The 71,662-nt window shown below is 43.4% G+C and overlaps 4 protein-coding genes and 1 long non-coding RNA gene across 9 annotated transcripts in view; all 5 read right to left on the bottom strand.

The window, feature by feature from the left end:
- The window catches only part of LOC112255002 (casein kinase II subunit alpha), a 12,961-nt gene extending 1,528 nt beyond the window's left edge, over positions 1-11,433 (bottom strand). The window contains exons 1-12 of one of the 4 annotated variants that reach the window (XM_042324790.1): positions 11,277-11,433; positions 8,769-9,037; positions 8,473-8,584; positions 8,233-8,334; positions 8,087-8,137; positions 6,129-6,188; positions 5,736-5,819; positions 5,304-5,414; positions 4,891-4,992; positions 3,529-3,629; positions 3,260-3,408; positions 1,752-1,841 (exon numbers count right to left, since the gene is read on the bottom strand). In XM_042324790.1, the coding sequence (XP_042180724.1) occupies positions 1,752-1,841; positions 3,260-3,408; positions 3,529-3,629; positions 4,891-4,992; positions 5,304-5,414; positions 5,736-5,819; positions 6,129-6,188; positions 8,087-8,137; positions 8,233-8,334; positions 8,473-8,584; positions 8,769-8,869 (1,063 nt within the window). In that variant the 5' untranslated portion in view covers positions 8,870-9,037; positions 11,277-11,433. The remainder of the gene's footprint in view (positions 1-1,751; positions 1,842-3,259; positions 3,409-3,528; positions 3,630-4,890; positions 4,993-5,303; positions 5,415-5,735; positions 5,820-6,128; positions 6,189-8,086; positions 8,138-8,232; positions 8,335-8,472; positions 8,585-8,768; positions 9,038-11,276) is intronic. The other 3 variants (XM_042324792.1, XM_042324791.1, XM_042324793.1) reach the window with 3 other exon arrangements.
- A 19,181-nt stretch (positions 11,434-30,614) lies between these two features.
- Positions 30,615-32,261, bottom strand: LOC112255527 (transcription factor 15). Its single transcript, XM_024428511.2, has 2 exons — positions 31,599-32,261; positions 30,615-30,957 (listed from the first exon to the last, which is right to left on the bottom strand). Exons 1-2 carry the CDS (start codon positions 32,094-32,096, stop codon positions 30,892-30,894), a joined length of 564 nt encoding a protein of 187 aa, XP_024284279.1. The 5' UTR covers positions 32,097-32,261; the 3' UTR covers positions 30,615-30,891.
- Positions 32,262-32,698: 437 nt separating this feature from the next.
- LOC121846853 lies at positions 32,699-35,373 on the bottom strand. The gene is made up of 2 exons (XR_006083841.1): positions 35,281-35,373; positions 32,699-34,719 (listed from the first exon to the last, which is right to left on the bottom strand). It is a non-coding gene; the product is annotated as an uncharacterized LOC121846853 (long non-coding RNA).
- A 2,949-nt stretch (positions 35,374-38,322) lies between these two features.
- On the bottom strand, positions 38,323-42,620 carry LOC112255526 (transcriptional repressor scratch 1-like). Its single transcript, XM_024428510.1, has 2 exons — positions 42,241-42,620; positions 38,323-40,070 (listed from the first exon to the last, which is right to left on the bottom strand). The coding sequence occupies exons 1-2, from the start codon at positions 42,389-42,391 to the stop codon at positions 39,235-39,237; spliced, it is 987 nt and encodes a 328-aa protein (XP_024284278.1). The 5' UTR covers positions 42,392-42,620; the 3' UTR covers positions 38,323-39,234.
- An 18,806-nt stretch (positions 42,621-61,426) lies between these two features.
- On the bottom strand, positions 61,427-69,010 carry LOC112255001 (ubiquitin-conjugating enzyme E2 variant 1). 2 transcript variants are annotated; one of them, XM_024428021.2, is made up of 4 exons: positions 68,913-69,010; positions 67,178-67,326; positions 64,518-64,643; positions 61,427-62,887 (listed from the first exon to the last, which is right to left on the bottom strand). In XM_024428021.2, the coding sequence occupies exons 1-4, from the start codon at positions 68,932-68,934 to the stop codon at positions 62,741-62,743; spliced, it is 444 nt and encodes a 147-aa protein (XP_024283789.1). In that variant the 5' UTR covers positions 68,935-69,010; the 3' UTR covers positions 61,427-62,740. The 2 variants fall into 2 exon arrangements, with proteins under 2 accessions (XP_024283789.1, XP_024283790.1); XM_024428022.2 differs by lacking the exon at positions 68,913-69,010 and adding an exon at positions 68,761-68,890.
- Between the last annotated feature and the right edge of the window lie 2,652 nt (positions 69,011-71,662).

Genomic DNA, 71,662 nt, shown 5'->3' with positions numbered 1-71,662 from the left:
ACTAAGCATGCGGGTTACTTAGAAAACACTCCAAGGGAGTTCTGATGATGCAGTGACTACATTAACCAATGGGTTACATAGGAAAGATAACAATGGATGCACTCAAATATGGTGAGAGTTGAGCTCTTCTGAAATGTATTGCATTAAATTACAGTATGTCAATGTGATAGTCATTATTTTACTACCCATCTTTAAAGGCCTTTGCTGAAAATACGATTTTAGCCATCTTATGCCACCCCGGAAAAAATGTGCACGCCGCGGGCAAATTCTTAGGCCATAAACAGTCGGTGTCTTGGCTTGATCAGTGTGACAGGGTCCATGTCTGCCGATCGTGCATACATTTATTTTGTCCCCCCACACCAAACGCGATCACGACACGCAGGTTAAAATATCAAAACAAATTCTGAACCAATTACATTCATTTGGGGACAGGTCAAAAAGCATTAAACCTTTATGGCAATTTAGCTAGTTAGCTGTTGCTGGCTAATTTGTCCTATTTTGCTAGCTTGCTGTTGCTAGCTAATTTCTCCTGGGATATAAACATTGAGTTGTTATTTTACCTGAAATGCACAAGGTCCTCTACGCCGACAATTAATCCACGCATAAAACGGTCAACCGCATAATTTCTAATCATTTCTCCTCCTAGGCTCTTGACTTTATATTGCGATTGGCAACTTTCATAAATTAGGTGCATTACCGCCACTGACCTCGTTCGTCTTTCGGTCACCCACGTGGGTATAACCAAATGAGATGGCACGTGGTTCTATAAACCAGTGAGGAGATGGGAGAGGCAGGACTTGCAGCGCGATCTGCGTCGGAAATGGAACTGACTATTTTAGCCCTTGGCAACAAGACGCTAATTGGCACACGCGAGCAGAGTGGGTGCAATAATTGAATAATATAGATATCTAAATTTATTTTGCAGCGCACACCACAGGAGCAGTGTAGTCAGCCTGTAAGTAACACCACGTGCAGTCGTAGTCATGTGTGGCCGGTGTTGAGCCGATCCCAGTAACTGACCAATAGGAACACACCCGGCACACAATAATTGTGAATAGTCCGATTAATTGAAACGTTTCCATGCTGTGCAAGAAAAACGATTTCCCTAATAATCTTGCTTGCATAACATCTGAAATCAGGGTACCTGATTGGATTTTGAAAAACTCACCAATCAAAATAAACATTCTACCACAGCGACCATGTTATTTTGGGGCAGCTGCTTCTGAACTTGGACATATGAAGTTTGTATATGAAAACTATTTCTATGATGCATACTTCAGTTTTTCCCAAACTCACTTGACTCGTGCATAAGCAAAGAGAGGCTTGCTCTACTGGCAGATGCACAGATCAAACACACAGCAGCAGTTGACCTAGCCTCTCAAGCCAATTGCATAATGTGACAACAGAACTAGATCAAATCGTACAATCTGGCCAGGTTGATAAAGATATTAATTTGGTAACGTTGCACAGTGTGACGTTATAATCGTAAAAAATAGAATCTGACGTACAGTCTACAAAGGCCTTTAGAGGAATGACAGCATACTGAGGACATTTGCCTGGGAAAATATAGCAGGTGACCAAGCTTCATCGAATCTTTACACAGACCAAGTTCACTTCTTGAATCCATTAAATTTCCGAGCTCGGCCTCCCACTGACAAAACATCCTCCTCAACACTGAGTAATGGGAGATCAGACGAGAAGCCGGGAGGGCATTCAGGCTGATTGGTGTGTGTGTGTGTGTGTGCGCTCACCAGTGATCATGTTGGCTGTGCTCACGGCTGTATTTCCACAGGGTAGGTTAGCCGACCCTGGCATGCGACCCTGCTCTTTCACAATGGGATCTGTGTGGACAAGAAAACACATATTGAACAAACCTCCAGTGTCATGACTGTCCTGTGAGGATCCAAATAGGTCAGATCAGGTTTGCAATGAATGACTTCAACCAGATCCTCCCCCCCCCCGCTACACTGCTCCTGTGGCGTGCGCTGCAAAATAAATTACGCTACTCTCAACCCCCCCACTGGGAACCATCGACCCGGCTGGCTAGCCCATCTTCTACGTATCATCTTCAGGAGCAAATGGAAGGAAAATAAAGTGTAGTTCTGTTCAGTACTACACGACAAGTCACCAGATACCGGACAACTACAGAGAAGAACAGTAGAAGACTTGTTGGAACCATTTTTGGACAATCAGTGCCTTACAAGCGTGCCCTGAATAGGCCCAACCCCCTTTCCAAGGCGGCCCGGTTCCGAGAGAGATACTCGACGAACCAAGGCATTTCACGTAAACACATTCATGACTTCTTACTCAGAGGGAGGCAATTGTGTGCAAAGTATATAATTACTGTAATTAAAAAATAAAAAAAACTTTAGTTAACTAGACAAGTCAGTTATTTTACAATGACGGCCTACCCCGGCCAAACCCTTCCCTAACCGGATGACGCTGGGGCAATTGTGTGCTGCCCTATGGGACTCCCGATCACAGCCGGTTGTGATACAGCCTATATGTACCAAAGTTAAGTGTGTCTGTCCCGCTCTGCCACTACAAAACGTTTTGCTAATGTGCCCTAATGAACACGACCCTGATTAGCACAAACAAACGATATCAAAGCCAACTAAATGTGAAGAGACCAGAACATCCGTCTCCCTTAAAAAAAAAAACTGTTTAAGCTGTGAGTTGCTTTTAAAGAGAAACCTTGTTGCAATGCGAAGTAACCCCAGTTATAACAAGCCTTTTATTTGCTGTTGTAACTACAGCTTGGCCTATAGAGCCATAGAGAGGACCACAGGTTCAAAGACATAATAAAAACACCACAGAACAAAGCACACAGGGTTACAGTTGGGACCATCTTTCCTGTCAGCAGCAGCCACAACTAAATCATTTTCTCATCTAATCAACAAACCCACAGCAGTTCCGTTCCAATCATTATTATGTGGGCAACTTTCAGAGAATATTCTAAGATCCTCACCAACCTAGAAATTTGTCTCAGACTGTGAAAATTTATTTTTTAAAATAATGTTAAAGTTTCTCAACTTTCCGAGACTCAGCGTTATGACATTGTCATGAACAGCACCGCAGACATTCAAATGAGCGTGATGCGAAACTGTGATCTCATACAGCCAGACATATTATCTGGCCATGTACGCTTCACGTCCTTGCACTTCAACACTCTTAGTTGTTGCGGAAATCAACCCAATATTGCTGTTTACTTCATGCATCGCTGAGTCTACCTTTAAAAACCTTCAACATCCACACTCACAGAAGTAGGGGTGATCCATGGCCTCGCGGGCAGTCAACCGGGCCTGATGGTCATAGCGCAGAAGCTTGTCCAGAAAGTCCAGACCCTCAGGACTGATCAGTTGCTGGTTCTCACTGTGGACGAAGCGCTCCCACCGCTTACGAGAGTGTCTGGAAGGGGAGAGCTGGTTAAGAGCAGCTGTGTGTGTTCAGATTCAGGAGTTGGTTTTACTAAGTGCCCAAAACAAGTGCAGAAAACCACACATTAGTAAAAGACAGACAACCACCTACCTTCCCAGAATGTCATTGAACCGAGGCTCCAACTCTATGTTGTACTTGTCAATGTAGTCGTACAGGTCTTCCGTTCCCAAAACCTTGGCTATTCTCACCAACTGACAAAGGGGGGGGAAATGGGAAAATACCATTCATGAATAGAACTGACAGGATTCCCTATAGTACCTGACATAATGAAATCTCTTGTATACAATCCATTTCCATCGGAATGTTCTGGAACCTTTCAGCCTCCTGAACAGGCACAAGGTTATTCTCGTCACTTGTAATGAATGGGGCCCTTGCGACATGGCGGACAACGTTTTGGAGTGTTTACCTGGTCGTAGTAGACCATTGAAACATTTTTTTATTTTTTTACCTTTATTTAACCAGGTAGGCTAGTTGAGAACAAGTTCTCATTTGCAACTGCAACCTGGCCAAGATAAAGCATAGCAGTGTGAACAGACAACACAGAGTTACACATGGAGTAAACAATTAACAAGTCAATAACACAGTAGGAAAAAAAGAGAGTCTATATACATTGTGTGCAAAAGGCATGAGGAGGTAGGCGGATAATTACAATTTTGCATATTAACACTGGAGTGATAAATGATCAGATGGTCATGTACAGGTAGAGATATTGGTGTGCAAAAGAGCTGAAAAGTAAATAAATAAAAACAGTATGGGGATGAGGTAGGTAAAATTGGGTGGGCTATTTACCGATAGACTATGTACAGCTGCAGCGATCGGTTAGCTGCTCAGATAGCTGATGTTTGAAGTTGGTGAGGGAGATAAGTCTCCAACTTCAGCGATTTTTGCAATTCGTTCCAGTCACAGGCAGCAGAGAACTGGAACGAAAGGCGGCCATGAGGTGTTGGCTTTAGGGATGATCAGTGAGATACACCTGCTGGAGCGCGTGCTACGGGTGGGTGTTGCCATCGTGACCAGTGAACTGAGATAAGGCGGAGCTTTACCTAGCATGGACTTGTAGACGACCTGGAGCCAGTGGGTCTGGCGACGAATATGTAGCGAGGGCCAGCCGACTAGAGCATACAGGTCGCAGTGGTGGGTGGTATAAGGTGCTTTAGTAACAAAACGGATGGCACTGTGATAAACTGCAACCAGTTTGCTGAGTAGAGTGTTGGAAGCTATTTTGTAGATGACATCGCCGATGTCGAGGATCGGTAGGATAGTCAGTTTTACTAGGGTAAGTTTGGCGGCATGAGTGATGGAGGCTTTGTTGCGGAATAGAAAGCAGACTCTAGATTTGATTTTAGATTGGAGATGTTTGATATGAGTCTGGTGTACAACGTATTGGATAGTGTTTCCCTGGTCGTTGTAGACCATTGAAACATGGTGTACAACGTATTGGATAGTGTTTACCTGGTCGTAGTTGTCGTGGCCGTGGAAGAAAGGCTCCTTCCTGAAGACCATGCTGGCCAACATGCAGCCCAAGCTCCACATGTCCAGACTGTAGTCATACATCTGGAAGAAGAAGACAGTCAAATCAGTGAGTTAGAGAAAAGCCAAGATGTCAGAATTTAAGAGGTGCTTGCAACAGCCCCTTAGGGAAATATTGGGACCATCTAATGAAATGGATTAGAATGACCAATGGGAGATTTGCCTGTTTAGTTTTCACATTGCCGCATGGTTCCAGTAACTACGGTGGATGCTTAACCAGCTCAGCAGTTTGGTTCAATGGTGTGAAAAGGGTGTGTGCATGTAGCTGTGATCTACACAACAGAAAATAATATAGACTGAGCTTGACAATTAAGAACAGTAGCTGGACAACATACCTGATAATCGACCAGAAGCTCAGGTCCTTTGAAGTAGCGAGAAGCCACTCGGACATTATACTCCTGTCCCGGGTGATAGAACTCAGCCAGACCCCAGTCAATAAGGCGCAGCTGGAAGAACACAAACACAGACAGTCGATACTGAGAGGAGCAGAACAGGGTTGTGTTCATTACGACAACAAACAGAAATAAAGAGACAAACGGGGAGGGACTACTTGGGCACTGTAATGTTGTTGTGCAATATCTGCTTGTATTACAGCTCCAATAATACATCATAACATGATTCATCAAGAGTTAAAATATTTCCATTTAAACTAGCGTATTTTTTTTGTGGTCACATTAAAATGTTAAAATGACAAAGGTCTTGTCTACGGGCAAATCGGATGGAGGGAAAATAACCATGCCTCTGCCGCATTGGTCATAAACACTCACCTTGCGGTGTTCGTGATCAATCATCACGTTGTGGGGTTTCACGTCCCTGTGCATGATTCCCATGCTGTGGGAGTAGTCTAGGGCCTGCGGACAGAGCCAAAATGGCTGCATGTTAACAACAAGGAGGCTGGGGATTTAATCAACAAAGAAATGCAGATGACAAAACAGACATTTTCTTCCTGTGTGGGCGCACAAACATGTTGAAGGGCAAATAGACGGTTAATATGTAACCACCAGACAAACAAGGGGCTTATACTCTAAGCACCCGAATGGTCTTGTTTTGGGAGAGGAAAATGCTGACTCATGTCTAGCAGTCTTTGGGCCTTCCAATACATTTTGAGAGCACAAATGAAATGGGGTAGTACACCCAAATTACAACATTACGAGACCCACCTTGAGGATCTCGAACATGTAGAACCGGATGTCATAGTCCGTTAGGGTCTGGTACAATTGCTGCAAGTAAAAACGGATGAATCAATACCGTGATTTAACCAAACCCTGAAGAGTCCATGCAAACATCTGTCTAACCAACCTGAACCCATCATCTAATACAAAGAGTTCACATATTATTCAAATCACAAGCTATCAACTTGGGCATCTGACTGGTAACACTTAGGCCTATTACGGAACACCAAACTTGACGCAACCATTCCAATGGATCATCGCGTATCAGTGATTGAGGATAGAACCACAAGACATGAAACATCCTGGCCCCCGAAGACAGCACTGAACCTGTTCACATACACTGATGTTGGAGTCATTAAAACTTGTTTTTCAACCACTCCACAAATGCCTTGTTAACAAACTATAGTTTTGGCAAGTAGGTTAGGACATCTACTTTGTGCATAACAAGTAATTTTTCAAATTTCAAATTATTTTTTTTTTGTTTACAGACAGATTATTTCACTGTATCATAATTCCAGTGGGTCAGAAGTTTACATACACTAAGTTGACTGTGCCTTTAAACAGCTAAAAAAAATTTTGTAGACCTCCACAAGTCTGCTCCCAAGGATGAACCAATTTCCTAACGCCTGAAGGTACCACGTTCATCTGAACAAACAATAGTACGCAAGTATAAACACCATGGGACTACGCAGCCATCATACCGCTCAGGAAGGAGATGCATTCTGTCTCTTAGAGATGAACATACTTCGGTGCAAAAAGTGCAAATCAATCCCACAACAGCTGCAAAGGACCTTGTGAAGGTGCTGGAGGAAACCGGTACAAAAGTATCTATATCTACAGTAAAACGAGTCCTATATCGACATAACCTGAAAGGCCGCTCAGCAAGGAAGAAGCCACTGCTCCAAAATCGCCATAAAAAGCCAGACTACGGTTGCAACTGCACATGGGGACAAAGATCGTACTTTTTGGAGAAATGTCCTCTGGTTTGATGAAGCAAAAAAAGAACTGTTTGGCCATAATGACCACCGTTATGTTTGGAGGAAAAAGGAGGATGCTTGCAAGCCAAAGAACACCATCCCAACCGTGTAGAACAGGGGTGGCATCATCATGTTGTGGGGGTGCTTTCCTGCAGGAGGGACTGGTGCACTTCACAAAATAGATAGCATCAAAAGGCTGCTAAATATGTGGATATATTGAAGCAACATCAGTCAGGTCTTCCAAATGGACAATGACCCCAAGCATACTTCCAAAGTTGTGGCAAAATGGCTTAAGGACAACAAAGTCAAGGTATTGGAGTGGCCATCACAAAGCCCTGACCTCAATCCTATAGAAAATTTGAACTGAAAAAGCGTGTTCGAGCAAGGAGGCCTACAAACCTGACTCAGTTACACCAGCTCTGTCCGGAGGAATGGGCCAAAATTCACCCAACTTATTGTGGGAAGCTTGTGGAAGGCTACCCGAAACGTTTGACCATAGTTAAAACTATTTAAAGGCAATGATACCAAATATGAATTGAGTGTATGTAAACTTCTGACCCACTGGGAATGTGATGAAAGAAATAAAAGCTGAAATAAATCATTCTCAACTATTATTATGACATTTCACATTCTTAAAATGAAGTGGTGATCCTAACTAACCTAAGACAGGGCATTTTTACTAGGATTAAATGTAAGGAATAGTGAAAAACTGAGTTTAAATGTATTTGGCTAAGGTGTATGTAAACCTCTGACTTCAAATGTACACACTGGAGTACGGGGAAACAACATGCATGCCAAAAAAGGTTTCATAGGGCTTTGTTTCTGAATGGAGATGACACTGTCAAGAAACAGAAGAAAACAGACTGCAACGAGGACGGACTACCTGAACTTGTAAGAAACGCGAAACGTTTTAATGCGGTGTGGTCTAATGAATACGACCCCGGGGTTAAAACAGATGCTCCATCTTACCTTGAAGTCTGTGTTGTTGACATGTTCAAAGACCAAGGCCGGAGTCCGAGACTGAAAGAAAAGAAGGGGTTGTTGCATTGAAGTCATGGGAGCCCCTCTAAAAGCGTAATACAGTTCACACCTCTTTCCCCACCATTCCTACTCACCACTGGGTCTTTGACGATGTCTACAAGGGAGATGACGTTGGGGCCTCCGCGGAGGTTCTCCAGGATCTTAATTTCACGCTTGATTTTCTTCTTCTTGACAGGCTATGGACACAATTAAAAACCAATTGTATTGATTGTCGGGTGGTTTTACTTCAATATGATTCCAACAAGCCCATGTGAGACCCTATCAAATGGCAAATCTATGATCTGAATGATATTGATTTCTCATCGTGGCCTTACCTTGAGTATTTTCACCACAACCTTCTCATTGTTGGTGATGTTGATTGCTTCAAACACTTCACTGTACTTTCCACGTCCCAGCTTCCGCACCAACTGGAAGTCATCTTGATTTCTGAGGTCAGAATTGTTTTTGTCAATTACACAATTCAAGGAAATTGGAATTAAACCGCAGAGTTTCAATGTGCAAAGAAGAGAAAGTCATCCATTTGTTTAGCAAGCACCAACCAACATTTTCGGACTTAGTTTAGAGACTGGGAGTTTGTGTGTGTGTGTGTGTGTGTGTGGTCGCTGCATACCCCCATTCCACCACATGGGACTCATAGTCCCAGTACTCCCTGGGCCGTTGTGTGTTGACATCGGTGTACACGCGGGCCCGACTCGGCACGGGTCCTGACATGTCCGACAGCTTGGCAGAGGAGAGGGGGTGCACTTACTGCAGAGAAGGATGAGGAGGGAAGAGAGTAGGCGGGAGAAGAGGGAAGGTGGGGTAACAGGTCAGGGGCCTCTTCCTGGCAGGGGGTTAGGGGGCTTTGGCTGTAGGGTGGGGGGCACCAGGGGAGGACAGCTGAGACAACAGGGGGATAGGGAGGGGGGGACACAATGTCAGTTATATTTGAGACCATCACCTAGGCCAGATCAAATATGTATCATTGACATGGGTGTAAAAACTCCCTGCAGAACTGATGACCAGTGCAGACAATCAAAGTATCTACAGGTGTGTGTGTGTGTGTAATGCAATGCAATGAAATTTGATGCACTGTTACAACACTGCATTTGTTGTTGCAAACTAAATTAAAGGCCTGATTACCAGCAGGCTGTTTTAAAATGTGTCACTGCATCGCCCATAAAGTATTGACAATGTTTAATTACTAAAGCTGGTGGGGATAAGCTATGCAACTATTGATTTAGTTTAAAATACAAAATCCATTCTCTTTACTGCACTGATCATCAAAGTTTGATGGAATTCATCATTACCACCACACACAAAAAAAGGGGTGAAAATACTATCACATTTGACTTTTTATACTCTAACAGAAGGTCCCATTTGTTCAGAAAAATGTTCATACATACTCATATATAGGCTTCTATTGATAAATGATGAGATCTATCCATATGTCATGCCAATAGACCATTTCCCCTGCAATAGTCAAGCCTTCGCTTATCTTTGCCAACAACAAACGGTCATAACTCTGGTGCCTGTCAAATATATCCTCTAGCTCTGTATGGAGGTTGGCATAGGTATGCGTTTTCATTTATTTAAACCTTTATTTAACTAGGCAAGTCAGTTACGAACAAATTCTTATTTACAAGGATGGCCTACCCAGGATGACGCTGGGCAAATTGTGTACCGCCCTATGGGAATCCCAAATGCGGCGGGATGTAATATAGTATGTAGCTGACCTAGGCTTAAAGTAAGTGCTTTTTAGCAACTATCCATGGGAAGCCAGAAGTCATATACACTTCCATTTCAACTTATTGTGCTGGTGGGCAGGATGGTTGGTCATTATGAAGTGACACGAGGTATGCAGAGGCAGTGTGTCTACAACAGACCCACATTTGGAAAGTATGTTTAATAATATGATTCTTTAGATATTTTGTCTCAAACTCCCACCCATCATAAAGACCAACCTCCTACTCCTTGAAGTTACCTCAGCAGCCGGGCAGAGCCCAACTGTGGTTCCGGGTCACGACACCATTGTAACAGAGTGCATTTGTTCTGCTTCGAGCAACTAGCAACCACTGAGTGACAGTTGCCTTTAGATTTCAATTTAATATTAACCTCAACCAACATGCTACGGGCGAGTTCCACATCATTCTAAAGTTAGCATACTTTAATTTGAAAAAGATGTAGCAATAAATAATCTTCTCTGCAATGGATGCAAGACACCTTTGGGGAAATGTGGTGTTGCTGCCCTCTGGCTAAGATATAGCTAACTAACGGTAGGTAACAGTAGCTAATGCCATGTTTGACAACAAACGTGTATCTAGCTTTTGAGGAATAAGAAATGTTTGTTTGCTCAGTACCTCATGAGTAGTTACGATAGTTAGCTAGACTAACGTCTCCCGAGTGGCGGTCTAAGGCACTGCTAGAGGCGTCACTACAGACCCGGGTTCCATCCCGGGCCGTATCACTAACCGGCCGTGATCGGGAGTCCCATAGGGCGGTGCACAATTGACCCAGCGTCGTACGGGTTAGGGGAGGGTTTGGCCGGAGGGGCTTTACAAGTAGGCTTTCATTGTAAATAATAATTTGTTCTTAACTGACTTGCCTAGTTAAATAAAAACATAAAAACGTTAACGAAATCAATGTAACAACTGTAGGTTGCAGCGTATCCCCAAACTCGTTCCTGGCGATCCTAAGGGATGCACGTTTTGATTTGATTGAACACTACACAGCAGATTCAAATGATCAACGCTCAACGATCAGTTTATTATTTGGATCAGCTGTGTGGTGCACCTAGGGCAAAAACCAATAGGTGCACCCCTTGGGGTCCCCAAGACCAAGATTAGGAAACGCTGAGGGGGTTGCTTCAAAGATTAGCTATACTAGCTAACGTTAGCACTTTCACATATCTAGCTAGCTAACGCATGGCTGGTTTGCGCAGTTTGGCAGCAATAACTACATTGGACAGTTGTGTTATCCAATTACAGTAGCTAGCTACCGGTAGTCTCATCTAGCCCAGCGAGCTAACGCGTTAGTCACCAGTCCCAATGGCAAGCTTGAAAACTAGCTAGTTAGCTAACTGCTTGTTTCATAAAATAATTTGAACCAGAGTCCAAACTTCCATTGTATAGTTAGTTACCTCTTTGATAAAATCTGTGACCCACCTCCTCTTTTAGGAGCGGAATGAAGGCAGGATCCCTTCCTTTCCTCTCGCCGGTGTACTTGCGTATGATTTTTGCTGTCTCAGGGACAATATGGCCGACTACCGCCACTCACGGCTGTTCTTCTTCTTTTGGCGGATCGCAACCAACTTAAAGGTGCATATGCCGCCATCTACTGTACTGGAGTGTGATGCTGGTCTCCTCCTTATTCTGTGGATTTTATATGGCAGTTGGCAACCAACTTTAAGGTGCATAACCGCCACCAACTGGACTGGAATGTGGACCAGAGACAGCGATGGTCTAAATCCAACCCAATAATCTAATTTACATAAATACAAAATACATAATTAAATACTACATCCCCTGAAGATTTCCCCAGCAGTTCACTTAATCCTGGCTCTTCAACCACATTACTCCTCACATCAAATAATAATCGCTCCCTTTCTCTTACATATTTCTGGCACGGAAATAGAACATATTCCACTGTCTCCATCTCCTCTTGACAATGATCACACCTCCCAATTGGATGTTTCCCCAGCCATTTCAATGTACTTGTGTGTCCCAGTCTCAGCCTTGTGACTACACTTTCCTCCCTTCTCTCTCGGCCTGAGGACCTCCCTGCCCCCACCTTTTCCTGGATCTTATATAGGTGTCTTCCCTCTCTCTCCCTGTTCCACAACTCTTGCCAATTATTTTGAACCACTGTTCTTATTAAAGCTTGAAGCCCCACCTGAGGGACCACTGCTCTACTTCACTAATCGATTGAACTCTTCTGGCTGTATGGGTAATATTTCTACCTCTCTTCCACATCGCTCCATCATCCGCAAACAATGACCTCACAATATCAGGTCTCGCCTAAGAACACATCATCAATCATAATAGAGAACAAAAAAGGACTAATGAGACTTCTCTGGGGGGTACCTCATAGCTTTCTGACATAGAGCTCTCTACCCTCACTTGTATTGATTGCACCCAAAAAGGAATCATTTATCTAGTTAAAAACCCTTCCTCCTACCCCCATGTTATCCAGCTTGATAAATAGGCCTTCCTTCCACATCATATCATAAGCCTTATCTACATCAAAGAAAACGGCTACCACCACCTCCTTATTTGCCTGTGCCTTCCGTATGACTGACTCAAGACACAGTACAGGATTCATTGTTCCCCTGCCTTTCCTGAACCCACTTTGATCAGGTGACATTAGTCCTCTACTCTCCAGAAAGTATGTCAGTCTTTCCGTTATCATCTTTTTCATAGTTTACATACGTGAGAGGTCAACGCTATCGGCCTATAGCTTAAAGGACTGGTAGGGTCTTTCCCAGGTTTCCGTATTGGCACCACTACCGCCTGCTTCCAACTTCCAGGCAGTTTCACTTCCTGCCACACCTTATTGTAAAGGCCCAATATTTTCCCCATTGCAGTGTCAATGAGATGGTTAGAGACCTAACCAATCAAATTACCCTTGACAATAGCGACATAGGAGTCACTTAGAGTGCAACACGTGGAAGGGAATCTCCAGTGCACTCTTCAAATGGTTAACACACATGTCACTAATAAATAGAATCCTCCATTCAGGAGGAAAATTATTAGAATCATTATCCACGATCACACCATGTACGACTGGTCCAATACTTAAAGAGTACTTCCGTCGTGAGGTTAGCTCCTCCGTGGATAGCATAGCATAGCTATGAAATAGACTTCATACGTATCACCACTACAATAGAAGACACAGTGACTTGTAGTAAAAACTACTACAGACTCCCTCGACACCAATTCTGACTGACCTCCAGGCATTGACCTGAAAATTACCCGACTACGTCAGACTCATTCTGAACAAGTTGTAATCTGCCAGGATAATTGGTTTTCTTCCCTTGACATGCGCGCTTGTGTAAGCATAAACGCACATGTACAACGGAACATCCAATTAGGATTCATGCTAGGATCACATAAGGGTCCAAGCAAAATACCAGCCTTAGTAAAGTTGAACATTTACTTCTAGGCCTTTAACTCTACAGCTACAGCACTCACCAGTTTTCTTCCCAGAAGTCCATAGGTCATCCCTGTAGACTGCCCAAAACGAGTGCCTTACAGCTGTAAACTTATCATATAGTTATCAACTTAGGATAGTGCCTAAGCAACACACCAAGTAGGAAAACCCTAGATATGGCATTAAAGACAATGCCATGATAGTCATTTTGCCAGAACATTGGACGTATATAGAATACAGTCCAATTAGATGATTTTTGTGTGAAAACTATATTTTGTATATCTTTTGTTTATGCTTTCATTCCTTTTCTGTTCAGTTCCTTTGACACTTAGGAAGTGATAGAGCCATAAACAAAGTTCCCATACAACCATCACTTAGTGCCACAACGCCACTCATTGGGGAATGAATGTAATTATATATATTTCATGAGTGTGTGTGTGTGCGTTGTTAACATCTGCCTAAGTTACTGCCCAGATCTTCCAGTCTGGACGACGACGGGTCCGGAACGGCGACCCCAAACCCGGACACCCACGGCCCATCCTTGTGGCGGCATGCCCCGCTGTCAGAGAGCCTACCAAGGTAAACCACCAGAGGGGGAGGACCGCAACGGCGATCACCAACCAGGACATCCCCTGGCACTCCCTGGGGTACTTTGCAGCTTCCAGCGAACCTACCAAGGTAAACCACCAGAAGGGGAGGACCAAAACGGCGATCAACCAACAAGGACATCCACTGGCCCTCCTAGGATACTTAGCAGCTTCCAGGGAACCTACCAAGGTACATCACTAGAGGGGACCGCAACGGCGATCACTAACCGGACATCAACTGCCATCCTTGTGGTGGACTGCTCCGCTTTCAGAGAAGCCTACCAAGTTCAACCACCAGAGGGGACTGCAACGATGATCTACAAACAGGACATCACATGTTCATGATTTTATGCTGATTTGTAACTTGCAGGACAAACAAGATCCAAACCACCAGGGGGGGGGGTATGCCATGACGTTGCCCTCTTTGGGTACAGCAAGCCCCATCCCCCTCTCCCTGCCTCCCCCTTGCCTCCTTCAACTAGGCTGCTGTGGTCAGAGAGGTTGTATATTCCTGATGAGAGGATATCCTCATGGCCACGCAGTATAGAGATAGAGTGAAGTTTCATAGAGAACAAAGGAATTTCTTCCACCTCACAGAACTTGAGGTCCGAACAATAAAACAGAATAACAGAATAAAAACAAGTCTTTGATATTAATTACTAGTCTGCAGCTAGGAATTCGGTATCATTGAACGCGGGCAGACACTTTTCTGTGTTTATATCAATGATGTCGCTCTTGCAGCTGGTGATTCTCTGATCCATCTCTACGCAGACGACACCATTCTGTATACATCTGGCCCTTATTTGGACACTGTGTTAACAAACCCCCCAACGAGCTTCAACGCTATACAACACTCCTTCCGTGGCCTCCAACTGCTTTTAAATGCTTGTAAAACTAAGTGCATGCTCTTCAACCGATTGATGCCCGCACCCACCCACCCACCCACCCGACTAGCATCACTACTCTGGACAGTTCTGACCTTGAATATGTGGACAACTACAAATACCTAGGTGTCTGGTTAGACCGTAAACTCTCCTTCCAGACTCACATTAAGCATCTCCAATCCAAAATTAAATCTAGAATCGGCTTCCTATTTCGCAAACAAAGCCACCTTCACTCATGCCGCCAAACATACCCTCGTAAAACTGACTATCCTACCGATCCTTGACTTTGGCGATGTAGTCTATCGATGTAGTCCATCACAGTGCCATCCATTTTGTCACCAAAGCCCCATATACTACCCACCACTGCGACCTGTATGCTCTCGTTGGCTGGCCCTCACTACATACCCGTCACCAAACCCACTGGGTCCAGGGCATCTATAAGTCTTTGCTAGGTAAAGCCCCGCCTTATCTCAGCTCACCATAGCAACACACACCTGTAGCATGTGCTCCAGCAGGTATATTGCACTGGTCATCCCCAAAGCCAACACTTCCTTTGGCCGCCTTTCCTTCCAGTTCTCTGCTGCCAATGACTGGAACGAATTGCAAAAATCTCTGAAGCAGGAGTCTTATATCTCCCTCTTTAACTTTAAGCATCAGCTGTCAGAGCAGTCTACCAATCACTGTACCTGTACACAGCCAATCTGTAAATAGCACACCCGACTACCTCATCCCCATATTATTACTTACCCTCTTGTTCTTTTTCACCCCAATATCTCTACTTGCACATCATCATCTGCACATCTGTCACTCCAGTATTAATGCCTAATTGTAAATTATTTTTGCCTTTATGGCCTATTCATTGCCCACTTCCCTAACTCTTCTACATTTGCACACACTGTACATAGAATTTTCTATTTTTCTTTACTTTTGTGTTATTGACTGTATGTGTGTTTATGTGTAACACTGTGTTGTTGTTTTTGTCGCACTGCTTTGCTTGATCTTTTCCAGGTCGCAGTTGTAAATGAGAACTTGTTCTCAACATGCCTACCTGGTAAATAAAGGTGAAATAAAACATGTAAATAAAAAGAGGCAGCTGGACATGTATCATCAACTAACAGACAACAGTCAAATGGTAATTCATTCAAAGAGCAATGAATAAAAACATCATTCTAATATAGTTGCATTAAACAGACGTGCAATTTTCTTTACACCACACTCCAGAGTATAGACAGATGTTATATATAACACTACAGAAACTTTATTTAGGCTACACCACAAGGGGGCAATATGTAACTTGCATCTGTGAATGCTCTGCCAGTGAGTTATAAGTAGGCTACAGTCGGCCTACTGAACCTAGCTGTGCCCACACACAGTTGTAAATGTGTGTTGTGTTGCTGTCCCCTTGTGGTTATGATGGCCACTTCCCACTTCAAAATGGTTAGGTTAGACTGGATCCATGTGAAATGTCTTCATGCTGCTTGCAGATGTTTCAGATATACGTCTAGACGTTTGGCCGGACAATTCTTAAGAACAACAATAAGCACCCTCACAGCAATTATCCCACATTATGTTGGGTTTCATTTTGTTTCTGTAAGTGAGGCTATTCATTGCGGACTTTGGGTCCTTGGGGTCTTTGATTGAGGATATCCTCCTAACAATTGCTCCTGGTGTTAAAATAAATTGTGTCCCACCTTACTTTACGTTTTAGATGTCTAGTCATCTACCTAGCCAGAAGAGTTTCCAAGCTACTGTAAAAACAAAAATAAAACACACACATTCTCACACACACATTGGAACTGGTGGGAAAGAGTCAGCCATCGCTGTCCTGAGTGACAACAAAAATATCAGATTTATAGGCTCTTAGACCTCCTTTTACACATTTAAGTCATTCACACCATCTAATGTCGAAGTTAGAATATACAGAAAATAGTTGGTCAATGAGTGTACGGCACAGAGTTACACTTTTGTGGTGATGCAACCATTAGATACACTTAAAGTTTACAAGAGAGGAAAAGTACGCTGAATAACATGATCTGCATTCCATTTCCTGATTTATTTATTCTGACATTGAGATGTATAGAAGACTCATAACATTAAGTTCATGGTAGATGGAGGTCAAGGCCCGTATTCATAAAGCGCCTCAGAGTGCTGATCTAGGATTAAAACAAATATTTTAGATCGTAATGAATAAGATGGCATGGAAAGGAGGGACCTGACCCTCCTGTCCCAACACTCCTACTCTGAGAGGTTTTGTGCCTAGTGTCTGGTATTATACAAGCAGGCCTGATGGTTGGGCAGCTCCACTTGACCCCCCAGTGAGCCCATGCTCATGCGCAAGACAACGATGAATGACTACGCCGTGATGGATGGTTACTCTAATGACTGCTTTGCCTGGTACACCAACTACTTTGCAGACAGAGTTCAGTGTGTCAAATCGGAGGGCATGTTGTCCGGTCCTCTGGCAATCTCTATGGGGGTGCCACAGGGTTCAATTCCCGGGCCGACTCTTTTCTCTGTATATATCAATGATGTTGCTCTTGCTGCGGGCGATTCCCTGATCCACCTCTACGCAGACGACACCATTCTGTATACTTCTGGCCCTTCCTTGGACACTGTGCTATCTAACCTCCAAACGAGCTTCAATGCCATACAACACTCCTTCCGTGGCCTCCAACTGCTCTTAAACGCTAGTAAAACCAAATGCATGCTTTTCAACCGTTCGCTGCCTGCACCCGCACGCCCGACTAGCATCACCACCCTGGATGGTTCCGACTCTTTTTTTTAGAATATGTGGACATCTATAAGTACCTAGGTGTCTGGCTAGACTGTAAACTCTCCTTCCAGACTCATATCAAACATCTCCAATCCAAAATCAAATCTAGAGTCAGCTTTCTATTTCGCAACAAAGCCTCCTTCACTCACGCCGCCAAACTTACCCTAGTAAAACTGACTATCCTACCGATCCTCGACTTCGGCGATGTCATCTACAAAATAGCTTCCAATACGCTAATTAGCAAACTAGATGCAGTTTATCACAGTGCCATCCGTTTTGTTACTAAAGCACCTTATACCATCCAACACTGCGACCTGTATGCTCTAGTCGGCTGGCCCTCGCTACATATTCGTCGCCAGACCCACTGGCTCCAGGTCGTCTACAAGTCCATGCTAGGTAAAGCTCCGCCTTATCTCAGTTCACTGGTCACGATGGCAACACCCACCCGTAACACCCACCGCGATACACCCACCGCTCCAGCAGATGTATCTCACTGATTATCCCTAAAGCCAACACCTCATTTGGCCGCCTTTCCTTCCAGTTCTCTGCTGCCTGTGACTGGAACGAATTGCATAAATCGCTGAAGTTGGAGACTTTATTTCCCTCACCAACTTTAAACATCTGCTATCTGAGCAGCTAATCGATTTATTTACTTTTCTGCTCTTTTGTACACCAGTATCTCTACTTACACATGATCGTCTGATCATTTATCACTCCAGCGTTAATCTGCTAAATTGTAATTATTCTCTCCTATGGCCTATTTATTGCCTACCTCCTCATGCCTTTTGCACACAATGTATATATACTCTTTTTTTCTCTACTGTGTTATTGACTTGTTTATTGTTCATTCCATGTGTAACTCTGTGTTGTTGTCTGTTCACACTGCTATGCTTTATCTTGGCCAGGTCACAGTTGTAAATGAGAACTTGTTCTCAACTAGCCTACCTGGTTAAATAAAGGTGAAATAAAAAAATAAAATAAAAAAACTTCCTCCTTGAAGGGCTGCTTGTGCACTCATATTTTTTAAACAATTTGACAGGGAAGAAATCAGGCTAGAAATTAGTTGCCTTTTCACCTCTGCATTAAGGACCCCACCCTGCGTCTGAGGCCCAGCGGCAGAAGCGGGAGCCAGGGACACATGGCAATCAGGGCCCGGCCCCGGTAGAATGACATTGTCTCTGGGCTAATGTCTCAGAGCATTCATTCCCTTCCTCACACTGTAGAGAAACAATAGCCCACAGGGTGTCCGTCGGGTGGAGAGTGTGTCAACAGTATCGCTTCTACGGTACGCGCACACAAACAGCCACGCACACACACACATGCACGCACACATTGTATCCCTCCCTCTGTCTGGCTCTGGTTGGGACTGCTTGGCTGGATTGGGTGGCTCCCCACCCTCCTACCATGGAAAAAGGATCATAAAAACTCGGAAGCAGAGTATCCAAAGCCATGTCTCATGAAAGTGCCGCAGTGCCGTGTCTGATGGCGATTAGCTCTCCTGACATGCAAGTTGGCCAGGAAGCTTTAAGTTGAATGGGGGGGGCAAGCTCCCTGCTCGATTGCCTGAGATACAGCAGCATAAGTGTTTGTTTTGGTCGAAGTATGGTGGAGGGCACTGAATCACAATATTAGCCCCATGTATTTGTCCCATGGTTTCCTTTGGCAAATGTCTAGCAGATGGGAATTGATGCATTGGGACTTGTTGACAAGACAATTTACTTCTAAATGTATATGTTCCTGTCACGTTCTGACCTTAGTTCCTTTTCTATGTCTTTATTTTAGTTGGTCAGGGCGTGAGTTGGGGTGGGCATTCAATGTTGTTTTTCTATGTTTTTCTATATTTTGTTCTGTGGTTATATAATATTATATATGTGTTTGGCCTAGCATGGTTCTCAATCAGAGGCAGGTGTCAGTCGTTATATTTAGGCAGCCTGTTTTCTATTGTGTTTTGTGGGTGGTTGTATCCTGTGTTAGTGTTTTCACCATACGGGACTGTTTCAGTTGTTTGTTTGTACTTTTGTTATTTTGTTCAGTGTTCTGTTAATTTATTAAATATATCATTATGGACACTTACCACGCTGCACATTGGTCTGATCCTTGCTACTCCTCCTCTAAAGAAGAGGAATTCCATTACAGAACCACCCACCGCCAAAGGACCAAGCAGCGTGGTATCAGGCAGCAGCAGAAATCTCGGGACACATGGACATGGGAGGAGATTCTGGACGGCAAGGGACCCTGGGCACATTCTGGGGAACATCGCCGCCCCAAAGCAGAGCTGGAGGCAGCGAAAGCTGAGCGGCGGTCGTATGAGGAGGCAGCACGGCAGAGCGGCTGGGACGAGAGGCAGCCCCAAAAATGTATTGGGAGGGTCACACAGGGAGCGTGGCTAAATCAGGTAGGAGACCTGAGCCAACTCCCCGTGCTTACCATGGAGAGAGGTGGACCGGGCAGGCACCATGTTATGCCGTGAGGCGCACTGTGTCCAAGGTGTGCAGGCATAGCCCAGTGCGTTACATCGCAGTGCCTCATATCGGCCGGGATAGAGTGGGCATCGAGCCAGGTGCCATGATGCCGGCTCAGCGCATCTGGTCTCCAGTGCGTCTCCTCGGGCCGAGGTACATGGCACCAGCCCTACGCATGGTGTCCCCGGTTTGCCAGCACAGCCCACTGCGGTCTATTCCACCTCGGCGCACTGGCCTGGCTACGGGAGTATCCAACCAGGTAGGGTTGTGCAGGCTTGGTGTTCGAGACCTCCAGTGCGCCTCCACGGTCCGGTCTATCCGGTGCCTCCTCCATGCACCAGGCCTCTGATGGCAGCCCCCTGCACCAAGCTGTCTCTCCGTCTCCTCCCTACAGGTGCTCCCTCCTGTCCAGCGCTGCCAGAGTCTCCCTCCTGTCCTGAGCTGCCGGAGTCTCCCTTCTGTCCTGAGCTGCCGGAGTCTCCCTCCTGTCCAGCGCTGCCGGAGTCTCCCTCCTGTCCTGAGCTGCCGTAGTCTCCCTCCTGTCCTGAGCTGCCGGAGCCGCCGGTCAGGAGCTGCCGGAATCGCCTTTCACTCCGGAGATGCCGGAGTCTCCCGCCTGTCTGGTGCTGCCGGAATCTCCCGTCCATTCGGGACCTGTTGCTAGGGTCCCCAATCCGGGGTCGTGGCGAGGGTTGCCACTCCTAAGGTGCCACATAAGTGGGCCGAGACTACGGTGGAGTGGGGTCCACGTCCCGCTCCAGAGCCGCCACCGCGGTAAATGCCCACCCAGACCCTCCCCTATACGTTCAGGTTTTGCGGCCGGAGTCCGCACCTTTGGGGGTGGGGGGGGGTACTGTCATGTTCTGACCGTAGTTCCTTTTTTATGTATTTATTTTAGTTGGTCAGGGCGTGAGTTGGGGTGGGCATTATATGTTGTTTTCCTATGTTTTGTTCTGTTATATTTCTATGTGTTTGGCCTAGTATGGTTCTCAATCAGAGGCAGGTGTCAGTCGTTGTCTCTGATTGGGGGCCTTAATTAGGCAGCTTGTTTTCTATTGTGTTTTGTGGGTTGTTGTATCCTGTGTTAGTGTTTTCACCATACGGGACTGTTTCAGTTGTTTGTTTGTACTTTTGTTATTTTGTTCTGTTGATTTATTAAATATATCATTATGGACACTTACCACGCTGCATATTGGTCTGATCTTTGCTACTCCTCCTCTGAAGAAGAGGAATTCCGTTCCAGTTCCTTTTATTCCGTCTTAACCCCATGGCAGTTAAATGTTCTGTTCTCAACGACGTACAGGTTGCTGCTGTAAATATCTGCTCTTAGTCAACTTACCCGGTAAAATAAAAGTAACAATAAAAACAACAGCCTCCATGTCTGGCGGTATTACAGTACAGGTTGCCATACTGTTACAGTGTAACATCTTTTCTCCTGTAACCTTATCAGCTGTTAGGGACTTGGTGTTACAGTTTATCCCTCTAGACTTGTATAATACATGATGGAATGCCAGGTTTTCCCACCCAGGAATTAAAATTAGAAGCTGGACATCTGGACCCCAACTCGGCAGGCTGATGTCAGTACTGGCACTGACCCAGCAGTTGCTGGCCCCACAGGGAGGGCCTCTGCCGTGTTGGCTGCTCCGGCTTTTCCTTCCTGTTCCTCCGTGACATCTTCCTGCCTTGGGGCCCTCTGGGAGCCATTTGAAGGGGCCCTTGTGGGCCCAAGACCCAGACTTTCAGGATAAGCTCAGGCAGCAGCAGCTTCTATTTAGATTTGTTTTGACAGCATATCAGGTTCAAATGCTATTTGAAATTGTTCATATATTTGAGCGTTTGTGTGTTTAGTGTGCCAGGTGGGCGTGGTTTAGGACGCTTCCATTGGTTCCATTGCAACCAGGCAAGCTCACTTGAGCCCAGCTACAGTATTAGACATTTGTTTGAACTCACGTCTGTTGGACAGCAGATAGAGAGGGGAGTGGGACTGGCTGTAACGTAACACACCACTGCAATGCCACTTTGTGACACCTGTCATTTACAGTAATGTAGTAATGTTGGTGACATGACAACATTCCAAATCTGATAACGGTAACTAACTAACTGCAAATATCAACAAAAAAAATTGTCCTTATATTATCAGAGTTGAGGTAACCAACTATTCAAACAAGATGACCTCATGTGTGTTATGGAGAAAATACATATAAGTCAATATGACAGCAATAAGTTGTCTTTATGACAGATGATTATAAAAAAGGGGCTAAATCACAACTTGCACCAGTTTAGAAGTGCTTACAAAGCAACAACTCCCCTCTTAAACCCCCCACCCCACCCCATCCCCCCATACCGCTCCAGCTCCGGGGGCTAGAGTTGTGATTTACACCATTAATATATCAGCAGCTGTGTTTTGCTCGACACAGGCTGCTAGGTGATATTAGGTGTGACTGATCAATAGCACATGTGCATGAAAAGCCCATGAGATTCACTGAAACACACCAGTGCCAAAGAACACCATGCAACTTACTGCTTACTTGGATCCTTTGCAGCTCTTGAAATGCAGCTTCAATACATTCTAAGCTAAAATCATTGAATGGTTTTCTACTCTAAGTACACTGTACTGCAGACCTGAGAATTGATAGACTTGTGGATCTGTAACTCAAACATGTCATTTGTTCAGTTAATAACACTTTACTTAAAGGAAAGTTCCACTCAAAAACTATATTTTGGTATTTGTTTCATTAGTCCACTGTTGATATAGTCCCGACAAATGTTGCATGTCACCAATCAAGTTTCCAAGATATAGGACTTTCAAAATACAGAAAGGCACAATGCTATGGAAGAAGAATGGGGAAGTAACAGTGGATGTGCATTGATACTTGAAATGGAATTATGGCATTATGACATTTTTCAGGAATGGATGCTATCAACCAATCAGCATCCAGGATTCAACCAACCCGTTTTATAATGGCCATCATGAACCGGGCCATTCGAGCCCTGGATGCCGATTGGCTGAAAACCGTGGTATACATGTAACCAGGTCAAAAATTCCGACCTTTGGTTCACAAAGAGCCCTGTGGCTTCAGGCTATTCGGGGTGGGAGAGTGGGAAATGTAGGGACCCATTGCCCAAGTAGTCTACATGTAGCTATGTGTATGGGAAACATTTCATCACAGGTAAGACGTTTAACTTGTTTAGTATAGTCCGTTTGTAACTCCACCTACTACGTGTAGTAGTGTTGTTCTTATGCACAATGCGAAACTGAGTTATTATACCACATGCCCTTGAAGTGCCTTCTTGCATTAAGATTTTTAAAATGTCACCTTGTCGGCTTGGGTTTTCAAACCGGCAAGCTTTTGCTTAGTGGCCAAACTCTAACCATAAATAGAACAGTAAACAAGTAGTTTTGGTCATACCCAGTTTATAAAAGCAATAAGGCACCTCAGGGATTTGTGGTATATGGCCAACATATACTCTGCGTTGTGTCATGCATAAGAACAGCCCTTAGCCGTGGTATATTGGCCATATACCACCACAATATTTACTAAATAAACTAAAGTAAAAAATAAATGAAAAGTAACACAATAAAATAACAATAATGAGGCTATATACAGGGAGTACCGGTACAGAGTCAATGTGTGGGGGTACAGGTTAGGCGAAGTAATTTGTACATGTAGGTAGGGGTAAAGTGACTATGGGTAGATAATAAACAGCGAGTAGTAACAGTCTAAAAAGAAAGGGGGGTGGGGGTAAATTAACCCCTACTTGCTAACATGCAATCATTGGAAAACAAAATGGATGACCTACTATTATCCTACCAACAGGACATTAAGAAGTGTAATATCCAATGTTTCACAGAGTTGTGGCTGAACGACGACATGGAGAATATGGAGCTGGAGGGATATTAAATGCACCGGCAGAACAGAGAAGCTATGTCTGGTAAGACGAGGGGTGGTGGTGTTTGTCTTTTTGTCAATAACAGCTGGTGTGCAATGTCTAATATTAAAGTCTCGAGGTATTGCTCGTCTGAGGTAGAGTGCCTTATGATAAGCTGTAGACCACTCTCTCTACCAAGAGAGTTCTCATCTATATTATTTTTAGCCATCTATTTACCACCACAGACCGATGTTGGCACTAAGAGCGCACTCAACCAACTCTATAAGGCCATAAGCAAACAAGAAAATGCTCACCCAGAAGCGGCACTCCTAGTGGCAGGGGACTTTAATGCAGGCAAACTTAAATCAGTTTTACCACATTTTTACCAGCATGTCACATACAGTATGCAACCAGACTCAAAAAACTCTAGACCACCTTTACTCCACACACAGAGATGCATACAAAGCTTTCCCCCGCCATGCATTTGACAGATCCGACCATAATTTTATCCTCCTGATTCCTGCTTACAAGCAAAAACTTGCTCAATACAGAAGTGGTCAGATGGCGCGGATGCTACGCTACAGGACTGTTTTGCTAGCACAGACTGAAATATGCTCCGGGATTCATCCAATGGCATTGAGGAGCACACCACCTCAATCATCGGCTTCATCAATAAGTGCATTGACGACGTCGTCCCCACAGTGACCATACGTACATATCCCAACCAGAAGCCATGGATTACAGGCAACATCCGCATCGAGCTAAAAGCTAGAGCTGCCGCTTTCAAGGAGCAGGACACTAATCCAGACACCTATAAGAAATCCTGCGATGCCCTCAGATGAACCATCAAACAAGCAAAGAGTCAATACAGGATTAAGATTGAATCCTACTACACAGGACCTGACGCTCAACGGATGTGGCAGTGCTTGAAAACTTTTACGGACTACAAAGGGAAACCCAGACGCGAGCTGCCCAGTGACGCGAACCTACCAGACGAGCTAAATGCCTTCAATGCTCGCTTCGAAGCAAGCAACACTGAAGCAATCACGAGAGCACCAGCTGTTCTGGATGACTGTGTGATATCGCTCTCAGTAGCCGATGTTAAATCAAATCAAATGTTATTTGTCACATGCGCCGAAAACAACAGGTGTAGATCTTATAGTGAAATGCTTACCTATAAGCCCTTAACCAACAATGCAGTTTTAAGAAAATACCTATAAAAAAAAGAAAGAGATAAGAAAAACAAATAATTAAGAAACAGCAGTAAATAACAAAGCGGGGCTATATACAGGGGGTGCCAGTTCAGAGTCAATGTGTCAATGTGCAGTTGCACTGGTGTTGAGACAATTGAGATAATTATGTACATGCAGATAGGCTTATTTAAGTGGCTATGTATAGATAATAACAGAGAGTAGCAGCAGTGTGTGTGTGTGGGGGGGGGGCAAATAGTCTGGGAAGCAATTTGATTAGCTGTTCAGGAGTCTTATGGCTTGGGGGTAGAAGCTGTTTAGAAGCTTCTTGGACCTAGACATGGCGCTCCAGTAGCGCTTGCCATGCGGTGGCAGAGAGAACAATCTGTGACTATGGTGGCTGGAGTCTTTGACAATTTTTAGGGCCTTCCTCTGACACTGTCTGGTATAGAGGTCCTGGATGGCAGGAAGCTTGGCACCGGCGATGTACTAGGCGCACTACCCTCTGTAGTGCCATGTGGTCGAAGGCTAAGCAGTTGCCATAGCAGGCAGTGATGCAACCCGTCAGGATGCTCTCGGTGGTGCAGCTTTAAAACCTTTTGAAGATCTGAGGACCCATGCCAAATCTTTTCAGTCTCCTGAGGGGGAATAGGTTTTGTCCTGCCCTCTTCATGACTGCCTTGATGTGTTTGGACCATGTTAGTTTGTTGGTGATGTGGACGCCAAGGAACTTGAAGCTCTCAACCTGCTCCATTACAGCCCCGTAGATGAGAATGGGGGCGTACTCAGTCCTCCTTTTCCTGTAGTCCACAATCATCTCCTTTGTCTTGATCACGTTGAGGAAGAGGATGTTGTCCTTGCACCACACGGTCAGGTCTCTGACCTCCTCCCTATAGGCTGTCTCATCTTTGTCGGTGATCAGGCCTACCACTGTTGTGTCATCAGCAAACTTAATGATGGTGTTGGAGTCGTACCTGGCCGTGCAGTCATGAGTGAACAGGGAGTACAGGAGGGGACTGAGCACGCACCCCTGAGTGGCCCCCGTGTTGAGGATCAGTGTGGCGGATGTGTTGTTACCTACCCTTACCACCTGGGGGAGGCCCGTCAGGAAGTCCAGGATTCAGTTGCAGAGGAAGGTGTTTAGTCCCTGGGTCCTTAGCTTAGTGATGAGCTTTGAGGGCACAACAGTGGTAGGCCTGATCACCGACTTCAATGAGACAGCCTATAGGGAGGAGGTCAGAGAACTGGCAGTGTGGTGCCAGGACAACAACCTCTTCCTCAATGTGAGCAAGACAATAGAGCTGATCCTGGACTACAGGAAAAGGCAGGGCGAACAGGCCCCCATTAACATCAACAGGGCTGTAGTGGAGCGGGTCGAGAGTTTCAAGTTCCTTGGTGTCCACATCACCAATGATCTATCATGGTCCAAGCACACCAAGACAGTCGTGAAGAGGGCACAAAACATTTTCTCCCTCAGGAGACTGAAAACATTTGGCATGGGTCTCAAGATCCTCAAAAAGTTCTACAGCTGCACCGTCGAGGGCATGGTTGCATCACTGGTTGCATCACCGCCTGGTATGGCAACTGCTTGGCATCTGACCATAAGGCGCTACAGAAGGTAGTGCATATGGCACAGTACATCACTGGGGCCAAACTTCCTGCAATCCAGGACCTATATAATAGTAAAGCCCAAATATTGTCAGAGACTCCAGTCACCTAAGCCATAGACTGTTTTCTCTGCTACCGTACCCGGAGCGCCAAGTCTAGGACCAAAACGCTCCTTAACAACTTCTACCCCCAAGCCATAAGACTGCTGAACAATTAATTAAATGGCCACCGGAGTATTAATTTGACCCCCTGCATACTGACTCGGTACCGGTACCCCTGTATATAGCCTTGTTATTGTTATGTTATTGTGTTTATTTTTTTATAATTTTTTTTAACTTTAGTTTATTTGGTAAATATTTTCTTAACTCTTCTTGAACAGCACTGTTGGTTAAGGGCTTGTAAGTAAGCATTTCACAGTAAGGTCTACACTGTATTCGGCGCATGTGACAAATAAAGTTTGATTTGATAGGACGCTAGTCTATCGCAGGGCCTTACCCCCAATCTCCAAGTCCCATTTGTACAGTGTTTGTATGACTTGGCCGGTGATTGAAGTCCCAACCTTCCAATCTCAGGGTGGACACTATAACCAGAAGCCCCTGAGTTGGTTGAGGCTTTAACTAAAGTGCTACCAATTGTTCAGCTCACTACCTTTAACCATTATTTCCTGATATTGGGCATCGGTTCAGCAATGTGCCACACGTTTTGATGGTTTCCATGAGTAATCATTAGTCTTGACAATAGATCTACTCATGTTGCCTTTCCTGTTTTCCCCTTTAACTTTGTACAGCAAATTCAGAGAATGATGATTCGGAGTGAATAATGTTTTCCTCACACACTTTGCTATGTCCTATCCTTACTAGGCTCAAAGGGCCCTTGGTTGGCCACTTTAGAATCGACCAGCTCAGCTATTTTGGAAAGGCCCCATCTCACACTTCCTTTCAGAGATTCCTTAGCATTGCTCAAGTATGTACTTTAAATTCCCATATATACTTTATCTTCAAAGAATTCACTACATCACCTTGTTGGTGGAGATTTCCACTCCTGACATCACATAAACGGGTTGAAAATGGCAGATCTTGTCATTGTTAAACGCCTAAATTGGAACGCAGTCGCTGTACAGTAACATGCTATACATGACGTCAGAGTTACAGTTTTCCACTTCAATGTTCTGTATTGTTTTTGACGAACAAACTTTATAAATTTGAGCACAGCGCGCGACAAGAAGACCCCCCCCCCATCCCTCCCACTAATTGTGCTACTTTTGCACATTTGTTGTTCTCTGAGTGAGGGAAATGCTGTAAATTGAGAAGTCAATGTGTTCTGAAAGATGAGACATTGTATTTATTATAATCCTCAGCGTTGATGTCATACAAGCAAACCACACACCCGTGAGTCCAAATGTGCACATCACATTTCCATATTTGAAAAATAATGTAAATTACAGTATCAACGTTTATGATCGCTATGTTTGATCCACAGTTAAAAGGATGACTGCCATGTGTTATACCCTGCCTGGGTTGTCCTGGACAGAATGAGCCTATGTTTGTCGTGTTGCATGCAGCGGAACACACACTTGAATGCACTCATGTCATGACTCCATTCTATAAGCCCCAAAATTACAATATGTTTGTCTGAAGTGCCGTTTGAAAGCCTAACACTGTAAGATCATATTGTACAACTTGTTAATCAACTTTATAACCATATTGGCAAGAGAAGACGCTTTCAAATGATTCCCACCTGACCCAGTTTGCAATTTATAATGGAACGTTTTTGGATTGCGTAAAGAAAAACAGTAATTGTGTGGATCCGGGCTGTGTTCCTATCAAAGCTAGGAGAGTTTTTTAAAAATCACCTTATAGTTGAAGGCTCTTTCCTTGAGTCATATACAGTGGGGCAAAACAGTATTTAGTCAGCCACCAATTGTGCAAGTTCTCCCACTTAAAAATATGAGAGAGGCCTGTCATTTTCATCATAGGTACACTTCAACTATGACAGACAAAATGAGAAAAGAAAATCCAGAAAATCACATTGTAGGATTTTTAATGAATTTATTTGCAAATTATGGTGGAAAATAAGTATTTGGTCACCTACAAACAAGCGAGAGTTCTGGCTCTCACAGACCTGTAACTTCTTCTTTAAGAGGCTCCTCGGTCCTCCACTCATTACCTGTATTAATGGCACCTGTTTGAACTTGTTATCAGTATAAAAGACACCTGTCCACAACCTCAAACAGTCACACTCCAAACTCCACTATGGCCAAGACCAAAGAGCTGTCAAAGGACACCAGAAACAAAATTGTAGACCTGCACCAGGCTGGGAAGACTGAATCTGCAATAGGTAAGCAGCTTGGTTTGAAGAAATCAACTGTGGGAGCAATTATTAGGAAATGGAAGACATACAAGACCACTGATAATCTCCCTCGATCTGGGGCTCCACGCAAGATCTCACCCCATTGGGTCAAAATGATCACAGGAACGGTGAGTAAAAATCCCAGAACCACACGGGGTGACCTAGTGAATGACCTGCAGAGAGCTGGGACCAAAGTAACAAAGCCTACCGTCAGTAACACAGTACGCCGCCAGGGACTCAAATCCTGCAGTGCCAGACGTGTCCCCCTGCTTAAGCCAGTACATGTCCAGGCCCGTCTGAAGTTTGCTAGAGAGCATTTGGATGATCCAGAAGAAGATTGGGAGAATGTCATATGGTCAGATGAAACCAAAATAGAACTTTTTGGTAAAAACTCAACTCGTCGTGTTTGGAGGACAAAGAATGCTGAGTTGCATCCAAAGAACACCATACCTACTGTGAAGCATGGGGGTGGAAACATCATGCTTTTGGGCTGTTTTTCTGCAAAGGGACCAGGATTACTGATCCGTGTAAAGGTAAAAATGAATGGGGCAATGTATCGTGAGATTTTGAGTGAAAACCTCCTTCAATCAGCAAGGGCATTGAAGATGAAACGTGGCTGGGTCTTTCAGCATGACAATGATCCCAAACACACCGCCCGGGCAATGAAGGAGTGGCTTCGTAAGAAGCATTTCAAGGTCCTGGAGTGGCCTAGCCAGTCTCCAGATCTCAACCCCATAGAAAATCTTTGGAGGGAGTTGAAAGTCTGTGTTGCCCAGCAACATCCCCAAATCACTGCTCTAGAGGAAATCTGCATGGAGGAATGGGCCAAAATACCAGAAACAGTGTGTGAAAACCTTGTGAAGACTTACAGAAAATATTTGACCTCTGTCATTGCCAACAAAGGGTATATAACAAAGTATTGAGATAAACTTTTGTTATTGAGCAAATACTTGTTTTCCATCATCATTTGCAAATAAATTCCTTAAAAATCCTACAATGTGATTTTCTGGGGTTTTTTCTTCTCATTTTGTCTGTCATAGTTGAAGTGTACCTATGATGAAAATTACAGGCCTCTCTCATCTTTTTGAGTGGGAGAACTTGCACAATTGGTGGCTGGCTAAATACATTGAAATTAGTTAAGAACTGTGCAGTTTGGTGAGGTGTGTGGCCAATTGGAGACACAAGTTAGACATCTCAGTCAAACTCTTGTAATCGTTTTTTTCTCATCTTGCACCTACTCCAAAATGTCAATGAATATTATTTGTATGTTACTGAATGTATACAGAGTATTTTGAGATTTCGGTTTTTGCCAAATGCTGTGAAAAGTACAGTAAATGTAAAATGAACGTAAAATCAACAGTGCAATGTTTGGATTCAGTCTTGTGTCAGGTGAACTGTTGTCTTAACCTTTGGTGTGTTCATTTCCCCATAATCTCAAGTGTTTTCTTTCAATTGCCACCATGGTCATGCATACGCTTTTTATTATTATCATGTTAGAAACATTTCAATATGGCCCAATTTCCACAAGTGTAAGGGGTTAACCATATGAAAACATCACCACAAATGTGTTGGTATGAGGGGCTGAAATTAGACTAGGGACAACAACAACTATGTAAAAATATATTTAATTTCAACGCAAAATACAAAATGGTGTTGAAAAGGCAACCAAATAGTCTCATTTGTTCCTCCAAAATCACATTTCACCAAACCAGCATTATGAGAGGAACATTCTTTTTTTGACAGTCATATTTTTTACAGTCTTTTTCCGCAGTTCGAAGGCATTCTGGCCTATGTGTCGGTCTGTGTAGGAGTAGGTGTGATAGCTGGAGTTTTTCCCTGAGGTGCGGACTTGAACTAAACCATCCTTGGAATTTGAGAGTTGTCTATCTTCGGCTCATTCGTAGTGCACGGGTTGCATGCATTTTCAGACAACCCCGACCATCTTTCCCCTGCAAAAATAAATGTCATGTTCGGTCAATGTTATTCATTAAGATCAGAATTGATTTCTGGAAAATTCTGAAGCGGGAACCATCTGCGACCAACATATGAATACTACATGCATCTTTGTCTTTGGCTTAAATCCATGCTCATTCTCCCTTGTGGATAATACAAATAGTTTAGTGAAATCTAATGTCATTGATATCAACAAACCCTTCCTCGGCTTTTCCTTTAAAGGATATCTAAGCAGACTGAAAATGATATTAATAAATGCACGATGTCCCAACAGGGATCATTTTCCATGTGTGTGTTCTCTCTCAAGAAGCTGTTTGACAGATTTTAGCATGTTTGACAAATTTCCCTTAACTGACGGATGCCCATTATGATGAATCTTCAAGTGACATGGTAAGAAAGTATCTAACAAAATAGGCCTAGTATTGTTTTGATGCCATACTATCATTGTGAAATGACTATTTTTGTAAATGACATTGAATGCACAGAAACAGTAGATTATAATAACATGATGCAATACTAGCTGTCAAATGTGCCACTCGCCCACTTCAGAACCATAGGCTACTGCCTGTCTACTACGGAAAATAAGTTAAATATATTTGAAATTCATACTTGACATAGCACTGTCATGCACGCTTACCCCTTTCCGCTGGTTGCTCAAGCAAAAGGTGCAGATTGTTCTGGGTTGCTTCCCCTCGCCATCTCCTTGCACGCGATACACTGCACTCAAGCACGGCTGCCCATCCTCGCACCCGTCCCCAAGGACAAGAATGTTGGCCAAGTGCGAGATGTAGCTGGACGCCAACCGGAGCGTTTCAATTTTGGAGAGCTTTCTGTCCACCGGCTCCGTGGGTATGAGTGTCCGGAGAGCGGTGAAGGCGGTGTTGACGCTTTGGGTCCGGTCTCGCTCCCTGGCGTTGGCTGTGTTGCGCTGTTTGACCACAACAACCCCACCGACTCCCACCACGCGGGAAATCTGCCGACAAGTTTTCTCTGAAGAGGCACAGCATCCATAGCTCTGGTCCGAGCTGCCGTCGCTCTCGCTGCGGTTCCCCTCGTCGTCCGACATCATGTTGAAGTCAGGAGGATATGAGGAGAAGGGATAAGTTGCCACCGGCCGAAGCATGGTAAAGGCCATGATAAACTAAAGTATAATGAAACTATTCCCTAGAGAAGCCAACAGTTTAATTTGTGGGCATGGACAGCCGTGGAGACCAGAACGTGCATAAGAATTCCCCCTCGAATAAGAAAAAAATGTTTTGACATATCCCCGTAGGATGGTGTGGCCCGGATGGTCAACAGTGAGTGTGTGTAAACGTGCTTGAGTGAGCTCTTATAGCCTACTGTAGCTCTTCAGCAGAAGGGGAGGGGTTGTTCAGGCAAACCAATCTGTCCAAAAGGACCAATAACTGTCCAAAAGAAACCATTTCCCTCCGAAATTATATTATAGACTATAAAGAACTTTTATCATTTTAATAGGTCAGTATCATTTTCAGAAAATGTAGGGAAATGTAATTTACATGATATGGTGGAGTTTCAATTATTTATTTCCCCTTAAACACTGTTTGACACTGGAGGCTGCTTTTGCCATTTAATTATGCACCACAATAAAAAAAGAAGAAGCTATTATTATGAGAAAAACCTTTTGTCCAACATTGCACTAATTTAAATTGGCCTACTACCATTGTTGGATATTCAAAATATGTAATGAGTGTGATTATGCAGAAAGAATGTGAGGTGTGGCACTCAAATCAAATCCTTTATATAAAAATGTTAGGTTTTGGTCAACAAGGACCTACATAAGATATAGAAAGGTAAGTGCACTTACCAAAACTGCTAGAAAGCAAGCAATCTTAAACCACAACAAATTGTTTATTATGTAGGCCCAAGTATACATATTACAGTTTAATATCATGTAATCAAACTAATGTAGGCCTAGGATCATTGACAAGGGGGTTCTAAACTCCATCTCCTCTTAAAAATAATAACACTTTACTTAAAGCATCCAAGTATGATGCTTTATAAGTTATGTATAACTTCACAACATTACAATGTCTTATAACAAGGTATATGTTATGTCTCTCTATAGGTATTAGTCTAAAGCCCCTGTGACAGATTCTGTCCTCAGAGGCCAATCTAAGAGTGGCACAACGGTGAGCCCTGGTTAGTTTGTTTAAAGGGTTAAGTGAGCTGGGTAAATAAACAGGCAGCAGATGCTGGAGGTGATCAAGCCCTCCACTTTCTCTGGTTGCGGCCCCAAATGGCACCCTATTCCCTATATAGTGCACTACTTTTGATGGACCCTGATAAAAAGTAGTGCACTATAAAGGGAATAGGGTGCTGTTTGGGATGCTCACACAGAGTGCGGAAAAGCAAATGGCTTCCAGATTCTCTGGTGTTAGCCATCAAAAGGCCTGTTTGGCTTGCTTTACAAACAACCTCTGACACATCGAACCACCGGCAGACCCTGCTGGCTCTGGCACTAGCTCAGCTGCACCAACAATGGTGACCTGCAGAAGACCCGGTGCCCACTCATAAACTGGGACACCACAAGCCAAGGTTATTTTTACTGCTCCTCAGCCGGGCAGCAACACGACCCCTTACTCACTTTCCCCCAGATCACAGTTTGGAACCGTAAATACTTTGTCCCCCCCCCACACCAAGGAATACCACTTAAAACTTGTTGAGGTGATTAACTAAGGGATATTTAGTTTGCAGTCAGTGTCCTCCAAAGTAGTGTTTGTAGGTGTGCAATGAGAAGGTGGTATTTAAGTGCAATTTATAGACTATGGTGCAAAAAGTAATTGGTCATTTTTTAGGACAGAAAAATAAGAAATAAAAAACGACATTTGCAAGAAACCACGAGTTGTGACCATTACATGACAAAAGAAAGTGGAAAAACAAGATAACGTTTTTAAGTGATGTCTGTATAGGCAGGCAGCTGAACAGTGTGTCACAACAGGCCTGACAAATAGCCCCCTTTAGGACAATACACCAACTCCTCCTGACTGTTTTCTCTCTTGGACAACTCCTGCACTGTTTTGAGTGATGTTATGGTGACCACATCGTGAGTCAGACCCAATATTGTAATAGAGCCAGCAGAGCGCTGCCATGATGACCCGCTAGGGTTAGATACTCTCTGTAGTCAGGCGTGTTGACTCATGGATGCCTCGGAGAAAACCGATAAAACCCTGACCCAGAGCAGCTCTAGCCTGGTCCCAGATCTGTTTGTGCTATCTTGCCAACACCTGTGGTCATGAAGTCATCACACACTCTTAGATAAAAAGGTTATATCTAGAACCTTAAAGGGTTTTTCGACTGTCCTCGTAGGAGAACCCTTTGAAGAAAACTTTTTAGTTCCAGGTAGAACTATTTTGGGTTCTATGTAGGATTCTCCAATGTGGACAGCTGAAGAACCCTTTTTTTCTAAGAGTGTAGGAGTTGGCAAGACAACACAAACAGATATAGAACCAGGCTAGAGTAGCTATACCAAATATCACCCTGCCAGCTGCAGCTCTCCTAGAATATTGGGGGCGTACAATAGATTTTAATATTGACAATACTTCCAGCATGAGGTTTTTGTACAGAAAAGTAAATGCAGTGGTAGGATATGAGGTCTGAATAACATTTCAGATGCCTATATCACTCATTTAGAGAGACTGCTCCAACAGAAGTGGTTATTGCTGCAAACATCACACCGTTTTTGTGGAGGAGGTGCATCATGATGTCTGTATTAAACAGAACGTCGCTGCCCCTCCCACCTGTGGGGAAAACAAGGTTAACTAGGTTACTCCATTGGCCCACAGCAAAAACATGACATTTTTCAAACACAATTTTCATTTTGTCTGCTTGTTTAAATCAATGACAAAACTACATTTAAGAAAAGTACAACTTGTCTAAAGATGACTTTTCAACATTGCCTTCTGCAGAGCATTTTCACTTAGAAAAATCTAATATTGTAGCTTCTCTCATGCCCTTTGTCATTTCGGTGCTAGTGTAACCGATGTGAAATGGCTAGCTAGATAGCGGTGGTGCGCGCTAAAAGCGTTTTAATCGGTGACGTCACTCGCTCTGAGACCTTGAAGTAGTGCTTCGAGGGTGACTGTTGATGTGTGCAGAGGGTCCCTGGTCCGAGCCCAGGTAGGGGCAAGGAGAGGGACGGAAGCTACACTGTTACACTAGCAGCCACGTGTGTGAGTGCTAGCTAGCTACTGACTGGAACATTAAGCTAGGCAAGACCAATAACACAAACAAACGGACTATACAGTTTAGCTAGAAATAGTGAGTGGAGTTACAAACGGACTATACTAAACAAGCCTTACCTGTGATGAAATGTTTCCCATACACATAGCTACGTGTTGTCCCACTCTCCCACCCCGAAAAGCCGGCTCTGTTTCCTACATGGGAAATATTATTTTCCCCCAATTTGTGGGCGTGGTCGAGGGAAATTCCTTATTATTATGGGAATACTGTCTGGGACTATTTAATGCTGAAACACATCAGTTGTCATTGTCACTATATAACGTATTAAATATAAGAACATTACACTTTTTATTCTACTTTAATATCTATCAATACCATATTTCCAGTTTGTCCCTCAGTTCATGCAACTTGGTAGGACTATAAAGTAGCAATAGTATACTTTTTTGACCCCTTAAATGTGACCTAAAGATGAGGCTTTCAATCTAACCCTCCCCCCCTCTTTTTTCTCTCTCTGCCTAGCTCTCTCCCGCCCTTCCAAAGATACTGATTGTCTTACACAGCTTTCCACATGCTGAGTTATCTGGACAGGTGGGAGTGTCAGTTAAAATCAGCACTAAATGGCCCTATACTTCAGTAGTCTGACTACACCACAATATATTTACTCTAGTTTCACTTGATTTGAGGATTACATGAACAAATTATGAAAAATGTACATGTTTGAGACTGGTCCAATGAGGTAGGTCCAATGTTCCCTTAAAACATTATTTAAAAAATCATAATGTAGGCCTACCAGAGTGGCCGACCATCCAAAACAATGGAGAAAATGCATCCTATAACATTTTAACATGGAAACAGCTGTTCTATCATTCAGCCTACAGTAGCAGCCAATGTTTGGTGTTCAATGTAGGCCTACATTTCATGCGACTTTTGAAAAAACATGCAGGGCTTGACATGAACCTGTTTATTCACTTGTCCTTCAGAGGTGACTGGAAATGGAGGTGAGTGAAAATGTTGTATTGTGTTTGATGCAAGAAAACACTTTACAAAATAAAATCAATTATTATTCCCAGAGAGTCAGATGAAAATATTAGCCTCTGCCTATTAGCTACTTAGCTATCTCAAAATACAACACTGCCCCTTTAAGACATAAACGCTCTTTACCTGACCTGTTTTTCAAAGATGGCTAGAAATGTACATGTTTTGTGTTCTTGTAGGAAGCAATCACTCTCCCAATGTTGACCAGAAATGAGAGAGAACAGGGCCAATAACTCCATACAACTAGCAATGAATATGAACATACAGTTAGTGTACACGTGGCTACATGCAGCTCTCGCGGTGATCTCAAAACAAGCACATCTACTCACGTCTGCTGGTGCCTGTTAATGCAATAGAATCCTAATGTGATGCTCTTTGCAAAATCTCTTGCATAGGTTTTGCATACTAAGTCTTGCATAGTTAGTTTTATTTCGGTATGTTGCATTGAAAGTGGCTAATATCAACCCCTCTGAATCAGAGAGGTGCCTTTATCGAGGTCATCGGGGCCTGGGGAGCAGTTGTTGTGGGGGTTAACTGCCTTGCTCAGGGGCAGAACAGCAGATTTTCCCAGAACAGCAGATTTTCTGGTTTGAGATAGTACTTAGATATGTTTCCTATATAATAACAATGCATTTTGTTACATTGCTAGATAGATTAAAAAACAGCAAACATTTCCTATTATAGGTGACATTCTCTCAAGGTTACACTTGCTGGGTCAAGTATTGACCTGGGGACATTTGGGTGGTATTTTTGGTGGGACGGACGGATATCCAAACGGAGTAGGTGCCGAGGTTTGATGAACTAACTATCATGTCATCATCATCTCCTCTGAGACCCTCATCTCTCCCAGACAGTTTGGAGGTCCACCCCTCGATCACAACAGGAAGTTTTCTCACACGCGACGATTCTTTGGAGAAGCCTGCTAACAGGCCTTAATGGTCGCCTGGCCGGGCCTGCGGTTCCTCTGACCCACATTAGACAGCTTCCTCTTGGACCGCATGGGACCTCGGGACCCTTGTCTCAACTCCATGGTGTTCACGGGCCGGCTAGTTTATCAGGCTGCAGAATCTACAAGAACCTACAAGGCGGGCCATAAAAGCTCCTCTTTTATGATCCTACTTCCAAGGTTGAAGATTTGATCAGATTTAATAAAGGTAGGCTATAAAAGGCCTCTTCCGCTATATCCCTCTGACGTAACGTGCTCTTGATTTGGGCCCCTTGTATCCTCAGTCGCGATTGGCTGAGAGTGGACCTGGAGTGGGGATACGGATTCTTTTGTTAATTGTTTTGATGTTTTTTTATGTATAGTGTGTGGGGTCTGGCTGTTTTTAATAGCTAGGTACATCCTTTTCATGGACTGGGGTTTAGAATAGCGTGTGTATGTGGGATGGGTGTTTGTGTGTACGGACCGCATTGTGTCTAAAAATAGTAGTCTGGAGTGCACTGAGACACATAGCTGTGTTTTCCCATGGGGGACCCAGTGGCCGGGGGCCGAAAAGGGAAGTTTCTGGGCCCCTGTCTGGGCCAGAGGGGGGAAAGGGGCCTGGTTCTCATGACACCTGACCCAGTCCACATCCTGTCCTCAGCCCCACAGCGTGGTGTGGTTAGGGGGCCGAGCCGGGCTAGTGGAAAGCCTCTGACCCAAACTAGATCCGGATGGCACTCTGACTGGCTCTCTGACTGGCTCTCTGGAGGCACAAGCATGGGGGAAACACACTGCTGTCACACCCTACATGGTGGTTTTCCCTATGTACTGTATACTAAGGACTGACTGGTTGGTCGTACAAACCTTGTTTGTTTGATGGATCCTTTTTCATAAAAGTGGTAGCCCCCTCTGCTGCTCAAGAGAAGAGCTACAGTTAAAGTAAATAACTGATGGTTGGTTGTCTGTTATTTGTTAGTTGAATTAACTCAAAGTTGTTGTGTGAAGCAAGAAGGATTCAAACAAAATGTATTCTGAATTCGTTGATACTTTTGTTTTCTTAATGGTTTATGTGTCAGATAATGTTACCTCGAGTGAACATGTGTGTTAAGTTGATGATGGTTGACCCCTTGAAAATGGAACACGGCACAGAGAACAACTTAGTGAAAATATGATATTTTAATCATTAATATTACTTGGTAAAAGTTCAAGGCATTTTTTCAAGGCTTTTCATGATTACATACAAAGTTGAGGACAATTCAAATTCAACAGCTGTATTGTAGACCTACATAGGGCAAATAATTAATGGTACCAATACTTAATAATGGTATAAAAATTTGACTTTACATGTCTTTACATGTCTGACTATCACATTGTAGCTTACAATTACATCCTTTGCATAGATTCAAAAACAAAGGGGCATATTAATAATTTCCTACGTAGAACACAAATATATCAACAACTATTGTGAATGAGATCAGATATAGCACTACTTAGTCTCAGAAATATATTACAGAATTTTATAAGATGTTCAATTCATAAATCAAATCAATTCACAACATAACCAATCAATTCATAATTTGATAAATAAATAAATACATAAATTAAAAAATGTATAAATAAACAAATATGTCTCTTGTGGAAGACATGTTTAAGGGGAATTAAGAGCTAATTGGCATATAAAATAATACTGGAATGTAAATTATTGCAAGTAAATAAATAAGAATTCATAAAATAAATATTGAAAAAAATATATAAGTTATTCAGTCTTCATCATCAGTTATCTTCTATGTTCTTGAACAACCCTCAATGCCATTATTATTGCTCTCTACCAAAAGGCAGGAAGAGGAAGATGAGTGTTGAGGAGTGCTCTCTTTGACAAGGGTTGTGTTTATTAGGCACTGAATGGAAGAAATCGGACTGAAACAAGGAGAGGGACTACCTGGATTTGTCCAATAAGAAACCCTCATTTTCGCTTTCAGTTACGAAGCATTTTAAAATATTTTCTGTTATATGCCCTAATGAACACAACCCTGGTCTCTCTTGTAAGAAGATGTTATCTCAGTGAAACCGACCTGGATAAATAAGCTGAAATAGAAAATAAACTGATCCCTGATCAGTCCTCAGAGCAGCAGTCCTCTTCGTCTCCAGAGCCCTTGAAGCAGGCCGACTCGTAGTGCTTGTTCAGGTAGGACTTGAGTACAAAGCTCTTGCTGCAGTGCTTGCACTCATAGTGCTTGAAGGCTGAGTGCGTCTGCATGTGGGCACGCAGGTTGGAGCGGTCCGCAAAAGCTTTGCCACAGTGGGCACAGGCAAATGGTTTTTCGCCCGTGTGCGAGCGCATGTGACCCTGCAGCAGCCACGGCCGGCTGAACGCCTTGCTGCACACGCTGCACTCGTGCCGCAGGTCGTGGGTGAGCATGTGCATGGCCAGCGCCGGCATGGACACATAGGCCTTGTGGCACGTGGGGCACGTCCTGGCCTGCTGGCCATCCAGGCTGCGGTGCGTCTGCTTGTGGCGGCTCAGGTTGGATGAGGTGGCGTAGGTCTTGCCACATTCGCCACACGTGTGGCGGCCCGGTCCCTTGGATTTCCCGGAATTCCCTTTGGCAGCCTTAGCCGCTGTGGCTCTTGTGGAGCTTTCTTCTGTACTGCTATCTCTCTCTTCACCTTCCTTGTGTTGGTGCCTGTGGTTGGCCCTTTTTCGAGAGCGGCCATCGGAGATGAGGAAAGTATCCACTGGGTAGTAGATGCTGCTATCCGAGTCGGTGGTGACGCTCGAGTGGGGGCTGTCGGGCTGCTCCATGTCATGGTCAGAGTAGTCCTCCCCCCCGCTGCTCCCCGTGCTTCCCGGAGAGTACAGGGGCCCCACAGAGAGCCCGGTCTGCTGCTTCGAACCCAGCTCCTTTGTGCTCTGGCATATTGAGGGGATGACATAATCCTGGATGTAGCCTGTAGCGGGTTGGAAGAGAAAGAATTTGAATAAATAAGGGCATACATTTATAAATAAATAAATAAATAAATAATTTATTACAAAATACGTTTTGGGGTCGAGGATGTTATGGTTTTATGATTCCAGCACTCTTTCTGATGCCAGTTGAAAGCATCTTGTTGTTTTTTTTTTTTTTTTGTTGAGCCATTGAATAAAAACCTCTCACTGGGCACAGACGTCGATTCAACGTCTGTTCAACGTTAGTTCAACATAATTTCATTGAAATTACATGGAAATGACGTTGATTCAACCAGTGTGTGTCCAGTGAGCTGGATCTTCCATGCGTTGCGAATCAATATGAAACTATACAAGAAACCAAAAGCAAGTACTTGGTTCAGCAAGATTTGCAAATTAAATATGAATGACTCTTCGGTGCACCGTTTTTCAGCGATAAATAACTCATCCGGCTCAGAACAAGGGTTGTATCCCAAATGGCACCATATTCCCTATATAATGCACTACTTTTGACCAGGACCCATAGGGAATAGGGTGCCATTTGGGACGCATCTAAGGACAATCTTTGCTAGCTACATCAAAAACACCATCACATACGAAACACAAGTTCTATGCACTGACACAACAGTCATAAAATGAAACACACTTGTTAGTTCTCCACAACCGATCCACCTGTCACCTTCCCCAACCAAAGCCACCATATATAAATCTGGGCCGAAACAGAATGTCTAAGAAGAGAAATTCCCCAAAGCTCTAATTCATTTTAATCAGATCATTCTCCATTAGTGGCGTATTGAAAGTGCCTGTGAGTATGGTAATAGAGAGATTGAATGACAGGTGCAGTGTCATTTGAGGATGGGGATGGAAAGGAGGAGTTATAGTCTGATCTTGACAGCAGTATATTGTGCTCCCCCTGCAACACAAAGAGATTCAGACAGCTGGCATCCTAAATCTGGGAACAGATTATCCGGCGAGCCAAAGCTCTGTGGTTATGAAGGACATTCCACCAACAACAAGAACAAAACACACCACACATTTTTGATGGAAGTGTTTTGCCCTGAAATCACAGTATGAGTTGACAAAACCTGTACATCTAAAGTTGGTTGTACTCCCCTCTCATTTTTTTGAATCCATTTTGTGACATCATAAACAAATGATGTTACATAAAGCATGTTGCCCTTTCCCATTTAAGGTAATATGTTCTAATGTATGCTCTTTTTCACCATTTAACATTGAGTTTTGTCAATTCATCAGAGAAACATTATATTTTGTCAATGGATTTTAGAGGGGGAGAGAGAGGGATTTCATTTCTGCAATTCGACCCCCTGTGGGTATCTAGCATCCTGTAAGATCAGATGGGATGGAGGAGGTTGAGGAGATGGAGATATGGAGGGGGGTTGGTGATGATAAGGGGAAAAGCTCAAGAATAACAGCTAAGGACAAACCAGTCCCATGTGGATATCTGCTTTCTGGTGGTGATGGATAGATTTGGACCTCACAAAGGCTTGGATGGGATTTCAAGCCTAATGTACGCATCCATGTATACCATTATGTATGTACACAATAGTATTAAAGCCTGTTGTGTGATCTGCTCAGTATTAAATTGATTGGTCCAGTGTGACCTGAATACTATTTAGCATCACTAGAGTTAGAAAACAAAAAGATTGAATTGAAAACACAACATCACAGGCTTCATGGCAGAAGACATGGATCAAGAGGTTGATCCGTTTACTGAATATTTTTTTAAATAAAAGTAATTTTTAAAACAAATGCTTTTGTGATTTTTTCATTCCTGAACAAATACAGTATTGCAACAAAAAAAATATCTAAAATCTACAACTCTAATCTATATACTCTTGAGTGGCGCTGCGGTCTAAGGCACTGCATCTCAGTGCTAGAGGCGTCACTACAGACCCTGGTTTGATTCCAGGCTATATCACAACCGGCTGTGATTGGGAGTCCCATACGGCGGCGCAGAATTGGTCCAGCATCGTTAGGGTTTGGTTGGGGGAGGCCGTCATTGGAAATAAGAATTTGTTCTTAACTGACTTGCTTAGTTAAATAAAGGTTAAATAAACATAAAATAATAAAAAATATACAGCAAACAAATTAATGATGAAAATGCACTTTTTGTTTTCAATGTGTAGACAGAATTTTTAAGTAATCTTGACCCACCATTTTCACTCAAATGGACCGCCAAGTTGGTGGTGGACTCAGTGATGGCACGTGTGAGTGTGTATGATCCGTCGTTGTGATGCTGATGAGGATGATTGGAGGAGGAGAAATCGTGGACCTTCAGTTGCTTCACCAAAAAGGAACGTGGCATTTTCTTGACGGGCTGTTCCTAATACCACATATGAAGAACAAAACTGCACAGGAAAAAGTCAAAGACCTGCACCCTGTAGAAAAGGCCTCAAGTCAAAGAAAACCAAAATGGTGGTGGAGGATGCTTAAAGATGCTCTGAGATTTCCCTCACTGCTAAAACTCCCAGGCCTGAATAGCCTGAAAAGCCTCAGTCTGAATGCCAGAAGGAAGAGAAACAGAAAGGACAGAAGAGAAAGGGAAAAGTGAAAGACAAAGGATAGGAGAAAGAACACAGAGAAAGAAATAAAGTGTAGAGAGATAGAGGGCTAGAGAAGAGGAGATGGCTAGACTAGCTGCGCTCAGCACTCGCACAGGCTTTTATATGGAACACAAGTCCCCTAAGATCAGGTGGTGCCTTTGGAAAAGGGAGCCTGCTTAGCATTAATCCATCAAACATCCCCAGGGACACACATCAAATTACCACAAGCCGTCTGTGCATGCCAGTGCGCGCGCACACACACACACACACACACACACACACACACACACACACACACACACACACACACACACACACACACACACACACACACACACACACACACACACACACACACACACACACACACACACACACACACACGAGTGCACATGCACATTGCAGCCAACTCCCCCTCCTCCCCTCCCACCCCCACTCTTTTACCCCTTCATCACTCCGCTCACACACAGAGAGAGAGAGAGAGAGAGAGAGAGAGAGAGAGCAGACAATAGCATGGCTGAAACACGTGGGTGACACTACACACAACATCTTGTCTCCTATTGTCATACCCCCTTCTGCAGATATTAGAATATTTAACAGCTAAATGCTGATTAATGGAATTTGATTTCATAACGATCATCTTCTTTTATAAGTATTTGGCAGTGGAGGCTGCTGAGGGGAGGACAGCTCATGGTAATGGCTGTAACTGAGCAAATGGAATCGCATCAAACACATATAAACCATGTGTTTGATACCATTCCACTACCAGGCATGATGACTCCTTGCTGTCCCCAGTCCACCTGGCCGTGCTGCTGCTCCAGTTTCAACTGTTCTGCCTGCGGATATGGAATCCTGACCTGTTCACCGGACATGCTACCTGTCCCAGACCTATTATTTGACCATGCTGGTCATTTATGAACATTTGAACATCTTGGCCATGTTCTGTTATAATCTCCACCCGGCACAGCCAGAAGAGGACTGGCCACCCCTCATATCCTGGTTCCTCTCTAGGTGTCTTCCTAGGTTTTGGCCTTTCTAGGGAGTTTTTCCTAGCCAACATGCTTCAACACCTGCATTGCTTGCTGTTTGGGGTTTTAGGCTGGGTTTCTGTACAGCACTTTGAGATATCAGCTGATGTACGAAGGGCTTATATAAATACATTTGATTTGATTTTGTTTTGAATACCACGAGCCCGTCCTCCCCAATTAAGGTGCCACCAACCTCCTGTAAATGGGGATATGGATTTTAACAAAAGGTAATATATAGGCAACTGCCAAAATAAAGGAAACATTGAAATGAGGTAGTATATTGAAGTAAATTGAAAATAGGTGCTTTCACACAGGTGTGGTTCCTAAGTTAATTCAGAAATTAAAACATCCCATCATGATTAGGGTCATGTATAAAAAATGCTGGGCAGCCCATTATTGTGGCTACCATGACTAGAAGAAGAGATCTCAGTGACTTTGAAAGAGGGAGCATAGAGGGTGTAAAGGGTTTGTGTGTCTCAGTCACAGGATCTCAACCCAATTGAACAGTTATGGGAGACTCTGGAGCGGTGCCTGAGACGGCGTTTTCCACCACCCTCAACAAAACACCAAATTCCAGACAGTTGTAGAATCTATGCCAATGTGCATTGAAGCTGTTCTGGCGGCTCGTTGTGGCCCAACGCCTTATTAATGCACTTTATGTTGGAGTTTCCTTTATTTTGGTAGTTACATGTACATATATGTGGCAGAGGCTGTAAAATGTGAATGTAGCCATCAGCCGTACATATTGAATTGGATGTAATGAACGGAGGGCATTACATTGCGATGTGTACCTCTCCAGCATAAACCACATTTTACATTTACATTGTTGACATTTCCGAGATACTGCAATCAGTGCTGAGACCACAGCTGCTATTGTTCACTCTCATCCCTGATTGTATGTTTCTGGCAGTTTTATGTCCACTTAAGAATATCTTGACCCCAACGTCAACCGGACGTGACTTTTGGTCTGGCGGCTGGTACTCGGCTTTACCAAGGCCTGGACAGTGAGGATACACACACTCACACACACACAGGTGGGTTTATAGATTCTAAAGGTACAGTTGGACTAAATCGTGGGCTATGTGACTTGAAAATTCTTTGGATGTATTTTTGCTAAGGCACGAACAGAAGGAAAACCCTCTCCAACAACAAGAAAAGCGATATGCCTAATTCCATTCCTTTTGTGTTTCATTTCTTTTGGGGGAAACAAGTGTTTTACTCATACAAGGAACAAGGTAATGGTAGAAAATGTGCAATCCTGAAAATCTGTAAAGATACTTACACATAAAGTACAACGTGTGTTTTTACTCCATACACAACATTGATTAATTTTGTGTGCGACTATGCACTATGTGACTAGCTAACCGCATAGCAAATAGGCCATACAGTGTGTTAGTAGGGAGTGGCTATTGTTGTCTGTTTTAGTAGAGATAATTGAGATAATTTGTGCTAATCGCATCCAGTCATTGGTGGAGGGCCCTCTGCAAAACAAATGCAGGTCCTTTTCACAAAGAACGTCTTTTCAGCGCTTCGCTAAAGTTGCTTTCTTCAGCACCTGACAATGAGACAGCTGCAAGCCAATGAATGAGCCTGATTGTTTTGTCCATTAATCGGCAGTAACCAGAGAGTGAATCTGAGAAAAGAAAGGAATTAACTTGTTTTCACCTTCACTCACTTATTTCTGAGTATGTACCGAGTTGAAAATGAAGAATTATTCTTTAAAAAAAATACTTTTTGTGTAGTTTTATACATACAGTGGGGCAAAAAAGTATTTAGTCAGCCACCAATTGTGCAAGTTCTCCCTCTTAAAAAGATGAGAGAGGCCTGTAATTTTCATCATAGGTACACTTCAACTATGACAGACAAAATGAGAAAAGAAAATCCAGAAAATCACATTGTAGGATTTTTTAATGAATTTATTTGCAAATTATGGTGGAAAATAAGTATTTGGTCACCTACAAACAAGCAAGATTTCTAGCTCTCACAGACCTGTAACTTCTTCTTTAAGAGGCTCCTCTGTCCTCCACTCGTTACCTATATTAATGGCCCCTGTTTCAACTTGTTATCAGTATAAAAGACACCTGTCCACAACCTCAAACAGTCACACTCCAAACTCCACTATGGCCAAGACCAAAGAGCTGTCAAAGGACACCAGAAACAAAATTGTAGACCTGCACCAGGCTGGGAAGACTGAATCTACAATAGGTAAGCAGCTTGGTTTGAAGAAATCAACTGTGAGAGCAATTATTAGGAAATGGAAGACATACAAGACCACTGATAATCTCCCTCGATCTGGGGCTCCACGCAAGATCTCACCCCGTGGGGTCAAAATTATCACAAGAACGGTGAGCAAAAATCCCAGAACCACACCGGGGAACCTAGAGAATGACCTGCAGAGAGCTGAGACCAAAGTAACACAACCTACCATCAGTAACACAATACGCCGCCAGGGACTCAAATCCTGCAGTGCCAGACGTGTCCCCCTGCTTAAGCCAGTACATGTCCAGGCCCGTCTGAAGTTTGCTAGAGAGCATTTGGATGATCCAGAAGAAGATTGGGAGAATGTCATATGGTCAGATGAAACCAAAATATAACTTTTTGGTAAAAACTCAACTCCTCGTGTTTGGCGGACAAAGAATGCTGAGTTGCATCCAAAGAACACCATACCTACTGTGAAGCATGGGGGTGGAAACATCATGCTTTGGGGCTGTTTTTCTGCAAAGGGACCAGGACGACTGATCCGTGTAAAGGAAAGAATGAATGGGGCCATGTATCGTGAGATTTTGAGTGAAAACCTCCTTCCATCAGCAAGAGCATTGAAGATGAAACGTGGCTGGGTCTTTCAGAATGACAATGATCCCAAACACACCGCCCCGGGCAACGAAGGAGTGGCTTCGTAAGAAGCATTTCAAGGTCCTGGAGTGGCCTAGCCAGTCTCCAGATCTCAACCCCATAGAAAATCTTTGGAGGGAGTTGAAAGTCTGTGTTGCCCAGCAACAGCCCCAAAACATCACTGCTCTACAGGAGATCTGCATGGAGGAATGGGCCAAAATACCAGCAACAGTGTGTGAAAACCTTGTGAAGACGTTTATCCTCTATCATTGCCAACAAAGGGTATATAACAAAGTATTGAGATAAACTTTTGTTATTGACCAAATACTTATTTTCCACCATAATTTGCAAATAAATTCATAAAAAATCCTACAATGTGATTTCCTGGATTTTTTTTCTTCTCATTTTGTCTGTCACAGTTGAAGTGTACATATGATGAAAAAAAGATGAGAGAGGCCTGTAATTAAGTGGGAGAACTTGCACAATTGGTGGCTGACTAAATACTTTTTTGCCCCACTGTACCCATAACGCACATAAACATTTTGTTGACTTCAGCTCTATTTCTGCTTGGGAAAACAATGCTACAAGGACCACAGGGATTCTGCATAGGACAAACACATGACAAAACCTCCACTTGAATTTTGAGGTGACTTGAAAAGGCATGTACAATCAACTCGATCCTCACCATCCCTATCCCCCAGAAAGACCTTAACAAGAAGGCCTGATGAGAGGTCACGGAAAGAGATAGGAGAAAAACATCAACCCATTAGGTGTTGTGATAAGGGGGGAGAGATGGAGTAGGGTGGAGAGCTGTTGGGGGCACAACGGGGGTTGTACAACTACATTTTAATCTAGTCGGGCCTCAATCCTGATAAAAGGATTCTGTCCGTCTCTCTCCTCTCCATTTCGGTGGTCATCAATCAAATGTGTCACTCCCTCCCTCCCAACGGTCTTTGTCCACGACGTCCATCCGTTGTGGTGGTGTGAGGAGGACCAGGTCTCCTGGGAACTGGGACCTACAGAAGGCAGAAGAAGAGAGAATAAGGTGCATTAGGGAGAGAAAGCTGTAACATGATGCCTGATCTGAATGGATGCTAGTGCAGACAATAGGAGAAATGTACTGTACTGCATGAGACATTCATTTCAATAGTACTTGTGATTGTGTTCTTATTGACCAATAATGATACATTACAAACCAGGAACACAGGACACAAGAACGTGATAATTTTTTTATTGCAGTAAAACGTGGACTGTGGCCATTTTCGCTCAAAAAAAATAAAAAATAAAAAATAAATATAGAAACAACATGCAAAGGTCAGCTCCAGACAGTAGATCAATGACATTACACAATGTTTAAAATGCTGACGAGTGCCTGTTTGGTGCATTCTATTGTGTCTCAGAAAAAGAACAGGTGTCCACTACACTGATTAGCCATAAAAAAAAAGATTATGTCGTACCAATTATGTCTATCGCATTACTGAAATAACCAGATTTTATTGGCTAAATGTCCCAATAGCATCCCGTTGTCCTTGGCTCCTGATATTGATAAAGAGGCTTGCGCCTCAAATATCACCATATTCCCTATATAGAGCACTACTTTTTTACCTGGACCCATTGGGCTCTGGTCAAAAGAAGTGCACTATGTGGAGAGTAGGGTGTCATTTGGGACACATCCAGAGTGAATTAACTTTCGTAGGAGGATATTTGGCCTTGGGACTTCATGCTTGCCAATAATACTGCATATTTCTAACCATATATCATATATAGCATATATCACTTCCCTTGTCCCTATTCAATATGCAATCAACTGATGGTGCCACTTGGGGTGACATTGTCTATACAAGTGTCATTCGGTGGCCTTGAGAGCACTTATACTAAATGGCTATTTGTCAGATAGCCCTTCAGCGCTCGCGGTTCAATTGCACTGTCAAAGGGAGTATTATTAATTATTAGTAGTAGTATTAAGGGAGAATTACCTGCAGAGGACCCCAATGGGGACCCTTATCTGAAAGGAAACAACATACCATTTGGCTATGGTCCGCATTAAAAAAGCTATTTTTCACAAAATGAAGTACCACTAGAATAATCACTGTATCTGTATATGAGCTGAAAAAGGAATGTTGGGAGAACGCATCATCAATTCTGCCTAATTGAGGGGCACGAGGCACGTGCAGGAAAGTGTGTGTGTGTCTGTGTGTTGGGGGGTGTTCGAGGAGAGGTTACAATGGGTGTGATAGGGGCCAGCTGTAGTGCTGAGACCACGAGCTGTGTGTTAGAGGGGAGGGGGTCTAAGGGGGGAAGTGGTGTGGGTGTGTTCAGGGGGGAGGGAATTCTCACCCTCTCACACTCTTTGTCCCGGGGCCATCTGCTCAGGGTTTCGTAATGGGGCGTGCAGTAGTGTGAGGGGGTGTAAGGGGTGGGATATTGGTAGAGGGCTACATTCCGTCACCTTAAAGCCATGCGACAGCCAGCAACTCAGCTGCTCCCCTTGGGACCAGGCTATTGGGGCCGAAGCCTGGCGCCGTGAGATGGAGATGTACAGTGGCCCAAATGACCTTGCCGAAATGACTCTCCATTTCCCTTATCAGTTGCATTGGTTTATTAGCCGTTGTAGTTTTTTTTGCAGAATAAAGGGGGGAAATATCTGGGTTCGACACGTGTGGCACGACGGCACTGACAAAGCAGTGGGCTCCAGTCAAACCTGACGGGAAGTCAGGATTACTAACACATAACATATAACTTTATTTTCTTAGAATGGGTGCCTTTGGTAAGTATTTTTTTATTATAAATGAGATATGCTAGATAGAAGACTGACAACCTTGTCAACAGCTCCTCTGCAGCCCCCAAGTAAGCTGAACTAGCCCTCAGTTTCCCTCTGTTTATTTGTCATTATTATCAAGGGAGGGAAAACTCACCTTCCACTTTCTCCAATGTCCAAGAATCTAAACAAAATCAACACGTTTTTTTATTTAATGAGAAAGTCCAAAAGGACATATGACAGAGTATGATCAACTTAATCAATAGCCGTTTCAATCAACGGGACAAATCTCAAAGCAAACCCAAAATGATACATGTACTGTATGTGCGCCGTCCTTCGAAATGAAACACGAAGCAAACAACCTGTCTCATTTAGCTAATTGGCACTCTAGTTGTGGGTCTCACTCTCTTTGAGCGAGAGTGTGTGTGTGTGTGTGTGTGTGTGTGGTATTGACCACACGAGCAGATGGGCCTCTCAAAACTGCTCGGTGCAGCCCCATACACATCGGGTCATGCTGGAGAATGGTGTGGGACTATGTGTGTCAGTGGATCATGTGACTCCTCCCACAACTGGTCTTCTCTCTGTCTGTGTTTGTCATCTGAACGCAACAAATGGAGTGCAATCAGAGAATGGAGTCAATCATGAAGATGTGTGTGACTACAGATATGTCATTTGATGATCAGGCAGTTGGTCTAATGAACACAAGTTTACGACATTAAATGAATAAATATCAGATATACACTACCGTTCAAAAGTTTGAGGTCACTTAAAAATGTCCTTGTTTTTGAAAGAAAAGCAAAAACAATTGTCCATTAAAATAACATAAAATTGATTAGATATCAGTGTAGACATTGTTAATGTTGTAAATGACTATTGTAGCTGGAAACGGCTGACTTTTTTAATGGAATATCTACATAGGCGTACAGAGGCCCATTATCAGCAACCATCACTCCTGTGTTCCAATGACGTTGTGTTAGCTAGTCCAATTTTATAATTTTAAAAGGATCATTAGAAAACCGTTTTGCCTTCTTTAGACTAGTTGAGTATCTGGAGCATCAGCATTTGTGGGTTCGATTACAGGCTCAAAATGGCCAGAAACAAAGAACTATCTTCTGAAACTCATCAGTCTATTCTTGTTCTGGGAAATGAAATCTACTCCATGTGAGAAATTGCCAAGAAACTGAAGATCTCGTACAACGCTGTGTACTCCTTCACAGAACAGCGCAAACTGGCTCTTACCAGAATTGAGCGAGGAGTCAACTGTGAAGAGGCGACTCCAGGATGCTGCAGAGTTGCAAAGAAAAAGCCATATCTCAGACTGGCCAATAAAAAGAAAAGATTAAGACGGTCAAAAGAACATAGATACTGGACAGAGGAAGATTGGAAAAAAAGTGTTATGGACAGACGAATCTAAGTTTGAGGTGTTCGGATCACAATGAACATTCGTGAGATGCAGAAAAAATGAAACGATCCTGGAGGAGTCCTTGACGCCATCTGTCAAGCATGGTGGAGGCAATGTGATGGTCTGGGGGTGCTTTGGTGGTGGTAAAATTGGAGATTTGTACAGGGTAAAGGGGATCTTGAAGAAGGAGGCTATCACTCCATTTTGCAACGCCGTGCCATACCCTGTGGACAACGCTTAATTGGAGCCAATTTCCTCCTACAACAGGACAATGACCCAATGCACAGCTCCAAACTATGCAAGAACTATTTAGGGAAGAAGCAGTCAGCAAATGCATGCAACAAATGTGTGGAGTCACAAGCTTGACGTAGTCATTGAGTGCTATGAATATGGGACCAAATACTTTTTTACTACTTTAACACATATATAAGTGAATTTGTCCAAATACCTTTGGTCCCCTACAAATGGTGGGACTATGTGCAAACCATGCTGTAATTTCTAAACGGTTCACCCGATTTGGATGAAAATACCCTCAAATTAGATCTGACAGTCTGCACTTTAACCTCATAGTCGCATTGTAGCATTTCCAAATCCAAAGAGCTGGAGTTCAGAGCCTAAACAACAACAAAAATGTGTTGGAGCTCACTGTATGTACAGTATATTGGAGTCATATTCTATTTGATATTGTTATTCATATACCAAAACGGGTTAGCCCTGCCTAACATAAGCCACATCAGTTAACATCATTTGAATGAACATTCTACATTGCCATGGGAATTATTGCATCACAATAATCAAATCAAATTGTATTAGTCACATGCGCTGAATACAACAGGTGTTACAGTGAAAGGCTTACTTACGAGCCCCTAACCAGCCATGCAGTTAAAAAAATATTAATAAGAAAAATAACAATATCGAGACCATATTCAGGGGGGTACCAGTACAGTCAATGTGCGGGGGCACCGGTTAGTTGAGACAATATGTACATGTAGGTAGAGTTATTAAAGTGACTATGCATAGATGATAACAGTCTGGGTAGCCATTTGATTAGGTGTTCAGGAGACTTATGGCTTGGGGGTAGAAGCTGTTTAGAAGCTTCTTGGACCTAGACTTGGCGCTCCGCTTGCCGTAGCAGAGAGAACAGTCTATGACTAGGGTAGCCGGAGTCTTTGACCATTTTTAGGCCTCTGACACCGCCTGGTATAGAGTTCCTGGATGGCAGGAAGCTTGGCCGTTCCCACTGCCCTCTGTAGTGCCTTGCGGTCGGAGGCCGAGCAGTTGCCATACCAGGTGGTGATGCAACCAGTCGGGATGCTCTTGATGGTGCAGCTGTTGAACCCTTTGAGGATCTGAGGATCCATGTCAAATCTTTTCAGTGAGGGGGAATAGTTTTTGTCGTGCCCTCTTCACGACTATCTTGGTGTGCTTGGACCATGTTAGTTTGTTGGTGATGTGGACACCAAGGAACTTGAAGCTCTCAACCTGCTCCACTGCAGCCCTGTCGATGAGAATTGGGGCGTGCTCGGTCCTCTTTTTCCTGTAGTCCACAATCATCTCCTTTATCTTGATCACGTTGAGGGAGAGGTTGTTGTCCTGGCATCACATGGCCAGGTCTCTGACCTCCTCCCTATAGGCTGTCTCATCGTTGTCGGTGATCAGGCCTACCACTGTTGTGTCATTGGCAAACTTAATGATGGTGTTGGAGTCGTGCCTGGCCATGCAGTCATGAGTGAACAGGGAGTACAGGAGGTGACTGAGCACACACCCCTGAGGGGCCCCCGTGTTGAGGATCTGCGTGACGGATGTGTTGCCATCTACCCTTTTAATTTTTTTAATTTTTTACCTTTATTTAACCAGGCAAGTCAGTTAAGAACAAATTCTTATTTTCAATGACAGCCTAGGAACAGTGGGTTAACTACCTTGTTCAGGGGCAGAATGACAGATTTGTACCTTGTTAGCTCGGGGATTTGAACTTGCAACCTTCCGGTTACTAGTCCAACGCTCTAACCACTAGGCAACGCTGCCGCCCCACCCGCCCCACCAGATGGGGGTGGCCCGTCAGGAAGTCCGGGATCCAGTTGCAGAGGAAGGTGTTTTGTTCCAGGGTCCTTAGCTTATTGATGAGCTTTGTAGTTCTCACATAGGTGTTCCTTTTGTCCAGGTGGAAAAGGGCAGTGTGGAGTGCAATAGAGTATGCATCATCTGTGGATCTGTAAGTGCGGTATGCAAATTGGAGTGGGTCTACGGTTTCTGGGATAATGGTGTTGATGTGAGCCATGACTATCCTTTCGAAGCACTTCATAGCAACAGACGTGAGTGCTACGAGTCGGTAGTCTTTAGGCAGGTTACCTTAATGGTCTTGCGCACAGGCACTATGGTGGTCTGCTTAAAACATCTTGGAATTACAGACTCGGACAGGGAGAGGTTGAAATGTCAGTGAAGACACTTACCAGTTGGTCAGTGCATGCTCACAGTACACGTCCTGGTAATCCTTCTGGCCCAGTGGCCTTACTCACATCGGCTGTGGAGAGCGTGATCACACAGCCTTACAGACAGCTGGTGCTTTCATGCATGTTTCAGTGTTATTTGCCTCGAAGCGAGCATATAAGTAGTTTAACTCGTCTGGTAGGCTCGGGTCACTGGGCAGCTCTCGGCTGTGCTTTCCTTTGTATTTGTGAGTGTACCCATGAGGTTACCAGTAGTTCCTAACGGCATCCTACAAACACCTGTGTCCTGCTTGCCAGTTGGACCCATTTGATCCAGCAGCAAGAGATGGGTTCCGATTATTGAGAATTCCTATCCTAATATTGAGCAATTGAGCAATTAGCCCTCAACCACTGACATGCAGTGCCTTAGACTGCTGCGCCACTCGAGAGCCCCACCCAAGTGGCTCCTGAACTTAATCATGCAGCTGACGTGACATTTTAGTTCTGGGTTAACCAAGAGGATCATTATAAGATAAGACATTATAAGACATTATACAGGGGTCATACATGCTCATAACAGGTCTTACAATGCATAATACCTGCATCATAATGCATTATTCATTCAGGCTTTAAGTAAAGTGTTATCCAATGGTTCAATGAAAAAGAACAGTCTACTTTCCTTAGAATTTTTACTATGAGATGTTCTGATGGAAAATCACATAAGCCTAGCTGATCTTAAATCGTGTGATTCTAGGTATTTGCTGTTGATGTGAATTATTGCCTAAACCCCCCAAAATCCTGATTGAAAACCTATATATTGCTGGGGCCATATTCATAAACCATTGCAGAATAGGACTGCTGATCTAGAATCAGTTTAGCCTTTTAGATCATAAAGAATGAGACTTCATGGACAAGAGGGACCTGATCCTATTCAGCACTTCTACTATGAAGAACTTTATAAATACAGGCCCTGATATAATGAGGTGTACTCTAATTTTGGCACTCCTTTGAGTTCTCCATATTGTGTGACGTAGCCTATAGGAGACTGGGGCACCCCCAGCTGTGTCTCTCATTGTGATGAATTTGTGCTGCTTTCCCCTAAAAACCGCCCAGGTCACGTAACTCTTTGTTCCATCTCTACGTTGGCCTCGCAGGAGAGGAGCGGTGGCTGAGCCCGGCGGCCAAAGGGGAACAGCTGTTGAATGAGGACCAGTGGTCTGCTTCCCATAGAGATGCTGCACCTTGCAAATCACTGTACCAAGATGGACGAGATCAATCCCCATTTTCTGAGCAGACATGTTTCCTACTCAGCGGATGACCACTTACTTCATAAAGGACTTTTCTCCCCCAATTGGTCTTCCCCAAATCTTCTCTCTGGGTGGGTGGCTACTTCACCCTCTCCGGCCCTCTCAAATGAGAAATACCAGTGTCAAATCAGGTGGTCCATCCTTCCAGTATCATGAAAATCTGCATAACACTACAGAAGTCTTTCCGTCAAAGCCTAGTGTCACATTTGACATTTGCCACAGAAAGACCCAGGGGAACTTGTTGGACATTATGAGATTTCAGTTTGCAGATGTCTGCAATCTTTTTCGTAAAATTAGCATAGGGATTACATATTGGGCCACATTTGCTGTGTTTAATTATAAACTGGGTGATTCAAGCCCTGAATGCTAATTGGCTGACAGCTGTGGTATATCAGACTGTATACCATGGGTATAACAAAACATTTATTTTTACTGCTCTAATTACATTGGGTAACCAGTTTATAATACCAATAAGGCACCTCTGGGGTTTGTGATATATGGCCAATATACCATGGCTAAGGGCTGTCCAGGAACTCCACGTTGCGCATAAGGTTTTCAGTCTGGCCACAGCACTGTTTCAGCAACATTGAAGGTTTTAAATGACATCCACTGTGCTCTTGATAAGAAGTTACATTGTGTGTCTGTCCTTATTGATTTGTCGAAGGCTTTTGACACTGTGGACCATGCTGTGTTAGTGCAAAGGTTAAAATGTTGTGCAATTACTGGTCATGCTCTAGATTGGTTTATAAATTACCTATCAAATTGCACATAATGTGTAATGGCGGATGGTTGTAAATCTGAGTCCATAGAGGTGTGCTCAGGTGTTCCGCAAGGTTCTAATTTGGGCCCACTGTTGTTCATTCATTGGGGATCTTATTGAAACAGAGGATGTTAATTTTTATGCAGATGATACTGTTCTTTATTCAAGTCGTAGTAGTTTATCTTTAGCTTTTGAAAATGCCCAAAGAGCATTTAACATCATACAACAGAATCTGTATGATTTAAAGCTGGTTCTAAATTCAGGTAAAACAAAATGCATGGTATTTTCAAATGCCAGGCATGTTACTAATAATGTCATTGCTGAATTGGCTGGACATCCTATAGAGCAAGTTAAAGAGTACAAATATTTGGGTGTGTGGGTTGATGACAAGCTGAGCTTCACTGTGCATGTAGAGAACTTGATAAGGAAGCTCGAGCTGAGAATAGGTTTTTATTACCGGCATAAGGCTTGTTTTTCTTTTGAGGCCAGGAAGGAGCTGGTACGATGTACATTACTGTCGGTATTAGATTTTAGTGATGTTATATATATATATGCAGGTCTCAACCACTACCCTGAGAGCACTTGATTCAGTGTATCATGCAGCCCTCAGGTTCATTACAAATCAAAAGGCCATATTGGGTAAAAATGCAATTTTATCTCTGTTCTTTTTTAGCCAGGTCAATAAATAAATATCAATTAAGGTCCCATTCTCATTTGCTTCTAACAGCACCAAAAATTAGAACAGATCATGGTAGAAATAGTTTTTGTTACTTAGCTCCATGGTCCTGGAATTCTCTCCAGAACATTTGAAAATTTGATGATCTAGTTTCGTCGGTGGAGTTTAAACACTTGATCGATGTATATATCATAGAAGAGTGCAATTGTCTTTAGGACAACTGTTTTTAGTCAAGACTTTTGTGTTTTTTACATAAAATGTTTTTGTTGTACTGTATGTGTGTTTATAGTTTTGTTTAATGTTGTGTTAGTGTATGTAAGTTGTTTTGTCTGAAACGTTGTTCCCCCTGCTGCTATTGGACCAGGTCTCTCTTGGAAAAGAGATGTTATCTCAATGAGAAAAACCTGTTTAAAAAAGGAGAGAGAGGAAAAAAAGGAACAACCCTTTGTAGTGGTGTATTGGCCATATACCACACCTTATGGCTCAATTATAAATGGTTACAAAAACCCAATGAAGATGTAAGCTAATATGTGTCCCTATAGCATTTTTTACATTGTTGTTAAATGTATTTTACAGTGCATTCGGAAAGTATTCAGACCACTTGACTTTTTCCACATTTTATTACATTTCAGCCTTATTCGAAAATGTATTAAATTGGGTTTCTCCCTAATTAATCTACACACAATACCACATGATGGCAAACCAAAAACAAGTTTATAAAAAAACTGAAATTAAACATTTACATAAGTATGCAGACCTTTTGCTCAGTACTTTGTTGAAGCACTTTTGACAGCGATTACAGCCTCAGGTCTTCTTGGGTATGACGATATACAAGCTTGGCACACCTGTGTTTGGGAAGTTTCTACCATTCTTCTCTGCAGATCCTCTCAAGCTCTGTCAGATTGGATGGGGAGCGTCGCTGCACAGCTATTTTCAGGTCTCTTCAGAGATTTTTGATCGGTTTCAAGTCCGGGCTGTGGCTGGGCCACTCAAGAACATTCAGAGACTTGTTCCGAAGCCACTCCTGCGTTGTCTTGGCTGTGTGCTTTAGGTCGTTGTCCTGTTGGAAGGTGAACCTTCACAACAGTCTGAGGTCCTGAGTGCTCTGGAGCAGGTTTCAATCTAGGATCTCTCTGTACTTTGCTCCATTCATCTTTCCCTCGATCCTGACGAGTCTCCCGGTCCCTGCCTCTGAAAAACAGCCCCACAGCATGATGCTGCCACCAACATGATCCACCGTGGGAATGGTGCCAGGTTTCCTCCAGACATGATGCTTGGCATTCAGGCCAAAGAGTTCAATCTTGGTTTCATCAGACCAGAGAATCTTGTTTCTCATGGTCTGAGAGTCTTTAGGTACCTTTTGGCAAACTCCAAGCAGGCTGTCATGTGCCTTTTACTGAGGACTGGCTTCCGTCTGGCCTCTCTACCATAAAGGCCTGATTGGTTGAGTGCAGCAGAGATGGCTGTCCTTCAGGTGTTTTCTCCCATCTACACAGAGGAACTATGTAGCTCTGTCAAAGTGACCATCGGGTTCTTGGTCACCTCCTTGACCAAGGCACTTCTACCCCAATTGCTCAGTTTGTGAGGGCGGCCAGCTCTAGGAAGAATATTGGTGGTTACAAACTTCTTCCATTTAAGAATGATGGAGGACACCGTGTTCTTGAGGACCTTCCATGCTGCAGAAAATGCTGCAGAAATTGTTTTGGTACCCTTCTGCCTCGACACAATCCTGTACCCTGTCTCATGAGGTCAAAGAACAATTCCTTTGACCTCATGGCTTGGTTTTTCACTCTGACCTCATGGCTTGGTTTTTCGCTCTGACATGCACTGTCAACTGTGGGACCTTATATAGACAGGTGTGTGCCTTTCCAAATCATGTCCAATCAATTAAATTTACCACAGGTGGACTCCAAGTTGTAAACTCAGCAAAAAAAAGAAACTCTCACTGTCAACTGCTTTTATTTTCAGCAAACTTAACATGTGTAAATATTTGTATGTAATATTTGTATGTAATATTTGGATTCAACAACTGAGACATAAACTGAACAAGTTCCACAGACATGTGACTAACAGAAATGGAATAATGTGTCCCTGAAGAAAAGGGGGGGGGGTCTAAATCAAAAGTAACAGTCAGTATCTGGTGTGGCCACCAGCTGCATTAAGTACTGCAGTGCATCTCCTCCTCATGGACTACACCAGATTTGCCAGTTCTTGCTGTGAGATGTTACCCCACTCTTCCACCAAGGCACCTGCAAGTTCCCAGACATTTCTGGGGGGGAATAGCCCTAGCCCTCACCCTCCGATCCAACAGGTCCTAGACGTGCTCAATGGGATTGCGATCCGGGCTCTTTGCTGGCCATGGCAGAACACTGACATTCCTGTCTTGCAGGAAATCATGCACAGAACGAGCAGTATGGCTGGTGGCGTTGTCATGCTGGAGAGTCATGTCAGGATGAGCCTGCAGGAAGGGTACCACATGCGTTGAGATTGCCTGCAATGACAACAAGCTCAGTCCGATGTTGCTGTGACACACCACCTCAGCCATGACGGACCCTCCACCTCGAAATCGATCCCGCTCCAGAGTAGAGGTCGACCGATTAATCAAATGGCCGATTAATTAGGGCCGTTTTCAAGTTTTCATAACAATCGGAAATCTGTATTTTTGGACACCGATTTGGATGAATTTTTACATTTTATTTATTTAAAAATATATATTTTTACACCTTTATTTAATCTTTATTTAACTAGGCAAGTCAGTTAAGAACACATTCTTATTTTCAATGACGGCCTAGGAACGGTGGGTTAACTGCCTTGTTCAGGGGCAGAACGACAGATTTTTACCTTGTCAACTCGGGGATTCAATCTTGCAACTTTACAGTTAACTAGTCCAACGCTCTAACCACCTGATTACATTGCACTCCACGAGGAGACTGCCTGTTACGCAAATGCAGTAAGCCAAGGTAAGTTGCTAGCTAGCATTAAACGTATCTTATAAAAAACAATCAATCTTAACATAATCACTAGTTAACTACACATGGTTGATGATATTACTAGTTTATCTAGAGTGTCCTGCGTTGCATATAATCGATGCGGTGCGTATTCGTGAAAAGGGACTGTCGTTGCTCCAATGTGTACCTAACCATAAACATCAATGCCTTTCTTAAAATCAATACACAGAAGTATATATTTTTAAACCTGCATATTCAGCTAAAAGAAATCCAGGTTAGCGGGCAATATTAACCAGGTGAAATTGTGTCACTTCTCTTGCGTTCATTGCACGCAGAGCCAGTGTATATGCAACAGTTCGGGCCGCCTAATTTGGCAGAATTTTACGTAATTAACATTGAAGGTTGTGCAATGTAACAGGAATATTTAGCCACCCGTTAAGATAAAATACGGAACGGTTCCGTATTTCACTGAAAGAATAAACGTCTTGTTTTTGAGATGATAGTTTCCGGATTCGACCATATTAATGACCTAAGGCTCGTATTTCTGTGTGTTATAACTAAGTCTATGATTTGATAGAGCAGTCTGACTGAGCGATGGTAGGCACCAGCAGGCTCGTAAGCATTCATTCAAACAGCACTTTCGTGCATTTTGCCAGCAGCTCTTTTGCTGTGCTTCAAGCATTGCGCTGTTTATGACTTCAAGCCTATCAACTCCAGAGATTAGGCTGGTGTAACCGATGTGAAATGGCTAGCTAGTTAGCGGGGTGCACGCTAATAGCGTTTCAAACGTCACTCGCTCTGAGACTTGAAGTGGTTGTTCCCCTTGCTCTGCATGGGTAACGCTGCTTCGAGGGTGGCTGTTGTCGTTGTGTTCCTGGTTCGAGCCCAGGTAGGAGCGAGGAGAGGTACGGAAGCCATACTGTTACACTGGCAATACTAAAGGGCCTATAAGAACATCCAATAGTCAAAGGTTAATGAAATACAAATGGTATAGAGAGAAATAGTCCTATAATTCCTATAACTACAACCTAAACCTTCTTACCTGGGAATATTGAAGACATGTTAAAAGGAACCACCAGCTTTCATATGTTCTCATGTTCTGAGCAAGGAACTTAAACATTAGCTTTCTTACATGGCGCATATTGTACTTTAACTTTCTTCTCCAACACTTCGTTTTTGCATTATTTATTATATTATACCAAATTGAACCATGTTTCATTATTTATTTGAGGCTAAATTGATTTTAAGTTAAAATAAGTGTTCATTCAGTATTGTTGTAATTGTCATTATTACAAATCCATTTTTTTTTTAAATCGGCCGATTAATCGGTAACAGCTTTTTTTGGTCCTCCAATAATCTGTATCGGTATTGAAAAATCATAATCGGTCGACCTCTACTCCAGAGTACAGGCCTCAGTGTAACGCTCATTCCTTCGACGATAAACGCGAATACGACCATCACCCCTGGTAAGACAAAACCGCGACTGGCACTTTTTGACAGTCCTGTCTGGTCCAGCGACGGTGGGTTTGTGCCCATAGGCGTTCCTGGTTTAACTCGGGCAGTTGTTGTTGCCATCCTGTACCTGTCCCGCAGGTGTGATGTTCAGATGTACAGATCCTGTGCAGGTGTTGTTCACGTGGTCTGCCACTGCGAGGACGATAAGCTGTCTGTCCTGTCTCCCTGTAGCGCTGTCTTAGGCGTCTCACAGTACGGACATAGCAATTTATCGCCCTGGCCACATCTGCAGTCCTCATGCCTCCTTGCAGCATGCCTAAGGCACGTTCACACAGATGAGCAGGGACCCTGGGCATCTTTCCTTTGGTGTTTTTCAGTCAGTAGTGGCCTCTTTAGTGTCCTGCTTTCATAACCGTGACCTTAATTGCCTACCGTCTGTAAGCTGTTAGTGTCGTAACCATTCCACAGGTGCATGTTCATTAGTTTATGGTTCATTGAACAAGCACAAGAAACAGTATTTAAACACTTTACAATGAAGATCTGTGAAGTTATTTGGATTTTTACAATCTTTGAAAGACAGGGTCCTGAAAAAGGGACATTTCTTTTTTTTGCTGAGTTTAGAAACATCAAGGATCAACAATTGAAACAGGATGCACCTGATGCACCTCTCATGGAAAAGAAAAATACCTTACGTAAATAAGTTTTGTAAATTTGTGAAAATTTCCTAAAACCTGTTTTTGCATTGTCATTAGGGGGTAGTGTGTAGATTGATGAGGATTTTATATTTTTATTTAATCCATTGTGGAATAAGGCTATAACATAAAATGTGGAAAAATAGAAGGGGTCTGAATACTTTCCCAAATGCATTGTATATAATTTGATAGTGAAAAACAGAACCCTCAAGTTTGGTAGTTTACACCTCAATTCTCTCTATAAAATGTAACTGCTAATGAAAAATATTTAGAGTATGCTAATGCAAATTTAAGATGAGGGTAAATATATTAAATTAACTATACTTAAAAAAAAATCAGAATGATACCTCTTTAGCGTTTTAACATTGTTCTTGCACAATAAAAATACACATTCTAAGACATGTGATAACACATACACGTTTTAGATATTTCAAATACGATGTTATCATTCCACTGTGCGACAGAATGCCGCCCATGCCGAAATGGACTGAGAATCACAAGGAGACAAACACATGCAAAAGTAATTATGTTTAATTCAAATAAAACCATGCACAGGTCACCATCACCCAGACTACAGAATCACACCGGTTAAAAAATAAACATCTAAAGCCATACATTGCATTCAGTGGGCCCACTGTATGCGATAACCTCAACGAACATACACAGGTCAGCCCTAAAGATGAAACCAAAAACGAACTCATTCTCCACCTAGTAATGTGAACCTGAAAAAGGTGCCAAGCACATAAGATAAGTATTTGAAACCCAATGTAATTTAACCCCTCCCCTCAAAATGTACTTCCTCCCCATTCAATCACAAAGCGTAACAATCCACATGGCAGAGGCCAGAGGTTTAAAATAGGAGTGGGCGATGAACCGAGAGTGCCCAGTTGATACACACAGTGTTGAATGCCTAATCCCATGTACCGTACATGTGCCAAGGCCCAGAAATTCACATAATCGGGATTGAGAAGCTGGTTAGACCAATGCTAGCCTGAAAAACACCAATAAATGTTTTAATTCCCTCCCTTGCCGTTTCACCAAGAGTGGTTCAAAAAATAAAACATAAGGGTGGGGGGGTTCACTTGTTTGATTTCAGAAACAGACCCTGGCAAGACTATGCAGTGTATCCTAAGCCACTGCATAGTTTAACAGGGCAAGCAGAATCAGATAAAAACTAGAGTCTTGCAGCGACATTAAGAGCAGAACAGTTACAACTTCACTGTCCACATTTCAGTGGGGCCACAGGATCTACTTTTCTTTTGCGGTGCAGCAAGTCATCTTGATTTCCACCCCTGCTACACACTACAGTACAGAGTAAATGCCACCACCCTTGGGTTGAAGAATCCAGCACACACATAAGATAGGTACACTCAATAAGATAATTTATGTTATTTTACAATCTGGATGTAGAACACAAATAATAAGAAAAAAAAAGATTAGTAAGATGTACAGTAATTTGTATCGTAATGTCTGGTCTGCACAGTTGGGTAGATGATGGGGGGGGTGGAGTTCACCTGTGCAACCATCTCTGTCTAATGAGAGAGAGAGAGAGAGCGAGAGAAAGTGGGCATGGCATTTAGGACAGAAGGTGAGAGGGGCCTGGCAAAAGAGAGCTTATGTGAGAACAGAGTATTCAAGAGTCTCAGAAAAATAAGGGGTACGTAACGCTGTGTGTGTGTGGGGGGGGTCGTGCGAGTGTGCAGATGTGAGGAGGCATTGAATCAGTGCGAGTGCATGTACTGTATGTGTGTGTGTTGTGTGTGTGTGTGTGTCGATGGAGATAGTGAGGGAGAGTAGGGATAGCAGGGCTTGTCAGGGCAAGGGGGCTCAGTTGCTGAAGACCTGGCCTTCGGGCGGCTGGGGGAGCTTCATGTTCTCTTTACACATCATGAGCCTCCGGAGCTCCTGCAGCACCACACGGATGCTGTACGAGTTCTGCCACTTAGCCAGTGCCGCCACCGCCCGCGTGTCCACCTGAGGGGAGGTTACAGCCATGTAAGAGACTCGCACACAACTTGGAAAAGACATAAGCTGTGCTCGAATACTCATACTAACATACTACAAACTTAATGAGTGTGAGATATATACACACACAGCTAATTTTAGTATAGTGTAAACGAACAGTATACTTTCAGTTAAGCGTACTAGCGCTTCGCCTGTCTACTGGAAGTTGATGCTGTTGCTACGCAACCTCTTGCTAGCCTAAATTACTAGCTAGAAATTCTACGACTTCAGGTGTGTTATTAAATTCAATCCGTAGTGCCAGAGTTCGTAATTCAGAGTGTTTCGCTCTCGGAGCGTTCAGAGCGCACTCTGCCAGGCAGCGTCACTAAACGCTTTGGCCGAGGAGTAAAGGTTGATCCGAGCGTTCTGACCTCACAACGTCAGTCAAGCACCCAAGCTAACTTGCTAGCTACTTCCAGACTCAAGTGAGAGAATACCTCACTCTGACCATTTTACTCAATCTAGCAGAGCTGGTTAGGCTGTTTTCATGTTATCTAGAGCATTGGTGACAAACTGTTGCTGGCAACAATTTAATTACGCCTTTTTGCCAACGTTTACTGACACCGGCCATATTCAACTGGTGTTGAGTGTTTGTTAATCAATCAGTCATTCTGTGCTCTCGCACACCCGGACGAGAGTGCTCTGAAATCGGAGTAGAAAGCCAGAGCGAATGTACGAACACACCCGAATGTCCATTGAGAGCGCACGACTATAACATTTAGCAAAGCTAAAAGTGGGAATAATCAAAGTCAATAAATATTGGGTAGTTAGATAGCATATAGTTAATATACTGGCAAGTTCTATTTATTAGTAGTCAACAAACGTTAGGTAGCTAGCTAACTTACTGCTGTAATGATATGCGGGTCACAAGGATGGAGTAGCAAACAAATTCTCAGGCAACATAACATGTAAGGAAACTTATTTGAAAAGTACTTTATTACATTGCTCAACATTTTCTTAACATTTGTCATAATTAGTTAAAGCAATGAATTTGTATCCGCTCTCGGACTTCGGCTGAATATTTTGCAGCATTTCTTAAAATCTGAGACCGTTGTGAAGCCACGCCCATTTTCTGAAGAATTACATTATGGGCCCTAAGAGCACAGAAATAGTGTCCACTGCTTGTATACTTTGGCGAATGTAGTTCGACATCTGGGAACTTTTGGTATACTAACTATACCCATATTATGACCAATAAGCTTACTTTACACTCAATTTACATCGCAAATAGTATGGTTAGCATGAGTATTCTAAGACAGCTATGGCCTCTGTAGAAGAAAATTGGGTTTCAAACCTTGGCTAATTTATTATAATTTTTTAAATGTATTTTTTATGCTCATTGGTGCCTTCAGCTCAGACAAGGACAAAAGTACCCTCAAACAAACAAACACAGATTCCTGGACTAAAACCCATGTTCAGTAGAGTTTCAAGTGCTTTTTAGTCTAGGACTTCATCTGGGTCTGGAAAACCAGTCCTGCGTCTGTAGGTAATGAATCCGCTGTGCTTTGCAAGCTGTAGACCTTCAGGCCACATACTCCAAAATACAAAAAAGGTGCTGAATCCAACCCGAACAACAGGACATGTATGACCTGAGACTTACCACACCGTTTGAGTTGTGCACGCCATTCAAATTGATCTTGGTCACAAATCGGACAAAAGGGGGAGACTCAGGATATCTGGGTCCACATTCTACCTTTAGACTGTACATCCTGTTCTCGTAGATTGTCTGGAAGAAAGACATCAGAAAGAAGGCAAGATTTAATTCCTGAAACAGGTTTTGGTTCAAGATAAAGCCTGCATGGTAGTGGGTAGCTGTCAAATCAAATCAAAGTTTATTTGTCACGTGGGAGTGGGTAGCTGTCTTGGTTATCATCAGGAGCGGTGAGCCATGACAGTAAGTAAGCTTGTTGAAGGCCTATGATTGGCCTGCTGGCTCCAGTTTAGTATTGGCCTATGTTGTTAATTAAAAGGAGTCTGCAAAACAGAGGTGCACCTGGGACAGAAAGCTTGTGGTTCTTTAACTCATGGATGTTTCTTCCTTTGTTTGCAGAACGCCTGTGGCTGTCCCAATAGAATTTGAATTTTTCTATTTCAATTATATTGCTGTCGCGCTCACGGTATGTTCCTCCCAATGGTGTGTGTGAGTGAGATACACACAGCGCCTTCAGAAAGCATTCAGACCACTTGACTTTTCACATTGTTACGTTACAGCTTCATTCTAAAATGTATTAAATAGCTTTTTTCCATCATCAATCAACACCCGATGACAAAGTAAAAACAGGTTTAGAATTTTCAGCTAATTTATAAAAATAAAAACGGAAATATAACATTTACACAAGTATTCAGACCCTTTACTCAGTACTCTGTTGAAGTGCCTTTGGCAGCGATTATAGCATCAAGTATTCTTGGGTATGACACTACAAGCCTGGCACACCTGTATTTGGGTCGTTTCTAAAAATTCATCTCTGCAGATCCTCTCGGGCTGTGTCAGGTTGGATGGGGAGAGTTGCTGCACAGCTAATGTCAGGTCTCTCCAGAGATGTTAGATCGGGTTCAAGTCTGGGCTCTGGCTGGGCCACTCAAGGACATTCAGAGACTTGTCCCGAAGCCAACCCGGCATTGTCTTGGCTGTGTGCTTAGGGTCATTGTCTTGTTGGAAGGTGAACCTTCTCCCCAGTATGAGGTCCTGAGCGCTCTGGAGCAAATTTTCATCAAGGATCTCTCTGTACTTTGCTCCACTCATCTTTCCCTCGATCCTTACTAGTCTCCCAGTCCCTGAAAAACAGCCCCACAGCATGATGCTGCCACCACCATGCTTCACCGTAGGGGGGTGCCAGGTTTCCTCCAGACGTGACACTTGGCATTCAGGCCAAAGAGTTCAATCTTGGTTTCATCATACCAGAGAATCTTGTTTCTCATGGTCGGAGTCCTTTACGTGCCTTTTTTGCAAACTCCAAGCTGGCTAAAAGGTTCCTTTTACTGAAGAGTGGCTTCTGTCTGGCCACTCTACCATAAAGGCCTGATTGGTAGAGTGCTGCAGAGATGGTTGTCCTTCTGGAAGGTTCTCCCATCCCCACAGAGGAACTCTGTCCTGACCAAGGCCCTTCTCCCCAAATTGCTCAGTTTGGCCGGGCGGACAGCTCTAAGAAGAGTCTTGGTGGTTCCAAACTTCTTCCAATTAAGAATGAATGAGGCCACTGTGTTCTTGGGGACCTTCAATGCTGCAGAAATGTTTTGATACCCTCCACCAGATCTGTGCATCGACAAGCCTATCTTGGAATTCTACAAACAATTATTTCGACCTCATGGCTTGGTTTTTGCTCAGACATGCACTGTCAACTGTGGGACCTTATATAGACTGCCGTGATTCCAAATGTCCAATCAATTCACCACAGGTGGACTACAATCAAGGATGATCAACAGAAACAGGATTCACCTGTGCTCAATATCGAGTCACATAGCTCAGGATCTGAATACTTATTTTTGCTTTGTCATTATGGGGTATTGTGGGCAGATTTAGGATTATTATTTTTTTAATCCATTTTAGAATAAGGATGTAAACGTAACAAAATGTGGAAAAAGTCAAGGAGTCTGAATACTTTCCAGAAGGCACTGTAAATTGTTGGTTCCTCCACTGGGAGAAAGGTGATTTATGCTATGTTTATCCTCTTTGTTCATGCTCACAAGCATCAACAACAAAAACACATGTACTTCATAAGCTGACAAAATCATGGTTTAGGTTGGGCGAGGGCAACACTACTTTAGGTCTCAGGGCGGGTGACATCACACAATGATGGCTGCTATTAGTGCAAACAGCTAACTAACTAGCTAGCGATTTCACCTGCTACTTGAGCATGGTTTAGAGCTGACATGCGGTGTGCATGGTTTAGCTGAAGCAGTGTTCTTGGGTATGATTGAGCAGCAGTCCATCCTCTAAAATCAAAATGTTCCATGTTTCCATTCCTCAATTGGGGTTAAAATAGAGGTGACTCCATATTGATCGTCAACTGTGGCTATAGATGTGAAAAGCAACCGTTGCTGTGTCAGAAAATGGCATTAGCTGTCAAATCCATTTGCGACGTCCTTGTTTTCTCACTTCCTCAATGCTTATAATTTAGAGAAGGAAATACAATGCACTTCAGAAGAATTTAGGAAACCAGGACTGAGAAAGCAAGGATTTCTGTGGCGTGACGGTGTTTGGTCTGTCACCCTGAGAGGCCTTATGGCGTTTGTGTGTGTGCGTCATTGGTTTTCCATTACCCTGGGAGGCCCTATGATCATGCCTGTCCAGCGAGTCAGCATTATGTCCTCGTCGTCCTCCAGTCCCCAGCTCACTGTCCCATCTCCAACACCCTTCTGGCCCTCTTCCAGCTCCTCCAGTAGCCGGAAGTTACGGGGAACTTTGATGACTTTTAAAACATACAAGGTTCAAAGCAGACATTTTTCAACCACACATATCTAGTAGTTACTACAACGTAAACTGAAAATTCACTGCTCTGCACACAGACCAGGGTGCCAAGTTGACTCAATGGGTTCTGTTGAATTGTTCATAAAAAATGCAAAGTGTGGAGCAAGGTTGAAAATACTGTTCATTGTAATACAGTTTATACAGGAAGACATGAAAGGTAAAAACCGGATGATGCTTGAGAGGTTTTAAGTCACTTAGGATCTATAATGTGTGGAGCAAAACTGCAGTACTGTTAGATTTTGATGAAAGGAATGGAACAATGTTAGGAAAACATGTAGCTAGGCCTAATTCTATGAATTCTATTCTATGAATTTTGATAGCGATTCATTTAATTAACACAACCCTCCTCTGCTAATTGTATGTTAGCTAATCAAATAATATTAGTAGGAACCAAGTAACTAGCTGTCCTATATTATTCACGCACCTCTGAATCTGACACATGCAATTGCCATAGCCATCACTTTCTCAAGTTTTGGGTGTGTAGCTGATGGCCAAAGTGCACTTGCTAGTTAGGTATCGAAAAGGGAAGGGGGATACCTAGTCAGTTGTGCAACTGAATGCATCTTCCGCATTTCACCCAACCCCTCTGAATCAGAGGTGCGGGGCTACCTGGTTAACAATGTAAAACTACTCTTATCTATAATAGATAACTAGCTAGTTCTCATTACTTTTCATTTTACTGGGTGGGTATAATTTGTGGAACGTTCCAACATGAATCTGTTCCAATAACTAAGTAAATAACAAGGTTGCCAACAAACAACGCATCCAAAGTTGTATAGCGGCCGAATAAGATACCGGGTATGGCCTAAGTTTAGAGTTGATGCCTATGCGGCAGCTAGTTAGCTAGGTGAATTGATCGTGCTAAGTTACTTTGTATGCGTTGTTTGTTGGCAACTTTGTACTTTATTACGTTTTTGGAACAGATTCCTGTTGGAACGTAACACAAATTATACCCACTTAACTAACCGCTAATAAACAGTTGGAGAAATGCATTTTGACAGATGCCAGCTATAGTTAGCTATTTCAGTTATTCGAAACATGTATACTAGTTCCGCCAAGCTCGATTTGTAAGTTGTCTCCGGTTCAGCTGCCACTGGTACCAGCTAACGTTACTAGTAATGTTAGCGTCGTTAGCTGCGCAGAAACATGACGCTGCAGTTGAATAAGCTAGCTAGTAAGTTAGACGAATACACAGACGATGACTAAACCACACTAGAAACACAAATACAATATTTTATATACAAATTATGGCAGAATCAATTAATATTTTAAATACACCAAGTGAGTTGGTCGAGAGTTACAAATAGTCGGAGAAGAGCAAACTGCGCTAACGTTAGCTAGTTAGTAGCTAGCAATACTGGCTGAGGGAACTCACCCACATTCATCTAGTAAACATGTCTCGGGAAATTGTGGAATGTCTTTGAGATTAATGTTTCATAACGGAATGTAATATAGCTATTAAATTAAACGTAAAATACAAGCTCCTCAAATGAATATCACATATGTGTGAACGGGAAATTAGATTACCTGATCCGGCGGCGGCCGCCATCTTTGTCACTGAATAGCGAGGACGCGCACGTTCAAGCACGTCAGTGCAAATCGACTGGTCTGTTTGAGCAGTTTTTGGAGCCGAAGGTCAAGATAAACAAGATTTTCGAGAAGGGTGCAATTGCGGCCCGCATTCGGGGCATTCCTGCATTTGTAGGAACCCCTCTTTATACTTCATTTTGTCAAATATACATTTAGTACAGGCATGGGGGGGCCTCCAGGACAGTAGGTGGCGTTAGATAAACCACAGACGAAGGGTCTGGGGCGATAATGGTAGCATGCTAGACATACACGGTAGACAGTGTTCCTTTGCCCCGCTTCTTGAGCACTGTCGCTCCAGCTAGCTAATAAGGAGGACTCACAGCAGACGGGGGCGCAACCGTATTTTAGCTATTAAGCTAGCTAGCACACGATGTCGTTAACTCAAACTAGCTAGTACACAGTGTCCTCGCCCCCATCTGTCAGCCACGGTTTTCTCCGGTACAGAGCAGGAGGGGGTGACATCATGTGCTAGCTAACTAGCAACCTAGCTAGTCCGCGGGGGGCGGCTGGTAGACGGTGTCCTTCGCCCCCGCCTGTTGGGTTGTGTTTTCCCCAAGTTTTGTTTGTCTGGCCATGTGGAGAAATGCAGCTAAAGTGAGAGGCAACTTACCTGTTTGGTCAGGGCCAGCATGAGGGTTAAAGTTTATCCTGTGTTGGTGATTGTAGCTATTAAGTTAAGTTTGAGCATCATAGCAATACAATGTTTTCTTTTCAGCTGTCAACATTCTACAAGGAAAGAGACACTTCGTCAATTATATAATCATTAACCCGGATACTAGACAGTTGAGTGGTAAATCAGTTCTAGACCGTTATCATTGATGAGAATTAATCTAAAAATCTATTGACATTCAGAATTGGCTTTGTTTAGACATCCAGCCTGTATTGTAGTTGCATGACCAGAGACAAAAATTCAAATGCACATTATTCATTTATTCGGAGTGTTACAGGCATTCAGTTTTGATTTATAGGATCCTTCCCACTATAGGATTGATATGTCAAGTGATAAAATCCTAAGTTATTAATTAAAAGTTTATGGAAAACTTCACTTGTTCTCAATATAAACGCAACATGCAACGATTTTACTGAGTTACAGTTCATATAAGGAAATAATAACATTTAAATATATGTATTAGGCCTTCATCTATGGATTTCACATTACTGGTAATACAGATAAGCATCTGTTGGTCACAGATACAGTGCCTTTGGAAAGTATTCAGACACTTTGACTTTTTCCACAATTTGTTATGTTACAGCCTTATTCTAAAATGGACAAATCCACAGCCATCTACACACAATACCCCATAATGACAAAGCGAACACAGGCTTTTAGAAATGTTTGAAATTGTTTTTATTTGTATTTTTTAAATACCTTATTTACCTAAGTATTCAGACCATTTGCTATAAGACTCGAAATTGAGCTCAGTGACCCCTATTTCTACAACTTAATTGGAGTCCACCTGTGGTAAATTCAATTGATTGGACATGATTTGGAAAGGCATACGCCTCTATATAAGGTCCCACAGTTATGACGATGCATGTCAGAGCAAAAACCAAGCCATGAGGTCGAAGGAATTGTCCATAGAGCTCCGAGACAGAATTGTGTCGAGGCACAGATCTGGGGAAGGGTACGAAAAATGTCTGCAGCATTGAAGGTCCCCAAGAACACAGTGGCCTCCATCATTCTTAAATGGAAGAAGTTTGGAACCACCAAGACTCTTCCTAGAGCTGGACGCCCGGCCAAACTGAGCAATCGGGGGAGAAGGGCATTGGCCAGGGAGGTGATCAAGAACCCGATGGTCACTCTGACAGAACTCTAGTGTTCCTCTGTGGAGATGGGGGAACCTTCCAGTAGGACAACCATCTCTGCAGCACTCCACCAATCAGGCCTTAATGGTAGAGTGGCCAGACGGGAGTCACTCAGTGAAAGTCACATGACAGCCTGCTATGAGTTTCCCAAAAGACACCTAAAGACTCTCAGTCTATGAGAAACAAGATTCTCTGGTCTGATGAAACTCTTTGGCCTAAATGCCAAGCGTCACGTCTGGAGGAAACCTGGCACCACCCCTACGGTGAAGCATGGTGGTGGCAGCATCATACTGTGGGGATGTTTTTCAGTGGCAGGGACTGGAAGACTAGTCAGGATCGAGGCAAAGATGAACAGAGCGAAGTACAGAGAGATCCTTAATGAAAACCTGCACCAGAGTGCTCAGGACCTCAGACTGGGGAGAAGGTTCACCTTCCAACAGGACATCGACCCTAAGCACACAGCCAAGACAACACAGTAGTAACTTCAGGACAAGTCTCTCAATGTCCTTGAGTGTCCCAGCCAGAGCCCGGACCTGAACCCGATCAAACATCTCTGGAGAGACCTGAAAATAGATGTGCAGGGACGCTCCCTATCCAACCTGACAGAGCTTGAGAGGATCTGCAGAGAAGAATGGGAGAAACTCACCAAATACAGGTGTGCCAAGCTTGAAGCATCATACCCAAGAAGACTCGAGGCTGTAATCGCTGCCAAAGGTGCTTCAACAAAGTACTGAGCAAAGGGCCTGAATACTTATGTAAATGTGATTTTTCAGTTTTTTATTTGTAATAAATTAGCAAAGATTTCTAAAAACCTGTTTTTGCTTTGTCATTATGGGGTATTGCGTGTAAATTGACCAAAAAAGTCAAGGTGTCTGAATAAT

Source organism: Oncorhynchus tshawytscha, linkage group LG07, assembly GCF_018296145.1.
Source record: "Oncorhynchus tshawytscha isolate Ot180627B linkage group LG07, Otsh_v2.0, whole genome shotgun sequence".
Taxonomy (NCBI): domain Eukaryota; kingdom Metazoa; phylum Chordata; class Actinopteri; order Salmoniformes; family Salmonidae; genus Oncorhynchus; species Oncorhynchus tshawytscha.
This window is presented reverse-complemented; position numbering and strand designations above follow the sequence as displayed.

Coding starts and splice junctions, on each gene's coding strand:
- LOC112255527 (XM_024428511.2), bottom strand. CDS start 32,096: ATGGCCTTTACCATGCTTCGGCCGGTGGCAACTTATCCCTTCTCCTCA. Junction 30,958..31,598: donor TGAGCAACCAGCGGAAAGGG/GTAAGCGTGCAT, acceptor TTATTTTTGCAG/GGGAAAGATGGTCGGGGTTG.
- LOC112255526 (XM_024428510.1), bottom strand. CDS start 42,391: ATGCCACGTTCCTTTTTGGTGAAGCAACTGAAGGTCCACGATTTCTCC. Junction 40,071..42,240: donor GGTCCATTTGAGTGAAAATG/GTGGGTCAAGAT, acceptor AACCCGCTACAG/GCTACATCCAGGATTATGTC.
- LOC112255001 (XM_024428021.2), bottom strand. CDS start 68,934: ATGGCGGCCGCCGCCGGATCAG. Junction 67,327..68,912: donor GGCGGCCGCCGCCGGATCAG/GTAATCTAATTT, acceptor ATGTTTTAAAAG/TCATCAAAGTTCCCCGTAAC. Junction 62,888..64,517: donor TGCACAACTCAAACGGTGTG/GTAAGTCTCAGG, acceptor ACCTCCCCTCAG/GTGGACACGCGGGCGGTGGC.